Source organism: Pleurodeles waltl, chromosome 9 (genome assembly GCF_031143425.1).
Source record: "Pleurodeles waltl isolate 20211129_DDA chromosome 9, aPleWal1.hap1.20221129, whole genome shotgun sequence".
Lineage (NCBI taxonomy): Eukaryota > Metazoa > Chordata > Amphibia > Caudata > Salamandridae > Pleurodeles > Pleurodeles waltl.
Genome location: NC_090448.1, coordinates 628450738 through 628522826, shown reverse-complemented (window position 1 = coordinate 628522826; position 72089 = coordinate 628450738).

The window sequence follows — 72089 nt, the reverse complement described above, 5'->3', positions numbered from 1 at the left end:
CTGCTGTTATGCAAAGGTCCATTTTGCTCTATCCTGGGCTGGTATTACGATTGACTGATTATTATGGTTATTATGGTTGGGTGCGGAGATAAAGGCCCCAGCACTTTAAAAATGCTATCATGGAATGTTCGTGGATTCAGTAATCCAAGGGAAAGCAGACTGGTCTTTGCTTACCTCGTGAGGCTCGAAGTGGATATTGTCTTTTTGCAAGAGACGCACCTTCCTCCTCATCAGGGGATTCCCTTTCCCTCCACTTGGGACCCTCGTAGGTTCTTTTCCTCCTTTTCCACTTTTTCCTGAGGAGTGGTAACCTATAATCGTAAGAGAGTTCAATTTCAACATATACACAGTGTAATTGATCCAGAGAGTAGATTTGTGATTCTGCAGGACTTTGTTAATTATCCTCCTGTCACCCTCATCAATATGTATGGCAGAACACAGACACAGTTCTTTTCTACAATCATGAAACACTGTGTAGGACTGGACCCACAAATCATTATTTGGGGAGGGGATCACAAAATAGTTTTGAATACGGCATTAGAGTGTTCTGACTGGGGTGCTCAGCGAATCACTAAAGCTCTTCTCGAGATCATAAAACACTTTTAGCTGGTTGTTCTTTGAAGAACACAATGCCCGACCCATCGTGAGTACACGTTCCATTCATCAGTTCCCTCATAGACTTCTGGCTGAGTACGAAGGGATGTGGTGGGCTGGCTTGTGAAAATTAGACACCTCCCCCAGACCCTATCAGATCACTCCCCAGTGATGTTGGTTCTAGATTGGCCCAGTGGCTGGAAACGGTTTTGTGGCATCTATCTCCTAAGAATTTTCTAAACACAGTCTTTCGTGGGGTTATATGTCAAGCAATTGCAAACTTTCTAGAGTTGAATAGTGGGGTTGCTTGATAAGATGGCCACCTTGTGGAATGCTTTGAAAGCTGTTATTCAAGGAGAATGCTCAGCTAACGGTAACTGGATTTTAAAGTTCATTCAGGCTTGTCTCCCTAGATTAAAGTGTGCATTGGGCAGCCTAGAGCAGTGAATTGACACCATGCAAGATGGTTCCCTGATAGAGCCAACGCAAACTAAAGTGATGGAATTCAAGAAGGAGGCAGGCAGAGTTTATACTTTTGGGCAAGCATGCATTGACCTGCATTAAGGGGAGGGTGACAGGTCGGAACACACATTAGTTTCGTTACTCAGGCCTAATTGGTCTGCTGGCCATGTTACTCACATACAAACGCCGGATGGTGGGGCCATTCATTATTCCCTAGACCGGGCATCTTTATCCTGGTTGGAGCCGAAGAGCGTACTACACTGAATCTGCCTGTTGACAGCTCACAAATGATAGTGCCCTTGGCAGTGATGGCCTCTCTACTGAATTTTTATAGACATATGCTGAAGAACTTGTGCGGTTTATGAGGAGGCTTATGAGGCAGGTACACTTCCACACACAATGCGGGAAGCACTTCATATTGCACTCCTTAAACCTGATAAGCCCACGGAACGTTGTGATTCTTTTCACCTTCAAAATGCTTCTAAATGTGGATAGTAACATTTTAGCCAAAATACTCGCAACTAGATTATTACAATTTATGCTCCTCCTAGGACGACCAGATCAATCTGGTTTTGTTCCAGGGTGCTCAACTGCTGACAGTGCGCCAGTGTTTCTTGATGTTACTAAGATGTTTGACACTGTTGAATGGTCTTTTTATTGGGGGTGTTAACTATAATGGGCTTGGGTGGTGATGTGACCAGATGTATTTGGCTACTCTATACAGACCCTCTTGCTTGTGTTAGGAGCAATGGAGGGATGTTTGCTGCTTTTACAATTAGTATGGGCTCAAGGCAAGGCTGCCCTTTCTCACTTTTCATCCTCACTGTGGAGCCCCTTGCATGTATTCTTCAGGAGTTTCATTATCAGTGTGAGATTACTTTGGAGTATCATTACACCTTACTGTATGTATGCAGGCGATGCTCTTTTGTGGTGTGGGATGCAGAGGTTAACCGTTGTCCTATTATTGATGAGATTATCCAATTTGCTTGCTGTGAGGATTTCCAAATTAACTGGCCAAAGTCCATTCTAGTTCCACTTACGGATGCCACTACTCAGCCCTCCTTGTCGCTTCCACTATAGAGTCGTCCTGGTCCGGTACGATACTTAGGCATCTTGTGTCATGTTGATCTTCACCTGATCCTGTTCGAGAACTATGGGACAAATATTGAAGGACTCCGAACAAGAGTGGAATGCTGAATCACCCTGCCTTTGTCTTTGGCAGGCAGGGTGGCTCTGATGAAAATTATATTCCTGTCAAAGTTACTTTATATGTTTTAGAATATGCATATCCCCTTGAAAAAGTTCCTCTTTAAACAACTAAACTCACTTATGGTTCGTTTGGCCTGGGTAGGTAAGCAGCCTTGTTTGAGTTGGAGTAGGTTATGACTCCCTTATGACAGGGAGGTTTGCAGCTCCTCAGTTTGAGATATATTACCTGGTATTACCAGCTCAATGTATGAACCACTTGCTTCATAATAGCCTTCAGGCCCCCACACCACGTTTTAGAATATGTTCAAATACATCCACTTTCTATACATGAGGCACTGTAATATCGCTTTACCAGTCCGATGACACAGACCCGCAAGGTACGATGTAAGACACAGGCGTGTTCTAGACTGCCTACACTATATGGGATTGCAGTGTCTTACTCCCTTTTTATTCCTATTAAACACTACAACCCCCTTCGCAGAACTCACTCCTCCATCATAATGCCTAATCTCAGTACCAAACGTTTCATTACTTTAGGTGATCTGTTTCAAAATCACAAGTTTACACAATATGTGGAGTATCTAGGGTATACTGAGCCCGCGCTCCTGGACAAAATTACATATGGCACTCTTTACCATACTGTTTGGAGTCCATATCCTTCATTTCCTAAGGAGCCTCCAGAATGGTCACTATGCCTTTTATTATTTATCTGCACGCCTCATTAAGCCCGTCCCCACCTGTACTTGACTGGCATGTCCCAGCTGGATGTGGAAGCACCCCACGCTAAATTGCAATGGGGTAGAGGACAGGGACATCAATGTCATGGATCAGCCACTATTGCTGTCAGCAAACTGGGTGTAGGTGTCTGCTAATGGAAGATTATGCTTAACACGTTATAAGTTCCTATTGCGAGTGTATCTTACCCCGAAGACTCTAGCTAAGTATAATCAGTCTGATGACATTCATTGTAAAAGGTGTGGGGATTGTGATGCAGACTTTCTACATTTAGCTTGGAACTGCTCGACTGTTACTGAGTTCTGGAACCAACAACTACTGGCTGTAGAGTCTATGACACTGTGCTGCTGGGTAATGTTAAATCCCTTCCCAAGGTCTTTTGCAAGCTCCTTTCGACTGTGGTTCTTTTGGGTAAACATAGAGTTGCCATGGTGTAAGAGTTCGGCGCTCTCCTCAATCTAACTACTGGCTTAAGGACATGATCTTTTGAGAGGAATGGGTAGAAACGTACTCTAAATTCTTCCCAGCGCTTCAAGATCCAAAGGCTTCTGGGAGCCGTTTCGTACTTATCTGTGGTCTACCAGTGCTGTCGAATTAGGAATGATGGGATATCTCCAGTCTGATGTTGTAGCTGATTTTCATTATGAGCCCATTGCTAGGGGATGTAGTTATGAATGTTTGCTTTCCATTACTGTGTGTGGGTGTTCTTCTGTACATTTGGCTCCACTGTATTATTACATGTTTGAGTACAGGCATGTATGTTACATTGTCTATAATGCTACACTGGTAATGACTTATTTCCTCACTTGCCTTGATAATAAAAAAAACATTTAAAAAATCTCGTAAGGCAAAAACCGAAGTCAGGATTCTTTCGCTAGTGATACCACCCCAGCTCACCTGGAAGTGACCCATCAACACTGAGGCTAAAGCACTAATAACTCAACCGAAAAGATCAACATTTTGACACCCTCCCCACGACCAACAGGCACAAAAAGAACCTAAGTCGTCTCTGTCAATTATCGCAGAGCAACAGGAAAGGACTGAAAAATTTGGGCAGATGGTGCAATTTTTTTATAGAATGGGCAGCATGGTGCCCTCCATGATGCAAGCTGCCATGGTCCACGCTGAGAAATTAGAGATAGATTACGGTTTTGGAAGCAATAGTCTCTTTAATCATGGATGTTGATGGAAAATTGGGTCTGCTAAATCAGCTAATACTCAGAGCGCACGGGTCAGTGATAATGATGGAAGAGGGCTTTCCAGGCCCGTGCAGCCCCCTGACGGAGAAATTGCCACTCCTGCCTGAGATCATGACAACTCTGATTGATAACCTGAAATAAGAAGCAGCAAGAACAAGGGCTGTCCAGGGGCTTATTCGAGGCAACGTGATCCAAAAGGAACTACAGTCTGAAGTAGTTCCTTTTGCTGCCTAATGTAGCAAGTACTTCACCAGACACCCCACTAGATGTGCTGGAGTATGATGCCAATCCGTTGCTCCCCTCTGAACCTGCAACCAAGACCACAGTTCGCGTTGGATCCAGAATTTAATCCCTCAGTCCGGATTGGGAGCTACCAGCCAACCAACAACCTTTCCTGGCCAGGAAAAAACAAGAAAAAACTTAGGAAGCTGAAGAAAAATAGGGGAAAAAGTATCATTCTAAAGCATAATATGAAAGATGTGACAACAGCCATTTTCAGTGTCGAACCGCTGGCAAAGGCTGAAGAAACTCAATTCAACACAAAAGACTTTACCAAGAAATGTTAGTCTGGTGCAAATTAGTGCTCAGGGTGACACCCTCATAAGACCACCCAAGAGACTATGGATATAATGAAAAAAGATTGCCACTCCAGCCCAAAGGGGGGGTCCACTCTCTATCATTCAGCAGGCATTAGTGCCTTTTGTTAGCACATTTGTTAAACAACAAACATCAGGGTCTCTAACCGCTCTAAGTGACCAGTGGATCAACTTGTTTCTTGCATAGCAAAGGTCTCAAATAACATTGCAGCCCCTGACCAAGGCAATGGATATAGGGCAAACATAATGGGCCCAGAGTGGCCCAAACAGATCCAGTCACCGGGAGACCAGGGGAAAAACGCGATATTCACTGATGATGCTATAAGAAAAAGAAAGACCCTAGGAAAACTAGCCAGCCAGGATCAAGCCTGTAAAAATCATTATATGCCGAGACTCAGTAACAAGATTGTTCTCTGCTCCGAATGTATCTCTCTGGGTAAGGGGGATCTGCTAAAAAGGGGGAACATCAGAATACAGTGTTCAACTCTTTCTGGCCTAGAATTCCTCAACTCAAAGGACATTGAGACAGTGGCTTTTTATTTGTATACCACCAGCCTTGGATGAGGTTAATTAACTCTTAGAACTTATTTTTACCAGCCCATAAACAGTTAAGACCCTGGAGAAAAACCATGGAGAAAAACTCGAACAATGAAGAATAAAAAAAGAGTGAAGCCAATTGAGCCAAAATATCCAGCAATGTTTAGTCATGATGCTTTTGCAGCTGGTGGGACCCTAGAGAGCCAGGAAATAAAAATAGAAGTCCAATGATTTATGCCTCAGTCCTAGTCAGTGCTAAATGCGCCTCCAGGTCTTCCACTGTGACCACAGGAAAGCCTACAGGGCCTGCATATGTGGAAAAGATAGAATTTGTGCAGCCCATCAATCAAATATTAAAGACTGGGCGGCGGTCCTAGATGTAAACTTAGCAGTCTCCCTGATTCTGTAAATGAATGTTCATGGAACATACGATGGTTGTCTGAAAAGGAGGGGAAAAAGTAAATATGCCATTTAAAATCAATGGACATTATTTTCCTACAAGAGACCTGGATACTGGACTCATCCTGTTGGCCTTATTTTACAGCTTATGAATCCCCCACGATTAGATCAAAAGCGGGTGTCCACGTTTTTTTGGGGGGGCGGGGGGTGGGGGTGGTATTTGTAGAAAATGATTTGCCTATTATGCCACCCTTAGGCTACAATGGGAAACAATTATGATATGGTCATTGCCTTAACCCAAGGCATTAGTTCCAGTCACAGTAGTCTTCTGGAGCTGGTAATAGGGAATATTTATTTAACCCAGCAAAAGATAAAAGAAAGGAGACTCAGCCCGCCTACTGTCCTCATTGAGAGATTTAAAAATGACCCACTCAAAGTTTATATGGCTAGTCATGGGTGATTTTCACTCTAATCTAATCAACTCTGGTGCAGGCAGCAGGTGGCAGTAGTATGATAATCAAAGTTGGAGTATACCCCGACTTCACATGCAATTACTAAGACGGGAGAAGCATGACTAAGAAGTCAGCTCTGCGATAAACGATATGGGGCTTCACCTCCTGAATGGCAGGTTCAAATCAGACTCCCCAGCAGCTTACACTCATTTCTTTCCCAACATGATGGCCAATTTTGACTCTATTTGGGAATCAATGGTACACTTTAACCAAATAAGTACATTTGAGGCCCATTTATCACTGGCCAGTAATCATGTCATGTTCAAATGTGAAGTACGGCACTGGGGCCCTGCCACCCGATGCTACATTGTGTGGGTGGCCAGGACGACCTTGAACCCATCAGGAGAGTTGAATGGCTTATGTAGGGCCAAGAAAGTCTCATGCCTCTATTGGAGTAGATTATAGAGGAGTTTCCGACTAGGGCATTAGGGCATCTATCAAGTCAGGACCCATAGGAAGCCCTGATATCCCACCTTCAGATGGCAGAGGAAGCATCAGAAAACCATTAAAGCCTTATAACAACATGTGGCACAGCTTGATGCAGTCTGGGCAACCCAAGGAGGAAATAAGCCAGCTACAATTAAAATGGTCTTCAAAGCTATTACTAAACAAGCAAAACTAATACCCCCCAGTCATGACAGGAATACCTTGAAGGAGAAGCTCCACAGCAGTTGGGCATCTAATCTTTCTGAGCCTAGGACTCTTCCAAATTATTTGTCCCAACCACTGGCCAATGGACTAAATGCTCAATTGATGAAACTTAAAGTATAGCTGATCCTCCTCAAAGACTACGTGTACTGCAGAAGGGAGGGTGATAAGGACAAGCAGTGCAAGCTATGTGTCATGGGAGCTGAGTCCCTGGTCGACAGAGCCTACATATGCAAACCAACTCTACCCTACCAAAAATATTGGCGACAACCCATCCCTAGGTGCCTAAATATTTGGCCCTTTATTGAAACCATGTAATATAGATTAAAATGAGAATTTCCCCAGTTCAGTATCAGCTTGTTTTGTGAAATTTCTTAAATGTCATTGAAGGCTGCTGTAGAGCACCTCAGCCTCTTAAGATCCGTGTGCTCATAATGCAACCCCCTCTCCCTCAGAAGACCTAGGAGATCCCCCCATTATTGGTGCCAATTAGGGTGCCAGTGAGAACATCAGTTGACTTATCCGGACAGCGGGACAGAATCTTTGTAAAATAAGTACCGGACTATTCGTGAACTTGGTTAGTGAGTGTTAGTCGGGCTTACATAGCACTTTATAATGTTGCACAAGGCACTTTAAGTCAAATATCGAGGAGCACTTTACATTTGCAAATTCTGCACTGGTTTGCTCATAGAATTTGGATAGAGGGCATCAGGCAGGCGTGCACAACACTTTACAACAATGCATGAGACACTTTTTGTTAAGTATTGAAGAGCACTTTAATTTGCAATAACCTAATTGAGTGCATCATGAAGGCTGTCTATCGGCGGGTCTATAAGCCACTAGCCTGTTAATCCTCGATGATGCATCAATAACATTATTAGCATCTTAAGGAGGGCTACCTGATAACATATGCATGTACCCAGCCCTTGACATTGTTGACTTTTAAGGAATGGGTTGTTTTATTTGTATTTTAGTGCAATGCTATTATAATTATTTTTTTCCTGTTTGTTTTTTTAGTGCTGAATGCTGTGCAATTGTATTGATTTTAATTAATCAGACAATAAACTCTACGTTCACTCTGAATGCAAAAAATGGGTAAACGAGGATTCCACTTGATGTGATGCCTTAGATTAATAGCCCAAATTCTTGAATAAGCTCAGAAAACTACTATCACATTGGTACTCTTTCATCTGGGTTCCATCATTTGGGAATAACATGCTACTTCCTACCTCATTCATATGAACTATAGAGCATTCATACAGCTTTACAACCTAGCAATGTGGACCTATATCATGTTTATAGTTTCATTTTCTTTCTATTGCTCCTAATAGCTAGAGAGATCACCATAAAGCTATATGTATATGTTACTGAGCTATCCATGGTAATGAATCACTCTTCCTTCAGCAATAACGTCAAGTGAGAACTCTTGTCTCAAGGGTGGCTTCACTGTTGACTGTGCCTCTCTTAATAAAGATATGAACTGGCAAAGCCGCCTTCTCTGTTCACTGTGCCACACTTTGCAACTCAACTCCTGCTTGAATAATTAGCAACACTCTTGAACATGGAAACCATTAAAACATGATGTTACTTTCCATGTGCAAATATTAAGTCAGAAAGACTGCTCAGTGTTTCAGTATCCCAAAGAAAATAATTCCACGGCTCCTATGTTCAGCTGTGATATGTTGTGTAGCACGGAGTCAATCACATGAAATCCTGTAGTCTCCAGAATGCCGAATGTCTTGTGAATGTGACTCCTTCATACTTAATTGGTTCCAACATAAAAAACTTTTATTGTGAAATTTGTTAAAATATTTTCGTCTTTCCCAATTAATGCGAATATGTTATATTTCAAAGTAGAAAAGTAACTTTATAACCATGCCCTTTGCATTTAATGTATAACTCCTCTTAAAGGGTCAAGTAAAAACAACATTAAGCATTTAATTAGCTACCAGTTTAGAAGATTCTTTAGTTCCAACACATAGTATAAACAAAAGGATATCCGCTCTTACAATACAGTTCATGCTGTCACTTGGGATGCCAAGAATGGCCAAAGATGCCATTGTGTCTCCTCCTATGCAGATACATATATATGACCACTTGCATCCATTTTCTTGGGATAAACGCTTAACGCCACAGTCTCATCTGTATTCTTTGTAGTTAATAAGCTATTATTGAAACAGTCAATAAACCTTATAGCAGTTTCACACATTTCATAACAAAAGGCATTTAATTCCATCTATTTCTTTAAACTCGTTGGACTCGTGAATAAATGATCAATATAAATGATAATAAATGTATCCAACATATGATATTATTTTCATTATCCGCTCCACTTTTTGCTGGTACCACCTCCAACAATTGAGAACATGCTTGGTTCAAACTACTATGATGTTCCTTAAAATGCCTAGCAACTGATAATCCATTATGTATGTGCTGCCTTAATTTCCTCTGCTGTGGCTGCAGAGCACCACTTGTGCAGATTTCCTGCTCCATGATTACTCCTCTACCCACCCACCACATTAACTGCCTTAGGGGTTCCACATTCAGCCGCGTTGAAGGCCTAAGTGAGTGGGTCCTGACATTTTGGAGACTCTTAAATCTGAACACTCATTTTCCTAGCGGCATTCTGCATTCCTAGCAACATTCAGATTAAGGATTCTGGTTCCCCTTTCTGTCATGTGACTAATCTATTTCACTGACACATATATAGGGACGATTCATGCTCTTTATTGCCTCTCCGCTCTTGTCTCCCTTATTGGAGTAACACTGTATTCTATCCTCCTAGTTGCTAGTTATTTTTTTAATGCTGCCCTGCTTGGTATTTCTAGCGCCTATGCTGCCATCCACTAACTCCTTCCTGTTGTCTCCAACAGATTTTGCATTTTTCGCACTGTTGTACCCTGCTTACTTCCTTTTGGTTTACTCTTTGGATAGTGGCTTAGCTAATATATGGTTTCTTGTTTGGCTTTTTAATTGGTGGGGTGTATCTTGAATGATACTGTGTCTATGGTTTTGGCCTCTTGAGTTACATAGGTTAAGGTTTTCATTGGGACTGAAAGGGTATTACCTTGCTCTGCTTTGGAGGTTTTTTCATTTTTTCCTCTGAAATTCTATATAAGGAATCAAGTAATTTTGATAGGCACGGATTTAGTATACATTACTCCTTCCCTTTTTAATATTTTGCCACTGACGTTTCAGCCTTTTGTGTGCTAGAGTGTAGGAATCTCTCAAAGTCAGCACAGGCATTGATATCTTTGTTATGGCATTCTCTTTTTCCATTCATTGGTTAACGTGGATCTAAGGGCCTTCTTCAGGGTGGAGAAGAGGGGTGTTTTATTTCACCTGAGTTGTATTCCTGAATATGCAAGGCTTATCATCAATGTACTCTTTTTTTTATTCTTTATAACTGCCAGTAATGTAAATGTACTTTTAAAACAGTCAGATGAAAGCTTCTATCCCTTTTATTCTTTTATAGTTTAGAATTAACTATCCGATCTGTTCTCAGTTTGAGCCTTTAAGAAATTAATTTATTTTGGAACTAAATTAGCACAAAATGTTATGTTCATTGCCTCTTTTTCAATCATTCTGTATTCCTAACTGAGAAAGAGAACTGATGTACCATCCCTTCATCAATAAATGTCCACTCCTTTCAGTTGTTGACCAGGTATGTTCATATCAAAGCAAAACTTGAAAATTATTGCACATATTGGCACTGCATTGAAGCCCATTAATATTCCAGATAATTGGAGAAACATGGACTTTCCATTGAAAATCTTCAGACACTGAATCTGAAGTTAAATAAGTTGAATCACGAAAGTTGGTCTCGGGTTAATTGCATTCTCTTTCACTAAGAAGCATTCTAGGCTTCTCAACCTTCCTCATGCGGAACTGTAATGTACAATGACAGTAAATTTACTTAATTCTGAATTATATACATGTCTGGCAATGTATTCAAGAAGTCAGTGGTATCGATTATGAATGTTGATATTTTTTGTACGAGTATTTGAAGAACTTTATTCGCACATTTGCTAATCTGGTGCCAAATTGAATTTATTACAGAGACTAAAGGTCTACATGGTTGACATAATGGACACTTATGAATTTTCAGTACTGTTAGACCTGGCATCCTTGGCATGGTCTCCCCTGTCTTTTTTGCCTCGGCTTCCAATGTTTTACCTTTGTGCTGGACTCTGTTTTTGCTGCTTTTGGTACTCTGGGCACTTTAGCACTACTGACCATTGCTAAAGTACAAGTGCTCCCTGTGTAAAATGTATGTGTAATTGGCTTTTCCGTGATTGGCACATTTGATTTATTACTAAGTCCCTAGTAAAGTGCACTAGAGGTGCCCAGGGCCTGTACATCAAATGTTGCTAGTGGGCCTGCAGCACTGGTTGTGCCACCCACATGAGTAGCCCTGTAAATATGGCTCAAACCTGCCACTGCAGTGTCTGTGTGTGCAGTTTGAAACTGCCAGTTCAAGCCAGCAATTATACCCACTTTCCAGGCCCAAACCTTTATTTTTTATATACATGGAAGCCACCCCTAAGGTAGGCCCTATGTAGCCCCATGGGCAGGGTGCAGTGTATGTTAAAGGGGGGACATGTACTGATGTGTTTTTTCTATATCCTAACAGTGAAATACTGCCAAATCTGGTTTTCACTGTTGCAAGGCTTGTATCTCTCATAGGTTAACATGGGGGCTGCCTTTAAATATCATTTAAGTGCAGCTTACCTTTGGGAGCAGTTCGAAATGTGGAGTTTGGTGTTTCTGAACTCACAATTTAAAAATACATCTTTTGGTAAAGTTGTTTTTTAAATTGTCAGTTTGAAAATGCCACTTTCAGAAAGTGGCCATTTTCTTGCTGTGAATCCCCTCTAAACAGTGACACAAAGGGAGCTGGGGTTTAGCCTGCATATCCTGATAAGATATCTGGGATAGAGTGGAAGGAGGACTGGTCACTTACACCTGAAAGGGCTGTGCCTGTCCTCACACCAGGCAGTCTCTAACCCCCTGGTGTGTGTCTGAGGCCAGGCCTGGGCAAAGAAGGATATTGTGCCCACTAGAGACTTTACTTTGAAGTTTGTCTACTTCAAAGGCAGAAAGGGGTATAAGAGGTGGACCCAAAACCCCAGATTTTTAGATTACTTCTGGAACCAAGAGGAACATCAGCTAAGGAGAAGGGCTGGAGGAGGAGTACTGCCCCCTTGCCTGTGTCTGTGCTTCGCTGGGTTGGCCTGCAGTTGCTGCTTCTGCCTGAGAAAGGACAAAGACTGGATTTTGTGGTATATTCCTGCTTGTGAAGCCTCTCCAAGGCTCAGGGCCATCAAAGACATCCTCTGCCAGCATCTGGACTCTCTGTTGAGAATCCTGCCCTGCCAACTGGTGCTGTATCCAGTTCCTGGGCCTTTGAAACGTGAAGCTGGTAGAACAAGGACATGAATCCACGCACAGGAAGCTGTGCGGGGAAAATTGTGATGCACCACTGCAGGGGTGTGGAATTTATTAAAATATCTACTTGTCCAGGGGACAAGTTGCTTCTCAAATCTACTTGTCCTGTAAAAAGATCTACTTGTCCCTTTGGTGCCATGTAGTGTGGCGACAAATTATGGCAGCAATCTCATTATGGAAGAGCTCTGATAATAGCCTCTCTGATTATGCCAGAGCTACTACCATAGTAGGACTTGAATACTTGCAGTTTCAATCCCTACTGTAGCAATTTCCTTATTTTGCCACCTTTCTGCAGATCTGCATACTGGGGCTGGAGGACGCAGTAAGCAATAGTTCCAGGGCTGGAATGCCTTTGAGTCTGCAAACCTACTAACCTGCATGTTTTAAAGATTTTCACCAGCTTCTCTCTAATATTTTCCCATGATAAGAAAGGTTGGACATTTACTCCTGACAATGGCAGAATTAGAACTTCTTCCAGGGTTGGGAAGAAAGTGGCTGGAGGGAAAATGAACTTGCAAATGCTCAATAGATTTTCACATGAGCAAATCTACACATCGTATTTACCCATGCTAAAATACAGTTCACAAATATTTTATAGGGGTACGACATATACCATGGGTGCACTTTTGTGACTTTAAGAATTTGGGGCCACATGTAGGTAGGTTCAGATTTGCGACCCGCAAATTGCGAGTCAGAGCGACTTGCAATTTCGCAAATCCGAATGTAGTATGGTGTCCCTGACACCATCTGTGATTCGCAAGGGCTTCGCAAATGCCCACCTCATGAATAATCATGAGGTGGGTCGCAATTTGCGACCCCCCCCCCCCTTGCGAATGGCGGCCCTCACAGGGATGGTGGCCTGCTGGAGACAGCAGACCACCATGTCTGTGACTGCTTTTCAATAAAGCAGTTTTTTTTTTTTTTTGTAATGCAGCCCGTTTTCCTTAAAGGAAAACAAGATGCATTACAAAAACGAAAAATTAAACGTTTTAGTTTCATTTTTTCAGAGCAGGCAGTGGTCCACAGGACCACTGCCTGCTCTGAAAAAATGTTTACAGTGACATTCACAATGGGGAAGGGGTCCCATGGGGACCCCTTCCCTTTTGCGAAAGTGTTAGCACCCATTTGAAATGGGTGCAAACTGCGATTGGTTTGCGCCCTCGTTCGCGGTCACAAAACAATCCTACATTGCACTGCGAGTCGCAATTAGGAAGGGAACACCCGATTGCGAGTCGCAAACCAGTTTTGCGATTCGGTAACCAGGTTACCGAATCGCAAAACTGGGTTTGTGCATCTCAATGTGCTTTTTGCACATCGCAAACAGCGAAAGTCGCTGTTTGCGACATGCAAAAAGCTACCTACATGTGGGTCTTGGTCCCTAATTAGGTCTGGTGTTAACAAAGACATTTTGTTTTTATTAAACTTCTATTTCTCTCTCTTTCGGCTGGCTTTACTGTGAGTGATCGCATTCTGCTCTTCCACAAGGAACATACTGGCACACAAAGTAGTTTTGTTCAGTGTCAGGAACTACAGTGGCAATCAGTGACGTAACGAAACTGGAGTGTGCCCCTTTGCAAAGAACATGGAGGAGACCCCTCTCCAGACTCACTCAGGGCAGGTGCTGTGCTGAAGGGGCCCCCTGGAGGGCGGCTGCGGGGCCTTTGTTATGCCACTGGTGGCAACGTGTGCCCTTAGAGTTCAAAAACTTTTTGGGTGGTTTTTGCCAGTGTTTGTTACAATGTTGAGGGCCTGGTAGCTCCCACAACAATAAAGTGTTACAAAAGCCATGTCAAAACAAGACACGCATTGATGAAACTAAAAGACTTATAAAAATAAGTTGGATCAGTTGGCTTTGTCAGTGTTTGTTTATTTTTATGCTTCCCATAATCGTGTTGAAAATGGTTACACTGATTTTCCATTAGAAATATTTTTGGGAAATACTAGCATGCATCAACACATTTTACTAAATGACACTTCATTTGCATCTAATCAGAGAGCATTCTGGGAGCATTATATTTAGCCTCATAGCCTAAACTTTTCAAATATGTGTATACACTTTTTTTTTTTTTTTTACTGGAACCAACGTCAGTAGTGAAGTGTGACCTTAAAACATTTATTTACAGCACTCACCCTAATAATGAAGACTTTCAAATAATGAACCATAAATACAAGTTCGAACAGCATTATCTTTTGGAAACACATTACCTCAACTGCAGAGAGTTCCACTCTTTGTAAACAGGCAGCCAAAGGGTTTGTGCTGCAGAGGGTTGGGCCTACTTGTCCCAAGGACAAAGTAAACATAAAAACTTGTTGCCCTTGACCCCAAACAAGATGTCCCGGGCGTCGGGCGATAGGAATTCCACATCCCTGCCACTGGCAAGGGGGCTGTAAAAACATTGCGCGGCCCACCTCGTGGCTAAAATCGACGCAACATCTGCATCGCGGCTGGGAAATTGACACATCATCTGCATTGCAGCTGGAGAAATGACATGACACCCATTTGCGGCTGCTAAAAACGAAGCAGCGCAGATTTCCCTCACCGTGTAGCCGGATTTCACATGCACCATGGCTGGGCGTCAAAATGATCGTGAACCTGCGCGGATCCGAGGTGTCCCGTCTTGAAATTGATGCATCGATGTCTTGCGGGAGAGAAAAAAATGACGCATCGCCTACCCGACCAAAGAAGAAATGACACACGGCCTCACTTGCGGATAAGGAATCGATTAATCCCTGACTTTTCCGACGCATGCTCGCCTGTGCGGCTTTATTTTTGATGCAAACCAGGTACTCTATGCAAAAACAATGTTTCCATTGTTTTTATGGAGTAATACTGTTTATACTTTATAATTCATATCTTGACTTGTGTATGTTGGATTTTTGTCGTTTTGGCCTTGTTTGATTTAGATTAATATTGGCTATTTTTCTAAACTGGTGTGGTGTCCATTTTGTAGTGTTTTTACTGGATTACTGTATGTGTTGGTACAAATACTTTACACATTGCTTTTGAGATAAGCCTGACTGCTTGTGCCAAACTACCATGGGGGTGATCAGGGGTTATCTGAGTGTGTCTCTCCATTGCCCTGACTAGAGTGAGGGTCCCTGCTTAGACAGAGTGCAAATTGACTGGCAACTAGAGACCCAATTTCTAGCAAGTACCATGTAGGTGGTTGAATCATTTGGATTAGAATGTATCAAATCTTCGGCATCCTGTAAACTCTTTGAAAGCATAGTTTGTTATTACTGTGTTTGACCTTCCTCTGATTGCATGCATTTATCACTCACTTGTAGATATTGTTTGACTGTTGTTTGGTACATTTCTGATTTCATCACTTCTATATTTCCTCTTTTACCTGCACTGTTAATACAATGTTTCTTCAAATTTCGTAAAATTGGTATTCCTCTCAAGGAGCTTTTAGAGAATAACCTTTCTTGTAAAATGTAGGCTCAAAATATCCTTTAAAACCGATTTCTAAGAAAGTTCATTCACCAGATGGATTATTTCTGGAGTCAAGTAAGGTAATTCAAACGCCTTTTAATAATTTAGCTGATACAGTTGCATTTGTTGTGTTCTTTCTGTATTAAAAAAATTACACATAGTTTAATTATTGTCATGAATTTGAAAAATGTGCACTGCCCTTGTCATTTGTGACTATAACGTGCCAGGTGAATGTTAGAACCTTCTCAGATGCAGAATGATCAGGAATATTAACAACCATTGTTTCCTTGAGTGGATGTGCTGTTTTTCTTCCTTTCTCCCCCTGGTCTTAATTTTATTTTTTCTTATCCTAAAAAAGACTTCAGTTGTGTTCTGTGCCCTCATGGGCTCATGACCTGAAATATATTTTACCACACAGTTGGAGAATAATTACTATTGTCTGTACTACTGGGCCTTGTTGTTGGATTCCTTTTAAAGACTGGTTTTAGTTTCTTGGGGACCAAGGCTCTCCTAATATTATGCCTCCAGGATATGGAGTATGAACTGCAAACATTCAGAAGTAAATATGCATGGCTGCATTTATTCTGCATTTATTCTTGCACTCTCAACAACTCACATGTATTTGCGCCACAGCCCACACAATACCATGTTTACAGCAGGTATACGGACGTCATGGTCCTAAACCAGTAGCTCCAACTTATGACTTATTTATTAACACCCTTCCATCCACAAACTCCCAATGGGCTCCCAGGTAAATGGTCTTGTGATTGTAGGAAGGATTACATAAATGCTGCAGTACAATATAGTAGTATGGACTACTAAGTTTTGCAGCATGAACTTCAGATGTTGTGCTTAGAGTGGTTGAGATTTAAAGACATTTTCTTTACTTGAATAAAGTTTTTCGGATGTGGTCCATAGGCAAGGTCAGGATCCATAAAACACAATGACTTTCTCTGTAGATACCCTTTTCAGATAGTTTTCTCTGCCACTAGGTTTGGAAGCTTGCACTCCATCGGAAACCTATAGAACTCATTGGTCAATGTAGTTGTATCATTGTTTGGTTATTGTAAATCGTACAAACATACATACTTATATGACATACAAAAATGTATTCAGTTTATGTCTACAAGCAACCCATCATATTTTGTGTTAGGTATAAGTAGGTTTACCCATGGTGCTCATGTTGTGCTGACCGCAGGTGTCTGATTGGAGATGTGCCAGATTTATTTCAAAGACTTTGAAAACAAACTGAAAAATGCTGGAAAGTTTTTATGCATGAGCTGGGTTTCATTTCAGTTTATTAATGCCACACTAAAGTGTTGAACCATCAGCTCTAAAACTTCGGACCTTGAAGAACCAGAGCATTTTCAGACCCACAGTATTCTTGTTTGAATGATCATCAGAACCAAGATCAGACTCTTAACTCCATAGACTTGCACAAAACTGTTCCACAGGTTTTTCTGACTTCAACAAAAGTTTTAAATTCCTCAACTATCTACATGGAAAGGCCAGTGTGACACAAATAAATCAATGAAGAACCTTTAAAATGCACTTTTGCATTATCTACCCCATCCACCTTGAATCTTAATTCTGTAGACATGACAGAATACACTCATTTTGAAATTGAAGCTCCTCTGGGCATCATTTCAAAAACTGCTTCTGGATTTTAATAATATTTCCAGCAGGCCCTAAACAACGTACAATTCCTATTGACAACCACTTTTGACTTTAAAAAAATCTTTTAGCGTTTTTGAAAGATCTGTAGGTTCCTACACTGTTGCTGTACCATAACCAAATGAAAGCAAAATGACTCTGTGTCTATTGCATAACACCCCTACTTGCTAAAGTTCCTAAAGGGAGAAGACTGATACAAAATTGAAACAACTGTAGTCGCCCATCACACATTAGTTCAAGAGCACCAAGATTTCTCCCAGGATCGCATTCAATATCCAGTGGAGCACAGGGCAAATCTGAGTAGAGGAATATGAAGATTCTCTTTCAGAACATTATGAATCCTTTTGAGTGAGTTCACCTCCTTTCAACGTGACCTTGAATGATGCTATCATGTAGTTTGCAGCTTATTTATATGGTGGCTGAATTATATGAGCCGTATTTGGAGGAAGTACATTTCTGCTTTTTAGTGAAGTTGTTCCCCTAGAGAGAAAAAATCTCTTTCAACCGTTTCTTTGACGAGTGCTGGTATGGGTAAGATGTCATCAGCGCAACACCTGCTACTCTGTCAGTCATGCTTTACAGTTAGAGAAAGTCTCAACAGTGCAACTCAGATGTAGCAGTATCAAAATATAACATTGTGACTCCTTCCCACAAGCAATCAGTAAACCCCAATGTGGCCGCTGGTATCTCTCCAGACAAGGAGAAAAAGGGACTGGTGCTGTTAGAAAGGTTGACCAGCTACTAGCGTAAAAGGCTCTGTGAAACCAGTAGATTCTACAGGACCATGAGGACTTTGGACAGCTTTTACAGCATCCTTTAGAGGTACATAAAAAGAAGGCGGGGCAATTATGGAAGAAGGAAAACTAATTTAAAGTACTTATATCAATGTATTCCTTGATGCTTCCAGTTGGCACATGAAGGCTGGCACAGTCTAATGATACTGCTGCTTGTTACATAGCTTGCATTTTATGCCAGAGGTATAGTGTCACATAAACATGCCCTTTCGTAGGTAACACAGAATTGTTGGAACTCTGCAGTAAAGGTCCTTTCTCTAGGGGAGTATTATGCCACCATCATGCAGACTCCAGCATTAATAAGAGTATTATGTCAAGCAGCAACAGTCCCCATAATCCTATTCTCAACCACAATCAACATCATATGCCAGAAATAACACACCACCCTAGCGATCTTCATTTGCAGGCGATGGGACATGGAAGAGGACAAAAGCCAAGGGGTTCATTTTGCTGACCAGGTGTTTACCACTTCCTCAACACACCCAATTAGTTTATGATTTTTCTTATAATACACAATGGATACAACACCTCACACCACCAGGCACACATTATGGCTCCACACTTTTCATCATTCAGTATGTAAACCTTTCATAGGAGTTGAATTGTTATGGGTACACCCAAGAATGACAATAAAACCACTTTTAAGAGACAAAACCTTTTCAAAATAGAGCATCCACCTGGGGCAGAGTGGTGAACAACCATGCACCCCACAAAACGAGACATGAAGATACCTCTTGGTGTAAGAATCCACAGAATCCTACAGTATTCTACATATCCATACCAGGAACTGCTATATAAGTGAAGTAAATGTGAAGGAACATTAAACTATAAATTAGTCCGATCTGACTTTACCCTTCGATACCATTTGTCGTTGGACTCCCGTTGTTAAAATGAGACTGCTGGATTTGGGGCAGCAGCACCACCATTTGTTGGTGACTGAATCAATCCCACACCATCTTGGCAGCTGTCGGCCCAACCCTTTCGGCTAGCTATCAGCACCTCATCCAAACCTGAAAGAAAATGTGAATTGTGGCAGCCTGAAACATGATTCTCGGTGGCTTCTCTGTGAAAGTCATGGTCAACAAGCCTCACCCCTTTCTCTTGTTAGCAAAAGGTCTCATACACATACACAGGCCAAGGAAAGAGATGCAGGATGGTTTTCAATACATTTAGTGAAAATACTGCAATCTACAATAAAACACTTGAGCTGCAATTATTAGAGTAATGAGACATAAGAGAATTAGAATGGTGGTGACCAGCGAGAAGAAGATAAACAGTCCCAAAATATTGTAATAACATACATAGATGAATTCTATCTAACTCCTAACTCCTTAGTGAGAGCCTAGTGGTGCTAGCCCAATCTTTTCGTACTTATCCATGAGAGGAGCATCCACCCCATTACCTAAAAGCTAGGGCTCTGCCCGCCATCTCCTGAGTCAGTTGTAGAGACAGGGCTAAGGCCAGCAATTAAATGGCATGGAGCGTGGACAGAATTCTGGCAGGAATGACCTCCCTGTTGTCCCTTGGCCTATACATTGTTTTTTATAAGAAACATATTTTGATTCTGTTAAAAAAGGTCTGACGTGGGCATGTGCCGAAGTGTCTGACTGTTTACATACTCTTGTGGTGACATTTGCTAGCTGGATTAACATGCACTGTTCTTTCAGCCTTGGACAGGGGTACATGGTGAAAGGTCCTGCACAGAATAATAATAACAATGCTTTAGCATAAATCACAATTACAGCTGATTAAAAAATTAAAACATCCCTGCAGTAAGCAGGCTAACTAAAATGAATAAAACTGAATAAATTAAGTCAGAGCACATATGTAGGTAAAAGGGCACAGGCCTACGCAAGGCTAAAATATGTGTGCCAAGTAGAGAGTAAAATGAACCCACCACACATTACTAATTACTAAATAACAGAACTGCAATGTCAGCAGAACCACTTTCTCTCAAAGGATGAGCACGCCTGAGCTGTGTGCAGTGCCCACATTTGAGGACCACACTTATGGGACAACACAGATTGTGCTGAGTGTTTACAAAATACTCTAACATAACATTAATGTGCAGATACGAGTCAAATGGTCGTACTAGAAGCTCTATAACTGGACTCATGAATAAAATAGTTTTACTTTGACCATAGATGATTGTGAAGCCATACAACATGATTGCAACAGTTTTTTGTTGAACACATTTTGCCGTTCTCATTTGTTTACTGAAAAAAACTAGGTCATGTTTTCTGCGATATTTGTAATATCAACTAATATGAAGAGTATGTATACCCAGCGGCTCTGTTTTTTTCATATCAGAGATTATATGCTGTTCAATAACTAATATAAATTGTGCACTCACTGCTGGCCCACGAAGCCACTTCATTTTGCTAAAAGCGTCCTGCCGTGGGAGGAAGAATGATAGTTGTTCATGTTAAAAGTCGCCCAAGGAACACTGATGAGTGGAGGAATATAAATCTATTCAAGTTTAACCCTGGACTGAGTCTAACACCACCATTATAAAGGAGTACGTAGGTTACTGAATGAATAAATTACGATATATATTACACTTCCAAACAACAGATTACTCTTCATTCTCTGCTAAAGTGGAGATCCTTTGCTCTGGCTTTACCTTTGTTGGCTGATAACTGCTTGTTGTTTGAGATGCCCTCAATCCAGTGTCCTAATCAAGTTAAACTCACAATTTGCCCTCTAACAGTTCACATTACCCACAACAATATCATACCCACGATATGCCTGCTGGTAACCCTGAGGTGTTTGTTGTCATACTCGCAGATATCTCTAGTAACCGCATACAAGAACTGAATAGAAGCATAGATTTATTAGGGTAAATAATGCAGCATCTCAAGTAGCACTGAGGCCCCACTACATGTCAATAACTGAACCATGGAATGTTCAGCACACACAGTTCTAAAGTAGCATAAGAAGAAGAAGCGTACAAGGGAGAAGGTTTAGGATAAAATTTGCACAATACGCTTTATACAATGAATATCCTTCCAATTAAGCGTGCAATAAAAGTAAAACACTGCATGTAAAGGAATGAGGATCAATTGTGCATTAGTCTCCACGATGGGTTACTACTTTTGGTATTGTCTTTTACTCTAAATGTAGCAGAGGCTCTGCTTTCAGCTTCCGTAATGGGATTGCTTACTCGGGTAGTTGTCAGTGCACTTGAATGACCCACACTGGTAAATTATAAACCTTATTCCTGGAAAGGATTTGCCTCAGTCTCCTTGACGTTGAATCACAGGTATGTACCACAAAAGGAAGATGGTGTCAGGAGGAGTCTTAACAAAAACTAATTCCTTTTCCACTTTGACACACCTCTAGCATTTGAGCATTTACCATCGTTAGTCACATCACCTTTATTGACTTTTGGAGGGAGTGAGAATTTGGGCTTAGTCTTATTTGTGAGGCCAAGCGATCAGACATTCACCCAGTGTAGGAAAGTCCTCCTTTTTGCCCTGGTCACCTCCACACTTTTTGGACAGTTACTGGTGGTTACTGACTCTTGGCTGTGCCCTGGGTACTGCTTACCAGTCCCAGGGCCAGTGCTCTGTGTAAAGTGATGACGCAAATTAGGCTAATTAAAATTGGCTAAGTCAACCTATCTATAAGTCCCTAGTATATGGTAGGGCATGCAGGTTTAGGGACCCCAGCATAGTGCACTGCTGCGGTGCCCAGTGTCATTTTAAAGGCATGCCTGCCTTGCTGGCTACTTTTAAATTAAAGTTATATGCAAATTCGACTTTGGAATTAAAAGTAGTTCCAAAGTCTTAAACTACCTTATTTTTACAATTGTCACCCCCAAGGTGTGCCCTATGTGCCCCTAGGGCTGGGTGCCATGTAACTATAAGCAGGGCCTTTATAAAAATAGTTTTATAAGCCCTGGTGAGGTAAAAACAGCCACATTCGTTTTCCCTCATTGTAGTGAATGGCCTTCATAGGCTAGAATGTGGGGACTTTATTTTCATTTTAAAAGTCCCCTTAAGTGACAGATACAAAGAGTTTGGTATCAAATTAATTGTTATCATAAATCCCACAACTTCCAGTTGTGGGATTTAATATAACTTGTTCCGGTAAAGAGTTTTAAACTTTACCTGGAAATTTGCCAACTTCAGCCCTGCAGTGTTTTTGCTGCTGTGCTCTGATTGGCCAGCCTCTGGCAGCCTGGCCAGGCTGCCTTGATGAGGTGTGAAGTGGCCTGGCTTCACACAAAGAGATGTGCCTGTGGGAGGGGATCTACCCTCAGCAGATGGTGAGGCAGGAAATGGGAGGGCTACCAAACTGGTCTTCAAAGGCAGAGAAGGACATTTGGAGCAACCCAGCAACACACCCACATCCTGCAACCCCCGACAACTAGGTGCCCCCTTAATTAGATTAGGAGAGGGCAGGGGAGGGGTGTGTTTAGGATTTGTAACCACACCAGTGGGTGGGCTCAGCCAGATGTAACCTCCAAAAATAATTTTCATCCATGATGGATTTTTGAGGAACGTTGCCTCCTGTGATTGATTTTTGCCACACTTCCCAGGAAGTGGTTATCACAGGGGGAAGGACCCTGCACCTGATTGGAGAACCAGGACCCCCCTGTTTTTTACCCAGGAGCAAGGATAAAACTGGCAGACCTGCACCCACACCTCAGATCCCCATCAGATTCCAACAAGGAGGAACCAAAGGAGAAGAAGGACTGCCCTGCTGGACACCTGGCCTGCGCCTGGACCCTGCACTAAGAAGGGCTGCACACTTGGGCTTCATCACAAGAAGGACTTTGCCTGGCTTCAACTGGTTCAAGGAGGGACTCCCTGTTTGCTACAGGTGAAAATTGCTAACCAGAGTCCCCTGCACCAACTCCTGAAGAAATCAACAAGCTGACCACTGCCCAGTGGCCAAAAAGGAGTTTGCGCAAGGTGCATTCTGGGAGTTGTAGTCTACACCCCCCAAGGAGCATCTCAGAGCTTCTAGAACCTTGGGGTGAGCTGTGGGCCCAAAAAGAACCTTAAAGGAACATCTGCGAGAAGATCCAGAAGTTTGGAGAACTTTTGAAAAAAAAGCTCCATAGAAGGACCGACCCGCCGCGGCAACTCTAGCCGGCTTACCTCAACCGTGACCCGGCCTGACTAGCAGGTTCATCCCGGTGAAGAAAATCTCCAAAAAAGAGACTAGACCGAACGTAGAAAGTTGACCGGGACCTCCCAGCCAGCGTATCCGAGGAGGGCTCCAAGGACGTCAGATCAAGATCCAGGTTTGCCCCGGTCGAAGGATTTTCACCTCGAAAAAATGACTACGTCCGAAGGTAAAAATCTCCACCAAGGGCTCCCGCGACGTGTATCCGGAGAAGAGTTCCAGGAGGTCGGATTGGACTGGCAGGTTCGTCCCGCTGAAGAAAATCTTCAGAAAAACAACTAAGTGTGAAGGTAAACTTTTGACCGAGGCCTCCCGCTGGCTGTAGCTGAGCCGGGCTCCATCGCGGTTGGCCTTAAACTTTGACTTTGCCCCAGTCGAGGTGCGACCAGATTGGCGCTTTTTTGTTTCTAGGCACTAGAAAACAATAATTCTTTAAAAATTCATATCTCCGGTTCCCCTTATCCGATTTTATTCATTTTCGTGTCATTTTAAAGATAAAAATATGATCTATATTTATAAATTGGTTTTGGATTTTTAATCTGTTTCCTGTGTTTTATGTAAACTGTTTACTGTTTTGTGATATTTGAATGCTTTACACTGTCTCCTAAGTTAAGCCTTGTCGCTCGTTGCCAAGCTACCAAGGGTTGAGCTGGGTTTAATTTACCGAGACCTAACTGGACCTAAGTGGAGGTTAGTGGCCTATTGCTAAGTGTAGGTACTTACCTGCCCTTACCAATAACCCATTTTCCAACACCCTGTTACCAACGTTTACATCTAGGATTCCGTCTTTTGTGAATCGTCTTGTTGGTGGCATTGGATAGAGGTTGTTGAGAATCTTTTGGATGTCCGAACTGGTGCACCTTTTATTGTTACTGCAATGCCCTCCTTGGGCACTGTTGTCTTATTATAGATTATTTCAAGATGATCTTCTTTGTTTTTGTAAAAGATCAACATATTATCTTGAAAGGTCTTCACTGATCCAAATGCTATAATCTGAAAACCGCCAGTCTATCCAACCCAGAACACATATCCCTTTGATGAATATATATTCTGTCCTTGAAGCTCACCTTTCCAGCTAAGAATCTCATGAAATGCATCTTACTCCCATCAAATGGTACAGTTTTTATGACTGGAACTTGGAGTTCCTCAATCACATTCCTAAGGTTGCAACCAAAATATTCTTTAGTGGTGGTTGTAAAAGAGGACCCTGATACAACTATGACTTCTAAGTCCCTGCCTATAGTACTAATGACACACATATGTAATTCAAGATCATCATTACTTATGGGGCTGTAACATTCTTCACTAGAAGTATTATCCCTTTAAATGTGTGACGATTCTCGTTATATTCTTCACCTTGTTTAATATGAGCTATATCCCCCTGTTTTTTCTCTTCTCTGCAACCTTTTAGAAACACGTTCTCTTCTTCCACATCTGTTACATGTTTTGTTGGGTGCATGTCAACTGATAACTAAGCTATACGAAACACACATCCACACTAAAAGCAAATAACTTAACCCTCACTTTCCCTTTCTTCTTCTTTGTAGTTTGTAATGGCTACTATCTGCCACACACCCTTCAGTTTCTTTTCATGTCTGTCTTCATTGACATTATTAACTCATCAGACAGATTGTTCAATAGTATTATAAATGGTAATTGCTTCTTCTAACTTGGATCACCTAATATCCACAGTGTTTCCTTCATTTTTTAAATTAGTATTAACCATGAGTCCTCATGAATCCTTAGACACTCTAAAATAACTAGTGTCATCTAAGCCCCCAGTGCCATGTGGTAGTCATCAAATGTCTTTGTTGACTTTTGGGCACAATTGTGAAAGTGGTACATTGCAGCGATTACAGTTAGGAAAGGTTTCAACCTCTGCTCAGAGATCCTCATGACGTTATCAAAGTCATTAATATCTCCCTCTGCTTGTTCTTACAGTCATTTTGCCAGCGTCAATTATTTTCCACCAGTTCCAAACTATTCCTGCCATATTTTCCAAGGGGTTGGTGGATCCATTGTACATTGGCAAACTTTGTGTGGATGGTCAAACTGCATTTTAGAGACATATGAAGCAAAATAATGAAATGTATATAGTATTCTAAAACCACTTACCATCTGATAAAACCGCAATATGTTACACCCGTGAGCATAAGATAAAGTAGCAATCTGGTACTGCATACTAAATCCAACAGGGGGTAGAATAAGATGTGTATATAAAAAATCAATTACAGATAAGCAATTATGTGTAGTCCACACTCCAAAGTGATAGTAAAAGCGTATCATTTAAGTAGCAATTAAATCCTGTAGAAGTCATTAATGTTTTGCACACCTGAATTAATGGCAGGAAACTTCTGTTTAGGTCAGCTCTTCACCCCTTGGGATGTACCACCAACTGAGGGACACTCCTCCCCTGCGGTTCTGCAGGAAAAGCTGGAGAAGGAGGCTTGGCTCACGAAGGCTTTTTATTTCTGAAGCCATCACAATAGGAAGAGCAGGGTGCATGACTCCAGCTGTAAAATGACAAAGGTGCACTAAGCGCAAGATAGGAGAACTATATGCTTAGTTCATTCGGCGCTCCGGCCGGGATTATATGGGATCATGTAATGCGCTGCAGTATTCATAGCGTGGGTGGCCAACAGGTCACTAGTGGTGTTGCCCCATAAAAGAGGATGAACGTGGGCTGAATGAGCACACACCATGGTCTGATACTGCACAATGGTGCTCTGATGCTCACTGATGGCAGTAATATGAGCTCGCCAGAACCAACTCAACGCCAAATGTAATAATGGAGTACAAGAAGGAAATTACTGCATATATTTTTTTTAGGTTCGGTAACGTAGCACCTCAAATACCACTAACATTGCAGCAGTTGCCACTAACTGATCAATAGAATGTCCAGCACAGAGTTCTTTGGAGACATAACAAGGATGCAGGAGAAAGAAAGGGAGAGTAGAATAAAAAACTACAAAATGCACCATATAGAATGAATATAATAACTCCCTAAGCTGGAAAAAGAAATCGGGGCCTTTTTGTAGCAAAAGGAAAAAATGACCGCTGTCCCAGACCTCCCAATGCAATATGCACATACCTGGTCTCTATGGGGCTTATTTATAAGCCCCTTGCATAATTTTCTTGTGACATGGCGGAAAGCAGTCCTCAATAATGCACCACGTTTACAAACTGGTGCAATGGCCTATTGTGCCAGTTTGTAAAGCCTTGTGCCACATTATACCTGCACCAGGTTTAATGTATGTAAGGTAGGCGTTCTCCCGTAAGAAGCCAAACAGAACTGGTGCAGTGAAATCTACAAGATTTCAATGCCTCGTTATGCGCCTTGCCAGAATCACTTCTTCAATGCCTGTTCAGAGCAGGCGTTATACTGAGGCAGGGATTTTTTGAATGAGGGCCTCCTGGCATTGCTGGAATAGCGTCAAGTTTTTACCCTACTCCAGCAATGTGCCATTTTAATGCTACAGATGCGTCAGATTTTCTAATGCATCTGTGAACACTGTGCGCCATGGAGCTCTGTATAGTAAATACAGCGCTACCATGGCGTTGTTAGGGTGATGCAGGGCAGCGCAAGAAATCTGACACATCGACAGTGGTACATCAGATTCTTGTAAATTAGCCCCTAAGGGCCGATGCATCTCTCTTTCCTATATAAAAAGTGACACACCAGCAGTGCAAGTTGTTTGTTAATAACCCCCTAAGTCTTTTACACTGCCATGTGGGGTTCCTCAAAGCTCATCTTTGAAACCTACACTGTTTAATATCTATGTGGCCCTTCCTTACAAGGCTAATTCAATCTTTCGATCCTGTAGCATATACAGATGACACACAGCTTATTGTGTCCATCTCGAGCAATGCCGAAGAGATGGCCCTCTGTTTTTACAGTTGTATGAGCCCCATAGTTCACTGGATGAATGACAACAGTCTTATGCTCAATGCCACAAACTCCGAGGTCCTTTTTTTGGGGGAAAAACTCACCATCCTGGGACGATCTTGGTGGCCACAAACATTAGGCCCTCTCCCTATACCAGTATTTTCGATTCCAGCCTGCACTTCAATGCTCAAATAAATAAACGTACCTCATCTTGTTTCTTTTGATTACACAAGATCAGAAAGATCTCTCGGTACATACCTTTTGAACTGCAAAAAGTTGTGGTAACAGCACTTGTGTTAACAAGGCTCGACTGCTCCAATGCCCTATACGTAGCTATTCACCAATGCTCCTTGCAAAAATGTTAATATCTCCAGAATGCAGCAGCGAGCCTTCCAAATGAAATTACCAAATTCCAGCCTATTTCTGGGACCCAACAAGAGCTTCACTGGCTGCTATTAAAGCAAAAAAAATCAGATTTAAGGCCCTTTGTCTCGCCCACAAAGCCTTATAAGGAGCTACTCCAGAATGTCTAATGAGCATTCTTACTTGGTAAAACCCCAGCAGGGCACTTCGATTTGTCACCTCTCTGTAGGACCTGGCCCTTTTTGCAGGGTCATACCCAAACGTTTTCCCTTTTTTCCTTCTATTTTTTTTCTGATCTGTTTTTGCTGGTTTTAGAACTATGGGCATTTTGCCACTGCTGACCAGTGCTAAAGTACAAATGTTCTCTGACTAAATTGGATTGGTGATTGGTTTATACAGGATTGGCATATTTGATTTACTGGTAAGTCCCCAGTAAAGTGCACTCTGTGTGCCCAGGGCCTGTAAATCAAATGCTAGTATTGGTCTGGCAGCACTTATTGTGCCACCCACATGTATACCCTATATACATGTCTCAGACCTGCTACTGCAGTGTCTGTGTGAGCAGTTTGGAACTGCCAGTTCGACCTGGCAAGTGTATCCACTTGCCAGGCTCAAGCCTTCCCTTTTACTACATGTAAATCACCCCTAAGGTAGGCCCAAGGCAGGCCCATGGGCAGGGTGCAGTGTCCTTAGAAGGTAGGACATCTACTGATGTGTTTTACATGTCCTGATAGTAAAAAACTGCCATATTCGTTTTTCACTATTGCAAGGCCTATATGTGTCATAGGTTAACATAGGGATTGCCTTGAAGTATCTTTTTAGTGCAGTTTTTCATTGAGAGTAGACTGAGATATGGAGTCTGGGGGTCTCTGAATTCACTATTTAAAAATACATCTTTGTGTAAAGTTGTTTTTTAGATCGTGAGTTTGAAAATGCCATGTTTAGAAAGTGGGCAGTGCTTCTGCTTGGCTGCTGAATCCACTTGTGGGTCAGACTGACAGTTGGGCTGTTTGTGAATTCACTGTAGACAGTGACACAAAGGGAGCTGCGGTGCGTCCTTCATATCCTGATGAGTCTTCCTGGGTTAGAGTGGGAGTGAGGAGCTGTCACCTGCACTTGAAAGAGCTGTGTTTGCCCCCTCAAAATACAGTCTTCAACCCCTTAGAGTGTAGCTGGTGCAGGATAAGAAAGAGGCAGATTCTTGTGCACTACAAATACTTTCCTTTGATGTTTTCCTACTTCAAAGGGAAAAATGGGTATAAGCAGTGGCCCCAAAACCCCAGACTTTTAGCGCACTTCTGGATCAAGAGGAACCTCTGCCAAGGAGAAGAGCTGCAGAGCTGTGAGGAGGAGTACTGCCCCTTTGCTGTGTGTGCTTTGCTGGGTTGGCCTGCAGTTGCTGCTTCTGCCTTAGATTGCCAAATACTGGATGTTGCTGTGTATCCTGCTTGTGAAGCTTTTCCAAGGGCTTGGACTGAACTTACCTCCTGTTATGAAGTCTCAGGGACATCAAAGACTTCATCTTTGAACACCTGAGCTCTCTTACTGAGACCCCTGACTTGCAAAGTGGTGCTACATCCAGTCCCTGGGCCCCTGGAAGGGGAAGCTGGCAGAACCTGAGGGAAGATCCATGCACCAGAGCCAAGCGGCACATAAATCGACACAGCACCTGCCTCGCACCTGTAAAATCAACGCAGCGCCTGCCTCGTGGCTGCAGAAATCAATGCGTCACCAGCTCAGTGAGGATTGATCTTTGCAGTGCATCCATATTTTTCACGCATCGTCCTTTGGTGTCAAAATCTTCAACATCACTGCACGGACCCAAGGCTGCTTGTCCGGAAATCAACGCATCCCTTCCCTGGGAGGAAAGAATTGATGCGTTGCTTGCTTTTCCGACACACGCTCACCCTTGTGGCTTTACCTTTGATGCATACGATGTACTCGGCGCTAAAACAGTGCATCCATTGATTCTTATAGATTAAGACTCATTTTTCTTTACATTTTGATATCTTTACTGGTATATGTTGGATTTTTGTTGTTTTGGTCTTGTTTGATTTAGATAAATATTGGCTATTTTTCTAAACTGGTGTGGACTCTTTTTGTGGTGTTTTCACTATGTTACTGTATGTGTTTGTGCAAATGCTTTACACACTGCCTCTGGGATAAGCCTGACTGCTTGTGCCAAGCTACCAAGGGGCTGAGCAGCAGTTATCTGAGCTGCGTATCTCCCTTTTCCTGACTATAGTAAGGGTCCTTACTTGGACATGGTATAAACTGACTGCCAACTAGAGACCTCATTTCTAACACTCGCAAACAATAAATGTCTGTAAAATTTAGAGATCCAATTGGGGGGAAACATTTATATCCACATTACATCCCATTCTCTGGAACAATCTACTGGAGCAGTTTAGAAGCCAATCCAACCACCTGATTTTCAGAAAACACCTTAAAACCTGGCTTCTCTCTGTTCCTGAATTTAAGAGGCCAAAAAATCAGCTTACTTTGGCAGGACTGTATTCAGTTAGTTTGGTAACACAGCGCAAGACACCATTGGCATTCACGCACACTAGAAAATATATCAATATTGCTGTCTCTGCACACCCATCCCGCAGGTCTGTATGTGAGACATGGTGTCTAGTTCAATTTTGCTCACTTCAAGAGGATGGTAAGGCAACCCAGTGGGGTGCACAAGGCTTCCAGGACATTGCTATGTGGTGCTAATGTGAAAGAGGGTAGTCCCATACCATGTGGAAAAATCCTGCATCAGACGCCCACACCTGGAGCACCCAGATGCCACCCCGGGGAACATTCGGTGTATACGCCTCAGTGAAAAGTGAACCTTACGCAAGTAACAGAATTTTATATAACAGAACTATGGATTACGCAATACCTCTTTCACATGTTGCACAATTCTAGATCATAGCCGTGAGCACCACCCGCGAGTCCGTGTGTCACCAGGCCCCAGGCTTCACATCTGGTGCGTAATAGTGTATCGCTAGTGCAGTATATAAGGCTGTTATCGATTTGTGCGATCCACCATGAGAGAGCATTATGTTCATTTGGGCGATGTAGTGAGTTTTGCATTGCCTTGCCCCCATCATGTAGTCAGGAAGTGCTGTAAACCATTATATGTGAGAACTGTTCCGTACGGTTCCCATAGGTATCTCTGATATCCTGGAAGGACTGCATCTGACCCTCCACATATAAGTCTGCTGTTTCTCTCCCAGCTTGCGCCCACTGAAGAACATTATGGCATTGAGCAACAGCTTCAAAAGATGGCAAGCACCTCAGTGGCATCAACGGTGAGTAAGGCACTGTTGACTTACCTCCCTGCACATACTTATGGAAGCATAGATGATCTATTTTCATCTGATTGGTTCCGAGTGACAGTGGCTCTTGAGCAGAAGTCAAACATGTGTATAAATGAACCCCATTTAGCGGATGATGATCCTCATCTCCCTCTGTATATGGGACAGCACCGAGCCATCGCTGCAGCCACTGCAGCTGCACCACCGCATAATACCACTCATAGTTAGGGGCACCCTAGCATCCCTCCAGTAGCAGTTTCTGTGTGGAACACAGTGGCACACGTTTTCTGCGCTTTTCCCCACAGGAGGTTGGACATGAGGCTGTGGAGCCCCTTAAGAACCTCCTAGGTAGCATGACCAGTAGGACTGCAAAGTAATACTGTATTGTGGGGAGAATACGCATCTTGGCAATCACCACACGTCCCAACGGGGACAGCGGAAGTGATGTCCAAAATGATGGTATCCACAGATAGAGTCAAGGGCTTTATTGAGATTGTCCCCCACCAGATCACCCTCCCTATAATAAATTTGGACAACCAGATATTTAAATGTGTTTAAGTGCCACTCAAGCGTAACGTGTGACTTTCTCTGTCTCCCGGCCAGCTAGCCATGATAGTGGAAAGAGAAAGGGTTTGGCCCAGTTCACCTTGAGGACTGACATGAATCCAAATTCTTCAAGTGTGGCAATGAGGGCTGGAAGCATGGAGGTCACATCCCACAAATAGACCTTGGCATTGTGGCCATAAAAAGACACTTTGTGCCAGCCACGGTGGGCAGATATGGCCCAATCCCAGGCCCAGAGGCACAATGTACTCGCCAGTTGTTCCACGGCCAGAGCAAAAAACGATGGGGAAATGGATTATCCCTGTCTGGTGCCCCTCTGTATTTTGAGACAGAGTGAGAAGTCATGTGCCCCGCTCGCACCCTGGCTGTCGGAAGATTGTACAATACCTATATCCAGTTGAGGTACTGTGGCCATAATCCCATGACTGACAATACCTCCAATAAGTAATCTCATCCCAAAGTTTCTTAGACCTTTTCTACTTTGAGCGAGATGCCTACAGGCTCTCCCTCACCTCCCTGTTTGGCATTAAGCAAACCCGGTAAATGGCGTACATTTAGGAACGTATATCACCTTGTATAATCCTGTTCTGATTGAGAGTGTACCAAAACGTTAATTATTGGATGCAGTCGGTTGGCCAGCACTTTTTCCAGTAATTTATAGTCCAGATTAGGGAGTGATAGTGGTCTTTAAGAGCGCACATCCAAAGGGTCGCAACTGGGCTTAGGGAGAAACTACTATGACTGCCCGAGCAGGGAGGCTGGGAGCTTATCCATGTTGTTTGCCTCATTGTATACTTCGAGCAGTTTTAGGGACAGTAGTGTATTGTAGGCTGCAAAGTATTCCACAGGAAGATCTTCTGTGTCTGATGTTATATTCTGGGCCATTTGTGTAAAGGATGTGCGGATTTCCTCTGCCTGGAATGGTTCATCTAGTTCAGCCCTCTGGAATGGGTTCAAGTGGGGAAGGGGAATGCCCTTAAAGTAGACTTGTAGTTGTGGTGCTGTATTGGTGTCCCACACTGCATATAGCCGGCAGTTATAAGTGACAAAAGCCTCATTAATGTCCTGCTTGGATGGTGTGTGTGACCGTCCTCTGTCTTGATGGCACCTGTGGGCTAATGGGTCTGGTCACTCCACAGTAGCCAGACCAATAGCTTCCCCAGCCTATCTCCCTTATTGTGAAGGTGGGTGAGATAATTTTTGTAGTCCAGTTTACCCAATTGTGCCTCTAGCACAGTGTGTTCCCTTCGTAAGTCTTGCAGCCGACCTACCCTGTCCGACCGCAATGGCATCTCAAGTTGCCGCAGGGAGCCTTCCAAAGCAAGCAGCTTTCTATGTAGTTTGCCTAAGCTCCCAGGTGGTGGCTATGCAGTGACCAAGTATCACTCCCTCTGAGGCCTCCCACTTGACAGCTCAGCTCAAAATACTGAGCAAGATGTGTCACTATGGCCTCCTGGAATGGTATGTCTTTAAAAGCCTTCATACTGAGGCACCAAGTCTGGATGAAAGGACAAGACTTCCCCCAACCCAATGTCACCTGCAGTGGGCAGCGGTCTGAGAGAGTGTGCCAAGTATTCCGAACCCACCACCCACTGAGTGCTTCTTTCATAGAAGTCTAACTTGGTGTGGATGTTGTGTACCAGCCCATGGATCTGTTTTTTCGATAATCATGTAAATGAAGAGACGTAATTGGTTAGGCATGTGGATCTTCTGCTGAAAAAAAAAGGGTGTTTCCCATATACTCAGTACTTAAACTAGTATATGATGCTTCTTTCTTAGCCATTATTTTTTTGGTTGAGGTGAGATTGTAGTGATCAAACACAGCACTCTCATTTATGATCTACCATGGAATTTTGGTAACTTTTAAGGTTTGTAATGCCCAGTTTAATTATGTTATGGTTAGCATCTGAGCTTGTCTGTGCTGTAAAAGATTGAAGTCATCTTCCTGAAGATGAATAGCAGATTGCATTTTAGTGCTAATTGTGTACACTCATTTTGAAAGTGTCTGGAAGCCACTGTCAATAACCATAAACGTAACTTGCATTATTTCACTATCAGTCTGATTCTTTCTGCAGTTTCCTTTCCTGAATATGCCTGTTCTTCTATAATAATGACATATATTACTGTGGATACAAATTTTCTTTTTTTTTCCACTAGATGTGGATCTAGTAGGAAATCATTAAGATCCATACCTTCATTAGTTTTAGACAGGTGCTCCTTCACAGATGTTTAGCTGGAATCTACTAGCTATCACTGGCATAGTAAATCCACACTATGGCCCTCATTATGACTATGGCAGTCTTTTTGCAAGACCGCCAAAGCCACGGGCGCCAGAAGACAGCCAGTGCTGGTGGTCTTCCGCCCACCATATTACGAGTACTGCTGGATTTCCGCCACATTTTGAGCAGAAATCCATCTGTAGTCGTGCTGGCAGGTGGAGGCGCAGGGGCAGTTCCACCACCGGCCCCGCCCCACCAAAATGACCCCACGAGCCGTATTACAACCTGTAATATGGCCTGGCGGTGTCCTGATGGCGGGGCACTGCTGGAGGTGGAAGCGGCCGTTCCCTGCCAGACGACCTCCTCCCTGGACAAGGTAAGTTGATCGTCCAACAGGAGAGGGGGTGGGAGGGTGGGGGGTGTTGTGTGTGTGTATGCGTGTATGAATGTAAGTGTGTATGCATGTTTGGGTGTATGAATGTAAGTGTGTATGCGTGTGTGTGTTAGAAATGGGGTCTTTGGTTGGCAGTCAGCTTATCCCCTGTCCAAACAAGGACCCTCACTCAGGGTAAAGGAGAATCACCCACAACTAACCCCCGCTCACCCCATTGGTAGTTTGGCACAAGCAGGCAGGCTTAACTTCAGCGCCTAGGTGTAAAGTATTTGTAGCAACACACACAGTAACTTAATGAAAACACTACAAAATGACACAACACAGGTTTAGAAAATTAGGAAATATTTATCAAACAAAACAAGAGCAAAACGCCAAAAAATCCAACATACACAAGTCAAGTTATTAATTTTAAAATCAAAAGAGACATAAATCTTTTAGTAAACAGTAAAAACACCGCTATCATTGAAAAGTACTTGGGTAGCATTGAAATAACACGCACGGGCGAGTGTGCGTCGAAAAAGGTTAGCGATGTGTCGATTTCTCACCCTCAAGCAAGACCGTGCATTGTTTCTCCTTCTCCGGTCGGGTCGGCGGGCGCTGTTTTTTCCTCTCTGCAGGAGAGTGATGCGTCGATGTGGGCAAGCACTCGGGTCCGGACAGTCATTGCGTTGTTTTTCCGCACCCAGCAAAGTTTGCGTAGAAAATTCTGCTGCATGGTGTCAGCAAAATCGCGCAGTATATGTTGCGACGTTATCGGCCTCTGTCAGCGGGTGTTGCACGTCATTTCTCCAGCTGCGTGGGTCAATCTTCCAGCCGCGATGCCGGTAGAGTGTCGATTTCTGCAGCAAAGCCGGCGGCGCATTGTTTTTCAGCCACATCTCAGAAGGTGCATCGATATTTTCCCCACACAGCGGTCTGTGTGCCTTTTCAGTCTTGGTCTGCCAGCTTCACCTTCCAAGGCCCCAGGAACTGGATAGGGCACCACTTGGCAGGGCAGGAGTCTCAGCAGAGAGTCCATGTGCTGGCAGGAGAAGTCTTTGATGGCCCTGAGACTTCAACAACAGGAGGCAAGCTCAGGACAAGCCCTTGGAGATTTCTTCACAAGAGGGATTGCACAACAAAGTCCATTCTTTGTCCCATTGCACAGGCAGAAGCAGCAACTGCAGGATAGCTCCACAAAACACAGTCACAGGCAGGACAGCTAAGCTCTTCAGCTCTTCTCCAGGCAGAGGTCCCTCTTGATGTCCAGAAGTGATCTAAAGTCTGTGGTTTTCGGTGCTGTTCTTTTACCTATTTTGGCCTTTGAAGTAGGCTTACTTCAATGGAACCGTCTCTCTTGTTTGTGAAATCCTGCCTTGCCCAGGCCAGGCCCCAACACACCACAGGGGGCTGGAGACTGCCTTATGTGAGGGCAGGCTCAGCCCTTTCAGGTGTAAGTGACCACTCCTCACCTCCCTCCTAGCACAGATAGCTCATCGGGATATGCAGTCTACACCCCAGCTTCCTTTGTGTCACTGTCTAGAGAGAAGAGCAACCAGTCCAACTGTCAAACTGACCCAGACAGGGAATCCACAAACGGGCAGAGTCACAGAATGGTTTAAGCAAGAAAATGCCCACTTTTTAAAAGTGGCATTTTCAAACACACAGGGCCTGATTCCGAGGCCGGCGGGCGGCGGTCGCCGCCCGCCTGGCGGGAACCGCCATATGGCCACTCCACGGTCGAAAGACCGCGGAGGCCATTCAGGCTTTCCCGCTGGGCTGGCGGGCGACCGCCAGGAGGCCGCCCGCCAGCCCAGCGGGAAACCCCTCCCCACGAGGAAGCCGGCTCCGAATGGAGCCGGCGGAGAGGGTATGTGCGACGGGTGCAGTTTGCACCCGTCGCGTATTTCAGTGTCTGCATTGCAGACACTGAAATACACAGTGGGGCCCTCTTACGGGGGCCCCGCGGCACCCCCTACCGCCATCCTGTTCCTGGCGGGAGACCCGCCAGGAACAGGATGGCGGTAGGGGGTGTCAGAATCCCCATGGCGGCGGAGCGCGCTCCGCCGCCATGAAGGATTCTCCCGAGCAGCGGAAAGTCGGCGGGAGACCGCCGACTTTCCGTTTCTGACCGCGGCTGAACCGCCGCGGTCAGAATGCTCGACGGAGCACCGCCAGCCTGTTGGCGGTGCTCCCGTGGTCGGTGACCCTGGCGGTCACCGACCGCCAGGGTCAGAATGACCCCCACAATGTCAAAACCAACTTTGCTAAAATATGTATTTTTAAATTGTGAGCTCAGAGACCCCAAACGCCACATGTCTATCTGCTCCCAAAGAGAATCTATGCTTTAATCATATTTAATGGTAGCCCCCATGTTAACCTATGAGAGAGATAGGCCTTGCAACATTGAAAAACGAATTTGGCAGTATATCACTGTCAGGACATATAAAACACATTAGTATATGTCCTACCTTAAACATACAGTGCACCCTGCCCATGGGGCTACTTAGGGCCTACCTTAGGGGTATCTTACATGTAAGAACATTTGTAAGAAAAGGGAAGGTTTAGGCCTGGCAAGTGGTTACACTTGCCAAGCCGAATTAGCAGTTTAAAACTGCAAACACAGACACTGCAGTAGCAGGTCTGAGCCATCTTTACAGGGCTACTAATGTGGGTGGCATAACCAGTGCTGCAGGTCCACTAGTAGCATTTGATTTACAGGCCCTGGGCACCTCTAGTGCACTGTACTAGAGACTTACCAGTAAATCAAATATGCCAATCTTGGATAAACCAATCAACCATACAATTTACACAGAGAGCATATGCACTTTAGCAGTGGTAAAGTGCTCAGAGTTCTAAAGCCAACAAAAACAGGTCAGAAAAAATAGGAGACAGGAGGCCAAAAGATTGGGGATGACCCTACATGAGGGAAAAAGTCCAACGGTGGACATGTGTGTATGAATGTTGGAATGAATATGTGTGTGTATGCGTGTGTGAGTGTTGTGGTGAATGCGTGTATGAGTGTTGTGGTGAATGCGAGTATGAGTGTCAAAGTGAATGCGGGTATGGATGCATGTGAGTTAATGCGTGTATGTCAGTGTTGGTGAATGAGTGCATGCTGGGTGCGTGTGGGTGTCTGTGTGCGTGTGCACATATGCGGTGTTGGGGATGGGGGGGTGATTGTACCTGCTGGAGACGGTGGGGGAGTCATCTGCTGGTGACAGGGATGAAATTCCCTATCACTGGTAGCCTTTCCACCAGGGTTTTCGTGGCGGTGATACCGCCACCAAAACCCTGGTGGAAAGGCAGCTCCTAATACCGCCGGCGGTCTTCTGTGGATCGCCGGATCAGAGATGCTCATCTCCGGCCCAGCGGGTCCGACTGCCCTGGTGGTCTGAGAGGAGATGTGGCTGGTTGGCAGAGGCCAGCCCGCCACACTCATAATGTGGCGGTCTTCACCGTCAGTTTGTTGGTGGTGAAACTGCCACGTGGCCCTGTCGTTCATAATCAGTGCCTATATGTGGTTACACCTTTTGGAGTGCAGATGCCTAACCTTGGGTCTGGTCTATTTGCTAAGGGACCGGGACCTTTGGAAAAAAAATCTGTTCATGCACACATTAGTATATATGGGCCATAGGGCCATTCCATCTGAATTAAATGCAATCAAATTAGTAATGTTTCCCTTCCACCACCAACATGAAAACCCTTTTGGACTGGATTCTGTCTTTAAATCTTTAGCTGAAGCATACCCCATGCAAGTTATTCACTGAATTGGTTTGTTTAATAACATAATTCCTGTTAGTATCATGCAAGCTCTGAATACAGCATCTGTACTTTTAATTTGCCAAACCTTGGTACCCCCAAAGCTTTTCTTATTAATGTTTTTTCTATACTCGTAACCTTGCACAGCAAGGGTTTTAGTGAACTCTGCAGAGTATATGAAATTGTGATTGGTAATGTGATTTTTCTGGAGTTTTTCTGGTTTCTGTGAATAATATAAAGCAACTGGTTCTGACATGTCATCACTAAAATGAGAGAAGATTATCTGAAAACCTTTGGGACTATTAATGGATGGGGGCCCACAAAGCTTTCACTGTGTGTAATTATTTATTTCTTGGGGACTACTATTGCTATGAATGCAGTAATGTGTATATTAATGGAAATAAAACAATTCTTGGTAATGTTCAGGATTCAAATAAGGATCTTCATTATCAAGCGTAGTGTAGGAAGATAGATTAAACATTAACAGTTTAACAGCATCTATGTCCCAAAAACATGAACAAGGTCCAGGAGTTATGACATAATCTAAAAATACTCTCAAAACATAAGGAATTTGTATAATTCATTTTGGAGCCAATATCGGATAGATTAAATTAGATTAGTGAGGTTTTAGAGCGCATGGCTACCCGGAGGCCTCCCAGCTCTAAACACGGATCCAGACCAACCAACGCAGAGGTTAGATTCTGAATAACCAAGTTTTTAAAGATCTGCGGAAGGGGAGTTCATGAATAGTCAGGTGGAGCTCAGGAGGGAGGGAGTTCCAAAGTTTATCCCCTAAATAGGCCATGGACCTACCACCCCACTGTGCCCTCTTAACCACATGAAGCCTGACAAGGGCGGCTGTTGAGGATCTGAGGGACCTGAGAGGCATATAAAATGAGGCAACTGATCTTAATGAAGGAGGTCCGTTACTATGTAATGCTCTATGACGAAGGCAAAGGATTTTGAACTGTATACGCTACTCCACGGGGAGAATATGGAAGATTTGCCGGATTGGTATCTGGGAATGTTCATAAGGAGCCAAGCGGCCACATTCTGAACCACCTGGAGTCTTTTAACCACATACCTAGGGGAGCTTAAATAAAGAGCATTACCATAGTCGAAGCACAAAATAAGGGCCTGGACTATGAGCTTGTTGGCTAAAAATGGAAGAACATTAAAGACTTTCCTTAGAAGTCTAAGAAGACCGAAACATGTAGCGGCCAACTGTTTCGTTTGATGGTTCATAGTGAGCCGTGAGTCAAGCCAGACTCCCAGGCTCTTTATGTTCTCTTTAGAATGAGGCAGGGCTTTCAAACATTCCGGGATAGTCCTGGAAAAAGTGATTCGCTAATAGCATCACCTCTGTTTTATCTTTGTTTAATCTGTTTGCAGTCAGCTATCCATCTGCTTACTGTGTAAAGACAGGGGGTCAGTGAAGAATGATCCATATTGGGTTTGGTAGAGAAAGAGAAGACCAGTTGTGTGTCATCAGCGTAAGTCACCAGGGATCTCTGCTAATGGATACATATAGAGATTAAACAGTGTGGGGCTCAGGAAGGAGCCCTGAGGTACCCCACAATTAAGTGAGAAAGTGTTAGAAAAATAGGATCGGTCAAGGACTTGAAAAGTCCGATCCTCCAAGAAGTAGGAGAGCCATTTTAATGCACTGCCTATAATACCAGCCTCAGAATAGGGAACCTTTTTTTTTTTAAACCATGTTCTCTAGTTGCAATCCCTGAACCACAGGAGAAGGCATAGTTTTATGGAGAATATGGTTTAAATTTTTCAAGAGCAAAATTGCTATCAGTATTGTAATTCACATTAGAAGGAAAAACATTACAGTATCAATCGAAATATAGGTCCAAGGCATAGAAAACTATCCATTATAAAACCCAGAGCAAACAATAAACCTTCTGTAAAGTTGATTGTTTGCATGGCAATTTGTTATATCTCATGTGAAAATCTGTATCAGAATCATTCTCACACAGCACAATTTCTTGTACAAGCACCATTTCAATTGATGTTAGTTCAGTTGGTGGCTCATAGTAAACCACAGCAGTAGTTTAAATCATGCGATTTGAAATCACTGCAATAGGTTCCTAAATGGAAGACCCAGCAGGCTTATGAGGTCCCCGTTGCAGAGCAGGGAGATGATATTCTCTTCTATTACAGATGCACCTTGGTGTCAGTTGGGTTCTCCATGACTGAATTTGCCCCTTAATGCTTTTTAATGTGATCGATGGACACATTCCTGTTTTCCTTTGAGCTAGGAAAGGGCAATACAACTACTATTTGAGTGCCTTTTACCCAAAGAACTGACACGTGGTCCATAGGATGGCTCAAAAATTTGCTTATTAGAGATCTTTTGCTAGACCAACTCTCCCACTTTGGGGAATCACCCATCAGTAGGTTTAGGAATCTTATTTTCAATGTGGCAGACTCATAGGTGGTAATTATGAACAAGGCGGGAATCACCGCACCGCCGGCGGTGGCGGTAACTACCGCCAACAGGCTGGCCGTCTGGACCACCAAATAATAAAGCACATGTGAAACAAGTAGCGGTCAAGCCACATACCGCCAGCAATGGAGTGGCGACAAGGACGGAGGAGGCAGCCCACACGCCGGCGGAAAGGTCCTACACGACCACCAAATAATGAAGCACAAGGCCGCCGCCAGTTCTGGGACGGGAACCACCGCCACGCAGAGCAGCTTACGTTTGGGAGGTGGAGGGGGTTTGGGCTTGCCCTTGGAAGGTGGGGGTGTGGGCTTGGACCGGGGGGTGGCAGAGGGACCTGGGTCAACACAGGGTTTCTTCCTCCCTGGGGAAGGGGCACGGGATGGGAAGGGCGGAATTGGGTGTGGAAGGAGTGAACTGGACAAGGAGATGGGCACGCTTAGGGATGAGATGGGGTGGGCCAGTGGGTTCAAACAGGTCAACACAGGAGAGGAAAAGTTTCTTAGGGGCAGTTGGGGTGGATTTGGAGGAAGTTGTGGAGGTGGAGGGAGTGCTTGTACCAGGTATAGGTGTCTGTATGGTATGCACGTGCGTGGTGGAAGCGTGTTGTGTGGGTGTCTGTGACCATTTGAGTGTTTTGGGAGGAGGGGGGTGGACACAGTGTGAAAAGACAGGCTTCCATTGTACATGCTTGTTGTCTGGGTGTCTGCAGGTCTGGTGAGTGTGCTGCATGTGTCAGTCAATGTAGTTGTGGTGAGTGCAGGTTTGGTGTCTGGGTGACTGGATGTCAGCTGTTGTGACTGCAAGAATGGGGGCAGCAGCAGTGACAGAGTGTGCAGTGCTTGTGAGTGTGCATGGTGAGGTGACAGGGAGGGGGGAGAGGTGGACACACTGGGGGAAGTGGATGTTGTGTGTGCCTTTGTATGTTGGGTATGTGTCTGCCTGTGGTGTGAAGTGTGGTGCTTGTGTTTATCTGTGTGCTTCCTGTGTGTTGATGTGTGTGCATGGCTGTCTGGACATGTGCTTGGGATGGGTGAAGGGAATGGGGTGCTGGAAGGGGTAGAGCTGGTTGGATGGGGGACGGAAAGGCCAGGGACACTGGCTTTCGTCAAAGAGGAGGCCAGAGCCTGAAAAGATCTCTGTAGGCCAGACATGGCACCGTGAATGCCTTCCAGGTATGCATTGCATTGCTGCATCTGGGATGCTAGCCCCTGGATGGCATTCACAATGGTTGTCTGCCCTACAGAGATGGTCCTCAGGAAGTCAATAGCTTCCTCTGTGAGGGAAGCACGTCTGACTGAGGCAGGGGATAAGGTGCCTGGGGCGAAGCAAACACCCACCCTTCTGGGTGAGCGGGCATGGGCAACTCAGTGGGGAGCAACTGACAGGGCGGAGATGGCATAGGGGATGGCGGAAGATGACAAAGAGTTGGGGGGCCCACTAGGGTCCGCCACCACCAGGGAGCTCCCACCGCCAGTGGTAGTTGCCTCCCCGTGGTACTTCCCTTGCCTTCCAACCCACTGGTCCCCTTGGCCTCTGCCAACTCTGCCTCCTTGGAACCGTGGGCCGCTGCATCCCCACTCACCGGTGCCACTGCTCCCTTGCCAGATGATGCTGATGTACACAAAGGACACAAGAGCACAGGGGTGGGTAGACAAAACATGGGAGAAATATGTAAATACCTAAATGAATGTACATTTCTGGTTCCTACACACTACCATCCAGCTCACACACCTACACGGAGCACCTACAACAATAGTAATGACTGTGCCCCTGACTAGTGGCCACTACCCCAGAATACACCCCATTACCCACATGAAACACGGGCCTGAGAAACTGTGTGGACTACACACAAGGGGGACCATGCCCAGACAATGCACACAATAGTCCATGGGCCCACAAAGCATACAAGAGTACAGGAAGGTGAACCCCCATGGCCCTACTTGGACTGTCCACACCTGTCCCACACCATTTCAGTGTCTATGGGGGGGCAGGACTGCAAAACACACCTGTCAGAGTGCCTGACAATAGACAGCATACATACCACAGCACCCAAACACATCCATCAAAGTAGTATTAAACAGTGTTGGTACTCACCCCCTTGTGGCTGCTGTGCTCCCGTCAACCTCCCATACAAATCTGGATAGGCCACCGCCAGAATGCAGGCCATTAGGGGGGGCAAACGGGCAGCCCTTCCTCGTGGAGGCCTTCCCCAGCTGGACCTCGCAGGTCTTCCTGGCCCAGCGCCGCAGGTCCTCCCACCGGTTACTGCAGTGGGTGCTCCAGTGGTTGTAGACCCCCAGGGTCCGCACCTCCTTGGCGATGCCTTGCCACAGTCCTCTCTCCTGATGGGCGCTGACCTGTGTGGGACACACAGAGCAGAAAAACAGGCGTCAGGATGTGGGCATCTTATACAGATGACATGTCAGATGACATGTCATCCCCATGGAACGGACATTTCCAAAAGACTTGTAATCAATTCACAAACAGTACATGCCACACAATCTACAGCTGTGCAGTTACAAATCGAACACACATGCATACAGTCATCCGTCCCATCACACACATCCAAGCGAGACATTCGCCAACTCACCTGCTCCTCTGGTTGCCCATATAACTTGGCATACAGGGGTAGGACTCCATCCACCAGCTTCTCAAGCTCCTCCGTGGTGAAGGCCGGAACTCCCCTGTGACTTGCGCCATTTGAGTAACCAGAGTCAGGACACAGTAGCACATGCAGTGGAGTACTTGTTTGCACGGGAATCAGGAGTCCAGTGTCATGGGTGTGACGACATGGCGTACGTTCTGCGGCGGTGTGCACCGTCACTGCCGGCGGCGATCATGATAGGCCCAGGTTCCCCATTGACAACCATGTAATCCAATGAGTGGTTGCACGGCAGTGAACACTATTGGGGTCATTACGACCTCGGCGGTCTTTTTGCAAGACCGCTGAGGGACTGCCGTGCGGAAGACCGCCTGTGCTGGCGGTTTGCCGCTCGGCATATTATGACTGTTGGCTGCTCTCCGTCGGTATTCCGACAGAGAGCCGCCAACAGCCATACTTGCGGGCGGCAGGGAAGTGGAGGTTGCTCCACCTCCACTGCCACGCCAACAGAACACCGCCCAGCGAATCACATCCTGTGATTCGCCATGGCGGTGTTCTGTCGGCGGAGCTGCCCCCATGGCTCCCGTCCCCTCCCAGAGGATCGACGGACCAGGTAAGTCAATTGTCCGTTAGGGGAAGGGGTGGGGGGGTGTTGTGTGTTGTATGCGTGCATAGGGGTGTGCGTGTGTGTATGTAGAGGGGGTGTGTGGGTGCGTGTATGCTTGCGGGGGTGTTGTGTGTAGGGGAATGAGTGCGTGTATGGCTGTGGGTATGTCTGTATGGATGTGTGCGTGTATGTTTGAATGTGGGTGTGTGTGTCTGACTGTGTGTGTGGATGTAGGCATGTATGTCGGGGTGTGTGCGTGTGTGTGTTGGTGGTGCCTGCATGCGTGTCAGGTGTGTGTGAGTAATATTATGTTGGGGGTCGGGGTGGGGAGGGGGGCCCTGCCACCTTTCGGGGGTGGCAGGGGTGGTGGGGGGTGTAGGGGAGGGGGTGGCGGGTGGATGAGACCCCTATCAGTGCCAGGGAAGGAGTTCCCTGGCACTGATAGTGCTTACCGCCATGGATTTCATGGCGGTTGAAACCGCTGGAAATCCACGGCGGTAAGCCGGGTCCAAATACCGCCGGCGGTATACTGACGCCCGCCGGGCTGGAGACCCTAGTTTCCAGCCTGGCGGTCATCTCCGCCCTGGCGGGCGGTACGGAGAACCAGCGGATGACCAAGGCGGAAACCGCCATGGTCATAATTCACCAAGGTAAGACCGCCAGCCTGTTGGCGGTCTTACCGCCGGTTTTCCGCCATCTGCCAGGGTTGTAATGACCCCCTATATCTGCAATGACGACTACCGCCAGCAGAAATATGTCACTTCCACTTCCTCAGACCTGGTTGACAGGAGGTTGCCATCTTGCTAGCACCACGTACATATATCCTGACCAGGGGCCCCATTCAGGGAATCAAAATCTCAGCCCTAGTCGCTTGCTCACATGAGTGACCAATCCTCACATGCACCCATCTTATGAAATTTGTCCACACTGGAATGCCATTACAACAGATTTGACCCTGCACACATGTGCCGAACGTCGTACATTATCCATAGCGTCTGTCTGTGTAACCTACATATTGCACATCCATCAATACATTTACAACCTGTTCGGGACGTGTATGTGTGACCATCATGTGTTCTTTCCTCCTCCATGGGTACAGACACATGTGGCGAGGGAGGGGCCCCATCTGTGTACAGACCTCTTGTTGATTTGGAAACCTTGGATGAACATCACATCATTGTCACCTACAGACTGAATCGTGCTACAATCCATGACCTATGTTCCTTACTGGATCCTGTACTTATCGGAATCAGCATGCCATCCCTACTGCAGTGTAAGTGCTCTCTGTACTATATTTTTGGCTACAGGCTCATTTCAGGTGACAGTGGGCATGGGTGCAGTGTTCTCACAACCAATGTTCAGCCTCATCTTGTCGAGATTCCTGGATGCATTCGTCCAACACCTGCAGACATATGTCCAGTTTCCCCAAAGGGCTGAACTACCTGATATCAAGTCTGGATTTTATGCCTTTGCTAACATCCCCCGTGTGATAGGTACCATTGATGGAACCCACATTGCTCTCATCCCCCTGAGAGAGAATGAACAGGTGTACAGGAATCAAAAGAACTTCCACTTCATAAACATACAATTGGTGTGTACTGCTGACCAGTACATATCACATGCCAGGTTTCCAGGATCAGTCCATGATTCCTTTGTCCTGAGGAACAGCAGTGTGCCACACATGACTGAACAACTACAAGGGGTCTTAGGTGAGTGTGTATGACACTGGATCAGTACATAGCTGACAGCCAGGCTGTATGCAAGTAATGGCAGTTTGTTAAAGTCCTCTTTTGCACACTTTTGCAGGTGATTCTGGATACCCCAATATGCAATGACTCCTGACACCAGTGAGGAATCCCAGGACAGATGCAGAGAGGAATTATAATGAGGCCCATGGACGTATTAGGAGGGTGACTGAGCGCACTATAGGTCTCTTGAAGGCTGGATTTCGTTGCCTCCATCTCTCTGGGGGATCCCTGTGCTATGGCCCTGAGAAGGTGTGTAGAATAGTGATGGACTGCATCATGCTGCACACCTTGGCTGTGAGGAAGGCTATCCCCCTTCTAGAGGAGGAGGGTGCTGTTCAACCAGACCTGAAACCTCTGACAGGGGAAGAGAGTAATGGTGAGGATGAAGAGGGGGAAGATGTAAACCCCAGGACCCAGCTGATCCGCCTATACTTCCAGTGACTAGGAGGTACTGTTCAAAGATGCTGTTGTCTTCACTGCATAGTGTAGGTCTGACTCATGTGATTGGTGATGTGGTGTCTGCAGTCATTGGCAATATTAACTCAAGTATGAAGTGGCATGTGCCAGGGAAATCCACATGGTGTACATACTAACTTACTTGAGACACTACAGTGTGTGGGATTTCATTCCTGCAATAAACGTATGATTATTAAATTGACTGGCTAATGCATAACACTCACAATTGTATACTCATAATGACAGAGGACATACGATTTGGTGTAGATGTGTTTTATTAAGTGTCACAAATTTGTAATTTTGCTGTACAGTGAAATGGAGTGGGCTCATGGTGCATATCTGTACTCTGGTGCATGGGCTCAGCTGTTGGTGCCAGTGGGTATTGATCCATTGGTCCCTTGGTAGATGGTGTATTGGTATTGGCGAGTCAACATGGTGGCACAGTGGTACACTTGGGAGACAGTTCAGGGCAGAGTCACTTCTTAGTGGGGGCCATGATCTTGGCAGGTGTTCCAGTGCCATATCTGGGTCTGAGGGCACGTTTGAGTGACTGGTGCTGGGATGCAGGGCTAGGGGTGCTGGTCTCCTGTGTGTCCTCTGGCAGTGCCACCAGTCCAGTAGCTGCTGCAGATGTAGATGGCAGGGCAGTGTCCTGGCTAGTAGTAGGGACTTGCAGGTGGGGGGAGGTCTCAGGCTGGCTAGGGTAGTGGTGCTGCAGCACCCCTGCAATGGTGGCCATGGGGGCATTGAGTTGTTTCCATTGATCCATGGCCTCTTGGTGTTTTACTATCTGCAGCCTTTGATTATGCACCAGGGTGGCCAGGATATGGCCCATCCTGTCCTGGTTATAGTGGTATGGTCCCAAGACCTCAGAGATCACCTCCTGGGCTGCAGCATCCATCCTTTGGCCTCCCCCTTGGCCACTGATGCCCTCCCACCGCCCCTTGCCACCTGTGTCTGTGTCCCCTGCACAGGTCTGGCAGTCCCACTTGCACTGGGGCCATCATTGTCCTGCCTGTTGGTGGGTGGAGACTCTGGCCCCTGTACATGTGGTTCACCAGTCTGTGGCCTGGAGACACTGGTGTTGGGTCGTTTGGCCTGAGCTGATGGTGTCGGCTGGCTGGTAGGGCTGTCAGTGGTATCCTGGGTGGGGCTGCTGGAGGGAGACAGTCCAGGACTGTGTGACAGGCCAGGGTATTCCTCACTGTCCATACACTCCTTGGCCTTTCCGTCCGGGTGGCATGGGTGGTGGTGCCTGGGTGTGGATGGAAATGTATGTTACATGTACTAATTCTGAAATGGATGCACAGCTCTGCCCTATTCTGTGCTTTTTTTTCCCCTGTCGGGCCATGCAGTGTCCTTTTGTGGAATTATCCTTTCATTTTGCGTGGTGGGTGGAGGTGCATTGTGGGTGCAGTAGTGCCATTGTGAATCATTGCAAGGGTAGGTGACTGTGCACAGGGGGAGGGATGTGGGCCTGTTAGTGGGTTTGTGGGCATGCAGGGTGACTGGATGTGAATGTTGTGGCCAGGGTTGGGATGTGGTCCTGGCAGTGTTGGGAGGGTTGGGGTGGTACATGCATTACAGGTGTAGTGGGTATGTAGTAATTGTAGTTGACGTACCCGAGTCCAGTCCTCCAGTGATACCCTCCGGGTGCAGGATAGCCAGTACCTTCTCCTCCCAGTCGGTATAGTCGGGGGGTGTAGGTGGGGTCCTCCTCCAGTCTTCTGTACAGCAATGTTGTGCCTGGATGCCATTGACCTCACCTTCCCGCGCAGGTCGTTCCATCTCTTGCGGATGTCGTCCCTTGTGCGTGGATAGTTTCCCACTGCTTTGACTTTGTTGACATTCGTCTGCCATAACTCGATCTTCCTGATGATGGGTGTCTGCTGCACCTGTGCCGGAAAAGTTGTGACAAGACCTTCAGTTTTTCGTCCACCATGGTCCTTAGCTCCCTATCTGTGAAGCGTGAGTGCTTAGGGGGTGCCATAGTGTGTGTTATGGGTGTGGTGTTACGGGTGTATTGGTGAGGCTGTTGTTGTGTATTTGTACGTGTGAATTTTGTTGTGTTGTGTTCAGTGAATGCGTGTTATGTTGTCAGTCTCATTCGTGCAATTGGCGTTGCAAAGGATTGTTGGGGTGTGTAGGTGTATGTTTTATAGTGTTGTGGATCTGTGTCAGGTATGTGGTTTCAAACTTGCCAATGTGTGCATTTCTTGTTGTTGGGTCCTATTGCTGGCCGTGGCAGTCTGTGCCACCCATGGTTGTTTGACATCCACTATCTGACGCAGTGATTTGTGCATCATTAATTGGTGGGCAGAGGATTTGTCTGCATGGCGGTGGCGGGTGGAGTGTTTAGCGTTTCCGCCATGATGGGCCCTGGCGGTGGCTGGAGGTTGTGTCAGAGTCACCAGATCCTCGGTGTCTGTGCACGTTCCCAACACGTTCACCACTGAACAGCTCCAAGACTCTGATAGATAAATCACAGAGACTGAGAGAGTTCAAGAGGGGAAGAGGGGATTAGGAAGGGAACAGCTGGGAAGGAGACCTGTAGTAAGAAAAAGGTTAGAAAACACGATATGAAAATTAAATCTCCTGAATTCAATACTAGACTATGATTCTAAGCGTAGTCACTCTGAAAACATGAACAATCTAAGAGTTAAGTTTAAAATGACTAAGTTTCAAGATGGCCGGATACCTGTAAGGGAATCAAGATTAATTAAATGAAAACTTTCTTATTCAAGTACTTTCCTTTACATGAGAATCAGAAAAAACATTCTGACTAAATTTTAAACCAGTCATATAAATCCTGTTTTGAGAATGTATACTAGGACCATACAATATTGCATCTAGAAACTCCGGCCTTCTGTGTACTCTTAAAATGTTTCAACACAAATTGCGCATATTGCAGATAAATATATATATATATATATATATATATATATATAATAATAAACACCATAAAAGGATTGCGCATTATGAATAACACAATATGGATTCAGGAAACAAATCACATAACTTGTCAACTCGAATATTACATAATAAATATCTTAGAATAGTGGCATACAATAAACAACATGAAATAAACTCGAGGAGAGAATCGTGCGTCTTGCCGATTCGAGTGTCACCATGTAAAATACCAAGAAATGCTAGCACGCAATGAATATCAAAGTCAAATCATCATTAATCGAATTGCGAGTCTTGCCGATTCGTAAAACACGATTTAAATGTCAAGAAATAACAGCTCACAATAAATAACAAAATCAAAGTACAATGAACCGAATCGCGCTTCTTTTGCCGATTCTTAAGCCACCATGTAAATGTCAAGAAATGGTAGCGCGCAATGAACAACAAAGTTAAATCCTCATGAAACGAGTTGCGTGTCTTGCCAATTCGTAAAACATCATGTAAATGTCAAGAAATAGTAGCGCGCAATGGACAACAATGTTTAAACACCATAAAACGAATCACGCATCTTGCCTATTCTTAAGCCACCATGCCAATGTCAAGAAATGGTAGCACACAATGAATAACAAAGTCAAACCTTTCTGAAACAAATCGCGCGCCTTGCCTATTTGTAAACTACCATATAAATGTCAAGAAATGGTAGCGCGCAAGCAATCTGTTACTCATTTAAGAATTAAACCAAGAATATGAAAATTCTCAATAACGGTGTCTGAACAGTCCAACCACCGTCTTACCACCTGGAACAATGATCACCAATGAAGGATGAAGGGCAGAAGACTGGAAGATCCAAATAGGCCGCTGGGACAGGAGCTCAGGAAGAAGCTGCTGCTCTGCACCGGGACCTCTGAATAGTGAGCACTGTGAATTGGGCTGGCTCTCTTTTATAGAGTCTTGGCCCAACCCAGAACCACGCCCAGGCATGTTGCAGGGAAAGTCTCTGGAAGGCCCTGGAAAGGGGCCACACCCTAACACACTCTGAAAACATGCAGCAATACATTGCAAAGGAACAGTATTTGTAAGCATATTAAAAAATACGTTTTCAGGATTGAACTCTGCAATGCAAAAGGTTAAACCACAACATATCAGCACAATGCATAAATTACGTTGTTTTGAGAGTGCTGGGTTTTTGCATTTTTGTCGCCAATAGAGCACGTACTGCTCTGGTGTTGACAGGTTGCAGGATATTTTGAGGTATTAGTTTTTTGGCATCATTATACGGCGGTGTGCTGTTCACCGTCGCCACGGCGGTGGTGCTGTTTACCACCATGTTCATAATGAGGGCCATAGTGATTCACATTAAAAAGTTTAGTTTCGATTTATTGGATGTTTTGCAAAATATTTAAATGCACTGATGGGCCAAGAGATTTTAAATCAAGATCAGGCACATACCGGTCTTGGACGGGCCGGCCAGGATGGCGGTCAATCTTATGTAAGCTCCCTGCTTCACCCATAGAAGACTGGATCCATCCTGGTTGCTGACTATGATTTAGGGACACCCCAGAAACAAAAGACTAGTCTGGAACCACATGAACAAATATTGACTTTGTGGCCTGTGGGCTGCCATCTTGTGTTGGCACAAAAGGACAGCCTCTGGAACCCGACCTGGGTGTGTCCTTAGTGGCTGATTGGCAGTTGACTGGAGGCCCTGCATGTTTCCTGGTCCAGCATGGAAGCTGACATTTGCATGTGATGACTTCCCGCACCGACTGCACATACTGAAGAGGTGAGCCATGCCGATCCCAGATGGTGCTGACCTACTAAATCGTAGGTAAGATGGCAGCATACGGGACTGTGGGTAAGAGGGGATAAGCCTCAGTCCTCTCTCTCCTTTAATCAGAGGTTCAATTCTTAGATAGGGTGACTGGAGCTTGCCTTTGATGCGGACACCCACAGCCTGATGCAGCTGCATGGATCAAGAGAAGTGGCCCTGGGGCCCTGAAGTGCTGCTTTGGCAGAGCTCCTTGGTCGTGGACCGAGCCCAGGGCGTGCAGAGGTGCTGATATGAGGACCTGCTCTGTGGATAATCCACTAGGAGGCCCCGGGCTGGTGAGACATCCTAGACCTAAATGCACATGCAATCAGCACTAGGGGGCTCAGCAGGTGTGTGTGTGAGTAGATACTGGCCTGGAGTTTTTGTTAGAGACTAGACAGCTTTTTATCTGGAGTTTGACCCTTGGAGAAGGTAACGGAGAGGACTAATGGGAGTTGTCCTACCAAGAGGTCCTTAAACTAAATACTGCAAACCAACGGTGGGTGACCAGACCCCAGACTCCTCCTTCTATCCTTCTGCTGGGCTACCAACCAAAAGTGGATGTTGCATTCCTCTGAGGCCTACAGCGTGCACTCAAGCTGAATGTGCAGGCCGTTCCCGACCAAGAGGCCTAACATGCAAGTGGGCTGTGACCCAAGCATGGTGGGGAAACCAATTACTACCTTTACCCGACCCTGAATATGGAAAGTATTCCCTATGCATAGGAGGGTGACTCAGCACTATGGATGACCCCGCACCCTGGTGTCACAGTGCCCTTTCCTCTGGATCTGCACGCTGCTGAACAAAAGGCCCACCTCCTGGCATCACCAACACAGAAAGCTATCAGAGCACAGAGTTATGATGAAGCCGGGGGGGGAAGGGAATTAGGGTAGGGAACTGCAGGGAGAGAGATCTGAAAAGAAACGGTTAGAACAAATATGCATATACTCATTCATAACAGTATAAACTCACCAATAAACTTGAATAAAGGCGTCTCCGTGGTATCAGATTGAGACCCTTTGTGAATTGGGCGTAGCCCCTTTGAATCATGGAACAAGAACAAACTGCAACCTCTGAACCTAGAGATGGCAAGAGCTTTGGACTATGGTCGTACTCTGAATATCAATCATGTAACAATTATGCAATCATAACATAAACTTTTGATCTCAGCCTTGAAATTCTTGAAGACTTACACCTGTATCTCACATACTATGCTTCCCAAAAAACAATGAAACTCTAATTTGCTTATCTCCAAAATGTTTTCACATTTACTACTAAGGCCTGAACTCATTGAACTTGAAGCGCTTTGTTCGTTGGGCAGAAGCGCCTTGTTTGTTATTCATGAAGCGCTTTGATCATCATACATGAAGCGCTTTGTTCATTATGCCAGAGAGCGCTTTTACTCGCTTTGTCTGAAGCGCTACGCTCGTTGTGCTAAGGGGCGCTTTACTCATGTGGCCTGAAGCGTTTTGATCCTCGTGCCAAAACCGCTTTACTCATGTGGCCTGAAACGCTTTGATTGTCGTGCCAAGGGTGCTTTACTCTTGTGACCTGAAGTGCTTTGCTCGTTGTGCTAAGGGGGAGCTTTACTCATGTGGTATGATGCGCTTTGACCGTCTTGCCAAGGTCGCTTTACTCGTGTGGCCTGAAACGCTTTTGATTGTCGTGCCAATGGCTCTTTACTCGTGTGGACTGAAGCGCTTTGATTATCATGCCAAGGGCGCTTTACACGTGTGGCCTGAAGCGCTTTGCTCATTCTGCTAACGGGCGCTTTACTCATGTAGTCCGAAGCGCTTTGATCGTCGCGCCATGGCCACTTTACTCGTTTGGCCTGAAAGCGCTTTGCTCGTTGTGCTAAGGGGTGCTTTACTTTTGGAAGTAACAACTCCCTTCAAGATTGGGCTCATCAAGATCTTACCGCTACCAGTATGACCTACTCGTATCTGAATTCACCATGGAAACAAGGATACTCCGATTTGCTGTCAATCTGCCATGCAGGAAATCTGCTCTTCTTTAGAGGAACCCCCACGAGGTCTGACTGCATCGAAGTCTTCAAAATAGTGAACAATGTGCTTGGGTGTGGCTGGCCTTTATAGGCCTGCCACACCCCAAGATGGCCGCTGCCTCTAGAAACCTGGGAATTGTAGTCCATTCATAGAATAGCACTGATAAGTGCATCTTGTCCACCAATGTCCTGACCCTGCAGCTACATGAGGTTTACCACAGGGCAGGCGACGCTGATAACCACTTCCAGAACAAGAGGGGATGTCAAGAGGTGCGCATGATGCGCTGCAAATACGCGCAGCGGAGTTTCGGGTGGGACCCGGACCACGCACAGCCTTATTCCAGACACCTGGTTGACCAGCTTGCGCACGATTCAATTGATGGCTGTCAGGTGAAGGAAGGGGATGGTGGACAAAAATTGACCTCTACCCTTGAGACTTAGGTCCGCCTTCTGATCTGAGCCAGAACAAGGCATCATGAGATGGCCCCCTCAATAATGTGGTGATGTAGAATGCATCAACTTGAGAGGGACCCGTCTCACTAATATGTGAGTCTGGAACTCGCAGGTAATATGAGGCTCAAAAAGTTCTTTCTCTGGCTTATGAGAGAGTCTGTATAAATAAGTCTGTGAATGCTATGGAGTCCTACGGCTGTGATCTAGGGGCATTTTGGGATGGAAAAGTCCCCAGCATGGTAATGGAGGTGCTCCCCTGCCCCGAGTGCACCAACCTTTGATAGGCATATATCAGTCAGACTGACATCCAAGTATAACTCCGTAGTCACCCACATGGACTGTGTGTGCACTTTTCAAGTTTTGATTTGCTACTGCTGTGAATACTTTTTTTGTTGCTGCCTCTAGTACATTTATTAGAGAATCAGTAATAATTTGTTTCCTCTGTGCCAAAGGGCTCTTTTTAGGGTTGAGATTGCGTTGCATGCGCTTGCGCATGCGTATCGCTTGCCTGATGCTTTAGTAGTTAGAAAAGGGCTCGGAGCCCCGTCCATGTCATGTCAGTGTCTTTCATTGGTTCGTGGGCTTGCCTTTTAAAATCTGTTTGCTTTCATTAGTTGAAGGCATGCATAAGTCATGCCATTCCGGTGGTTAGCCCTCCTCGAGCGCAAAACATACAAGGCTCGCTGATTTCTGTCAGGTTTGTGGACTACTTTTTATCTTTTTTCGCAGTGCGATCTCGCTTGGCAGAAGACAAGCGCTTTGCATGACATTGACCCTGTTACATAGTTAATTGCACTTTTGCCGGTTACGTAGATAATTGCACTTTTGCCAATATACGAATGAACTGTAGCAGCGCAATCGCGCTTTTTTTCCATTTAATGTGGCAAGAAAAATCCGGTTGGGAGTTTACAACTGCTAATAGCTCTAACTCGGAGAAATGCGAGACCCGTTGCATTGCAAATGCTTGTTTAATATGGTCGACTGCACCACACTAAGATTTTTTTCTGTGGGTGTAAATCTTCCTTCAGCAAAGGAGTACAGATATGATCTGTAAACTATGGTGTTGTATAGCCATTTTTTGTCATGTTTTTTAGACACTTTTTTAGCAACTAGGCCTGCCGCTTGCGCACTTTAGCCCAGTTATATTTTATTCAGCTAACTTTTATCATTCTAGCATAGGCCACATTTGCAGTGCTGTTTATTTCCTTTATCTAGTTGTAATTTCACCTAGGAAAGCTTTGCATTTTCCCATAGACACAGAATGGGCAAAACTGCTTGCTACATCTGGCCCTTAGTGCTTTCCTCAAGGCTGCAAAGTGGCATGCTGTGTCTCCAATATTCACAGATATATACACTTCCTTACATGGGGAAATTTTCTCAGAACATCAGCTGTTTTATTATAAAAACACTTCTTTGTCCCATACACGTTAGAGGGAGAGTCCAGCCAGATGACCACAACCGCATGATGATTGCTGATTGCCTTTGCTACAGCTGCTCAGACTACCGGATCCCTGGCCGACATAGGATTGGTGTCTTTCTAGACAACAGGCTTTCTTGCTCAAGTAGGGGAAATTATGTCTTCCCAGGAGGGAAACCTGAAGGGCGGATTAGGGCTTATAACGCTATGCTCTAACACGCTTAGGTAGGAACCACATATATCACTCCTAGTGACAATATGGTGGGACTTTTCCTGTCTTTTACTCTTCTTGTCACCATTTTGCTTCTAGCGTGTTTTATCATCCTATTTATTGCAATTCATGCCATTTTATCTAAGATGTAGTTATTTCATAAAACCTCATTGAACCATTCTCTGCATCTGTTTGTCTTTGCATGTATGAGACTAATGTAACTAAGAAAAGGATGAGATCTGATTGACCATGATTTCCCTGAGGAGTCATTTCTGTCATGCGTACGGTTGCCACAGTCATCCCTGCCCTTGGACAGAGATGAGGCGCTGCTAGTTAGCCGGAAAAATGGATTAGGCCAACAATTGTCACATGGTGTGGGTTTGGGCTTGGTTCCCCACAATTCAGGTAATTCTGCCCCTTGAATCCAGCAGCCTCATTAGGATAATGAAAGTCTACGCAACAACGGGGCTTGTCTGACCTCCATTTTAATCTATGAAAATGTAACCTGAGATACTGGGAACAACTCTACTTACTAGGTTTGTTTTTAATATCTTTAATTTATAAATATTATTTGTTTTAACATGTCTGCTTGCAATTCATTTACGATAGCTTGTGCTCTTTCATTTCATGTTTGTCAGAAAATGTGGGTGTTAAATCATATAAGTGCTTTACTCGCTCAGCATAATATGGCAAGTAAGCTCTCCTGAAGTTAAGAAATCAAATTGGGCTGTAATTTTCTTAATACGGTTGGAGGTTGTAAAGAAACACACTTCTGCAGGAAGTCCGGTGCCAAGCCTATACCACCACTACATAGCTCACATCCAAGAAAAATGACATTGAAATATGCACTTTCAGATTTTTTTAATTAATTCTTTCCCTTTACTAGGCTAGCAATATGACTAACCTGTCCACCCTAGTCAGGTCAAAAGCCTGTGATGTACATTTAACCAATATTTGAGAGTGCCTCAAAATCTTCTTTTTGAAGCGCCCTAATTCTTGCTGCAAACAACAAGGACTGTTCTTATTGCCCATGGTAATCTTTTATAGCAATACTGAGATCCACTGAATGAGAAAGTGTTTAAATGCTGGCTTTTACGTTCTGTGTTTGGGCTAAAAAAAAAACTAAAAACTATTGGATATGTCCAGCGTAGGTTTATATTGATTTCTTACCAGGTTCATCATCAGTCCAGTACCTTGAGCCTTTTGAGTGGGCTGGGGGAGTGGAGGGCGGGGGGAGGGGAGTGAGAGAAAAAAAAGAAAGACACACACTTTGTTCCAGCCTTTAATCCATTTGCTGATGTCTTGGAGGGCATGTGGTGCACCCTTTATACCACAGGTTTGTGACTGAGGCTGGCACCCACACCTTTTCACACCACTACCAACACCATGGAGAAGCAAGGGAGTCTTAGGAAAAGGAAAATGCATTCTCCTCTGTTGTCAAACAAGACATCAGTTTTCACATCTGTGCTAACTTCCCCTAAGTCCTCTATTATTATATGTTTCACCTTTAGTTGCTTCCTACTACATTCCTGCATGGTGGAGCAACTACATTGACAAGTGGCTGATCGACAAGGCAGCCTTCTCCTCTCTTCTGACCTTCTTGTGACCAAGATATAATTCACATGCCTGATCATCTGTAAATCAGCTCCACCGCCTACTCAGTCATCTTCAGTTTTCATGTTCCATTTCTGTGAGCATCTCACCCTCACGTGAATTTTTGTTCTTTATGGTTTTGCATCACTATTTTCAGTATTCATATATGTAAAAATAACAGCTTAAAAATAAAATGTACACCCACTGTTTGTGCCTCTCAAATTTCTGAGCAATACTTGGCCTTTTAAAATGCTATTTAATATTGTTTCTTATGAATAGTATTACTCATTGAGCCTCAGAGACTTTGAATGTATACAAATCTGACTAACACAGAAGACGGATTGCATATTGCCAACCCTAAGACAAGTATCTCACAAAAACAGTCAGCTGCAAAGGAACTGTGGCTGAATGGCTATTCGCCTGTGTATGATGCTTGAAAGTGTGAATATGTGGACGTCATCATGTTCATGTATTTGCTGGTGCTACATTCTTTAGTGCCCTCTCAAGCAACACAATACTCCGCTTCAATCAATGTACCTACACCTCCATTTGCTTTCCGTGAGCCTGAGGCTGCATATGGTAAAATTTTAGTTGTGATTAGGTGTAACTATCCTCATTCATTGCGAACGAAGCAACACAATTATGGTTTCAACACATTTATTAAAGTAATCCATTGCAAGAAACACATTTTACTACATAATCTTTGTATCGAGGAAATGTCAATTAATCATATTTCTAAGCTAAGAAAATAATTTTCAATATGATATGTGTATAATTTGCCTTTACATGTAAATATTAGGTGAAATATTTTGCAACATTTGTATTTATTTATTATACACCAAAAGGTCTCGGTTCTAGGCACAGTAAAGTGCAGAGAGAGAGTGTGGCAATAGATTAAGAGGGTTCTATGAGAAGATAGAAAGGAAAGATAACAAAAATGACAAATGATAAAACTCAGGAACATTAATATATGTTCAATCTGTCTTGGACACATGGGACATTGATGTAGCAACTGTGTAGATGCAGAGTGAGCTGGAAACATCCACCAACAGATATTTACACTGTTGCCCAGTGTTAGACAATGACAGTTTCACACTGTTCATTATCAAGCATGAAAAGTGAGCCTACGCGTGCTGAATTATGTATAACACATGGTAAGTGATGACACATTAAAAGTTCTTATTAAACATGATATTTCTTATCAGATACTCACTCTGCACACATAATGAGATTTAAAATTCTATGCATGAGAAGTCCTCCTGCTCCATGTGTCGCTCACCCTACACATGTATCTTTCGCATTTAGAAACAGTTGTGATGTTGCTTATGTATCTGTGAGCATGATGGGTGTATTTATGAGGAGAGAGTAACAATCCAAGATTTTTGAGGAAAAACAACATTTTGCGGCAGGTTTCACATTCAGCAATGTAAGTACTTTAGAATATTTTTTCATCACACATTACACATTGATATGGGTTAGTAAATGAACTTTGTAATGATTTTTTCTTATGCACCTTATAATCTGCAAATGGTTATGTCTACTTGTGTAAGCAAGGTGGAGGGCTGCAAGGAACAGCTGTACTGATATTTCAGTCGACATAAACAGTATTGAGTTATGTTTTAGTAGATGTCCAGGAAAGGGCCAGGGAAGTTATAAATTAAATATTTTTCTCACAGATTTTGGCCCTCATTTTGTACTTACGGGGGATAGCCTGCCACCAACCATGCTGACGGGCAACAGAAGACCGCCAGTGGTGGAGGTAGGCATCCCGCCAGATAATGACGCCTGGAGCCTCAACGCCATTGATGGCGGTGAGGGCCGACAGGCACCATGTGGGCGGTTGGAGGCGGGGGGTGGATGCTGCTCCACCCTCACTGCCACGCCTATAATGATGTAGTCATAGGCGTGACGGTGTATGGAGACGCAGAGATGCTGGCAGAGCAGCATCCTAGGAGCCCGTTCCCTCCCGGAGCAGTGCCACGGAACAGGTAGGTGCTGCAAGAGAGAGAAGATGGGAAGGAGGGTGTAGGGATGTGTGTTGAGTGAGTGAGGGTCTGCATGGGGGGGTGTGTTTGTGAAGGGGGAGATGTGTGTCTGAGGGTATGAATGTGTGTGTGTATGTTGGTATATGGGTACATGTGCATGTGGGGGTTGGGGGGGACCTGAACAGATGTGGGGTGGGTGGGGGATGGTGAGAGGGGGTTGTGAAGGGCCAACAGAGAGATTAGAGGGAGGAGGGTTGGTGGGTCGATTTTCAAGGTTCAGGGGGTGGAGGGGTGGGTCTAGGTGCTGTTGGGGCGGGTGGGGGTTGTGGCAAGGGGGGGCCTGGTATGTCACATACAGTTGACAGGAATGAGAATTCTTGTCACTCGTATGCTTACCGCCAGGGAAATCCCTGGTGGAAATGGGAACATTATCCCACTGCCGTTCTGGCCTCCACGCCGGGTCGAAAGTGGCTACCGGCAGCCGAATCTGGCCTGGCGGTGTGGGTAGTACTGTTTTTATTATATGGCGGTCTGAACCACCATGCCATCAGTAGTAATTACAACCACAGTCTGCACCGTCAAGTACAAAACGAGGGCCTTTTTGACCACTTTTTAAAATGGATTCCTGCAGGTTCGTCAACCCATGCATCTGTATGTATCTGTAATACACAAAATATGTGGGCCCGCATGGTTGTATCTAGCTCTTGAGGACGCAGGGGGAAGTTCCTCTCGGCTAATGGAAAGAGCTCTTGCATGAGAAATGAGGCTAAAGATACGAATCGCACATAGAATGCTAACATTCCACCAATTTTGTGAGTAAGCTTTTAAACCTGACAAGGACTGAATTACCAGAATTGTTCAATCCGATTTTTAAGTCCTCATTGCTACACATGGCAAAATAAATCCCTGTTTCATTTTCCCCCTGTACCTATGAGGGTGACTTGGAGACCTATATCCGGCCACATGGTCTGACTGATTCTCTTATCTTCTTTTCGCTCCATAATGCTGGATACTTTTTTCACCCTCTAGTGCGTGAGGGCTTCCCATGCCAGTTCCTACCTGCGCTGTGAAGTCCTGCTCTCATACAGCAGTCTTCTCCCAAAGAGGGCTATCTTGGCACAGGCATCTTGAATCTGAATGATTGCCTGACTAGATTTATAGCGGAGACTCCCAGCATACAAACTTGACAGGTAATTATCAAATGCTGTGCATAACAAGGGGAATTAAAAAGCTTTCATTGCTTACTTATTTAGGAAATAATTAATGCATGGTTTTATGTGTGGTGGTTCCAAATGATAGTGTGGTAGAATAAGATAAAACCGTAATTGCCACTAAATCATATTTTAAAGGCACACAATTAAAGACACATACATTGAGAAATATATAAAATACATTCCTAAAATCTTTGGGCGATCAACATTTCATGTTACTGACTCAAGCAGAGCTTGTAACGTCGATACTTTGCTGCTATTTAATTCTCAAATAAATGTACACACTGCCTACACTCACACTTCCAATATATATGACACAACAAAAAACATTCCTTTCTGGTGATAAAATCCACGTTTTAGTGTGTGAACTCCGAGGAGTGGAGATGAGTCTCGCGCATTTTTAATTGGACCTAGAGGCCACAGAAGTTGATGACTGTTGGAATTGTGTTATATATAGAACACTTGTGACCCTTATGAGTAATATGTAGAAGCACCCTCTCGTGTGCAGACGTTGGCCCTCCATGCTCTGTGAGCTTTGTGATTATTTGAATTTGTAAAGGTCCCACTGTTGACATTATAAGATACACAAAATCCACATTAGGGTAATAATTAGGATACTGTTGTAACCGTGAAAAACACCTTGCAATATGGCAATGATCATGTTCACAACCATGTCCACATCCACATCCACATTATCAAGCAGAAAGGTTGACTGGCAAATGCACTATCCTGTTAGCTAAATGCAGCACAGTCTAGTTTGAATGTAGGAGCCGAGTTGTCAACAATACATGATACACATGGCATAACATTCTTCAAGTAAAGATTGGCCGCACAAAGCCGTGTTTAATCACTACTTTCTTTGTGTAATCCAAAAAGTTGACATCGACCATATATTAACTTCCACGGGATATTTCATAGATATATCTTTTTCTTCGCTGTCTTGCTTCCCCTGGCTCTCCTGGCCCTTCATCAAAGAGCCCCATGTAACCTGTTGGGAAAGGTTTTAAAACTTGGACTTGTTTAACTCCGTATTCCCTGTACAGTTGTGTTCCACTGGGCATTATTAAACACGTACTACTAAGTGCCAAAATGGATTGTGTGATATTTAAATGATTAATATGAGTGTGCTTTTTTACACACACACACACACACACACACACACACACCACACCCACCACACACACACACACCACACACACACACACACACACACACACCACACCCACCACACACACACACCACACCCACCACACACACACACACACACACACCACACCCACCACACCCCTCTGATATTTTCACAGGGCATGCATAAAGCTACATACATGTTGAAATTGAGCTTGAACGTCTGAAAAAACCTTTTGTCCAGTTTTTCTGCTGCACACTTTTGTTGTGACATGTAGAGTGTTAGAGGTAGATGAGCCCATCAAAGCTCAGGTCTGGCTCGAACCCGATGCCTGGCTCACCTCAGGGTATTCATTGAACATCAAGGCCAACACGATCCGAGCCCGTCCCTTCTCTCTTAATAATGAACTGTGGATCACGAAACACAAACATGGACTGTCAGAGATTGGATTTTTGATTGACTGGGATGGGACCCTTAGTCAAACAGCAACCACAATCCTAGTCAGGGTAAGTGTTAGGCAAATCCTAACTAAAGCTTTGCTCACCCTCTGGTAGCTTGGTGCAAAACAGCCAGGCTTAACTTAAATGCAGTGTGTAAAGTATTCCAATCCAATAAGTAGAACTTGAGATATTGATTTTTGTAGGTTTTGGGTAATAATAGTGCTAAGAAATGTAAAGAGCTAAAAGTGGTTATCTGGTCACCTTAAAAGTGATTATTTGGTTGTGCTGCACTAGAACAAAGTCAAAAGTTCAGGCTGAATGCGATGGAACGTGGACCGGCTCCAGGGGCCCAGTTAGGCCAGCTGAACAAAAGTACGTTAATGAGAGGTTTCAGAGCATTGCATGGATTTGAGGTGAAAATGTGTTGCCGGTTCTGAGATGTGGCAAGGCTGTGGTGCGAGATCCTGATGGGTTGAAGTCAAGGGTCCTGTCGACAGGACCTGCGTACAAAGACCGGTGTGGAGGATGCGTTGGGCAGTCAAGGTGATGCGTTGGTTCTGATGAGTGGGGAAGCTGCAATGTCAAGTTCTGGTATCAATTGAGGCTGCCATCAACATGATGTGAGAACATTGCACTGGAGAAAAGAGCAGCAGTGACGATGCATCAGTTCTGCTTGAAGACACGCCGTTTAGCCAAGGTGATGCGTCGGTTCAGCAGAGGATGCATCCTCTCCGCTGGAGCAAATACCTTAGGCCCACTTCCAATGGTGGCGCCACTTGGCAGGGCAGACTTACAGACAGTAGAGTCCAGGTGCAGAAGCAGGGTGGTTGCAAGTCTTTCATGTCCGTGAGACTTCATATCAGGAGGTTAGCCAGCTAGCCCTAGGAGTCACTCTGGGTTCATGTGATGCAGATCCAGTCCTCAAGGCAGGAGTCCAGTAAAGCAGCAGTCCAGCATAGTGGCAGTCCTTCAGCAGCACTGCAGTCCTACTTCCTGGTACTATATTCACAGGTCAAGAAGTGTAATGAAGTGGTGGTGTCAGATGTCCAGTACTTGTACACAGTTGGGTCTTTGAAGTGGGGAAGACTTCAAAGACAGATCTTTGAAGTGCACAGAGGTCCTCCCCTTGTTCCAGACTCAATACAGAGGGTTACACAGCTCCTTGTGTGGGAACAGGGCAGAGCATATTCAGGTCTAAATGAGTCTGTGCCCAGATCTTCCCTTCCATCCTCCCAGGATGGCCCATCATGTCATACCTAAGCTCTTATTGTGTGTTGGTGTCCAGTGGGAATACACAAAGCCCAGCTGTCACCCACACCAGACAAGTGATCTGAGACAGGCAGCAGGAACCAAATGGCTAAAGTAAGAAAATGCCAACTTTCTCTAAGTGACATTTTCAGAATTACAATTTAATGTCTGACTTCGGCATAAGCTGTGATTTTAAAATGTGATTACAGAGACACCAAACTTGAAAGGCTTATCCCTTCCAGATTGTGAATGACACTTATAAAATGTGATAAAGTAATCTCCATGTTATGGGACAGTCCTTGCTGTAGTGAAAAACGGCTTGGGAGGTTTTCACTACCAAGACATGTAAAACCTAAAACTACAAATCCTGCCTTTTGAATACACTGCAACCTGTCCTGTTGGTTGCCCAAGACTTACCTTAGGGGTGGCTTACATATGTAGGATGGGAAGGATTATGCCTAGCAAAAGGGTTATTTTGCCAGGTCAACATCGGCAGTGTAAAACTTCACATACAGGCTCTGCAATGACAGGCCTGAGACATGGTTAAAAGGCTTCTTAGGTAGGTGGCACAATCAGTGCTCCATGCCCATAAGTAGCATTTAATTTATAGGTCATGGACACTTGTACTGCCTTTTACTAGGGACTTATAAATAAACTTGATTTGGCAATTGTGGATAAGCCAATATTATCATGTTTAGGGGAGAGAGCGCAAACACAGAGCCCTAATACGAGCAAAAACAAGGTCAGAAAACTGGAGGATGCAGGCAAAACATTGGGGGGGAAGATCACCCTAAGGTCCTCAGGTCTAATACAGATGATTGTCCATTGGCATATTTGATCAATTGACAACACACTCATGTTGTTCTTAGATTTTAACACAAAGGTGTTTTTTTTTTTAATAATCTGTGAAACCCAGAATTGTGTTAAAACTCTAAAACACCAACATGGAGGGGGACTGAAACAGAGGGAAAATATGGGAAGGGAGGGAAATGCAAAGAGTGCTTAGCTTGCTAAGTGATCTTGCTGGTTGAAAGTAGGGCTGCTGAAAGGACAGAGTTATAATAGGGGCTTACTGCAGCAGGTACTCATTCTAGTTATGCACCACCGCCTGTAATGAGTCAGCTGCAGAATTAAGTCAGCAAATTAGCATCAGCGCCAACGATACGCTCTGTAACTTTACTGGTTTCAAGTTTTCATTAATAGAATTGAACTCCTGTCAAAGTTTACTGAAACACATTGAATCAAAAACATACCTTTGGGCTGAGATCACTCGCGACTTTTATCTGCATTCTTGGCTGCTGCACGTCCTCGAAACGGAATCCGCTGTTTGCCCATGATCTGCTTCAAGGTGGTGAACCGCTTGGGCCTCAGCTGAATCTCAGAATCCTGAAAGCATTTCTCTGACATAGTGAAAAGCCTCGGCTTCCAGACCCCAAACACAATAGGTGCAGTTACTAAGCAGCTGGTCAGATAGGATCCATGCCATATGCCCCTTGCACCACAAGTACAAGTGTAATTTTTAAAGTTTCAAAGAGTAACAATCTAGATAGCATACTTGGGTTTAAATAACAGTGTCGCATCTCGTCCAACACTGAACTGTGTCACCTTATTTGAGAAACCTCAGCCATAAAAGATGGCTTGGTGAATGGCTGAGTGTGTTAATGGCTTCTCTGGCACAGCTCATGAATTCTATCTTTTGTGAGATAAGGAAGGTAGAAAGAAAATTGCCCGGGTACTCATAATTAGATCAGGAGGTGACACTGGGAATTTGAACACAAGTACCCTGTACCATTTGAAAATGGATGGAAATGATAATTTTCGTTTGGAAAGGTGGCAACCCTTGGAAGCCAGTGTTAATGAATGGGGCCCTTTGAATTTTCAATTACAACCCCCGCCCGAAACACCACCCACTCATATGTAGACAGTGCTTATGATTGTTTGTGATGGGCCTCACCTGGGCAATTCGATTTTCCCTAAAAGGACTTGCTGGCAAAAAAAATGCTGGCTTTTACAGGACAGTTGGCTCAGCAGGAAACTTAAAGAGGATCTAACATCCCATTTGATTTCTGCAAAGATAGATCCTGTACAAACCAGATTGCAACACTGCACATCATCATTTAGCAGTCAATGGAAAGCAACTTCCCACTCTATATCAATTTCTTTGCCTAGGAGAAGACATTTGACAGCATGGACAGACTCACCCCTTGGAAACGCCTCTGCGGTGTGCCAAATAAACTCACAGGAATCATGAGGAACTCTTGCGAGGCAATGACCCGCAAGATAGGCCATGGAGAACAACTCACAGAAGCCTTTCAGGTGAGGGCCAGTCTCCACCTGGGTTGTTTGCACTTGCTATCTCTCTTCCTGCTGGCCATAGACTTGATCATTAAGACATTTAAAATAAGGAGAAGAAATGGGATACAGTGGATACATTGGATGCAGTTGAACGAACTGGACTTTGCAGAAGACCTGGCCCTACTCTCCCATACCCATCTGCAGATGCAAGAGAAGACTGTCAAGGTGGCAGCCACATCAACAAAACTTGGCCTCAATATTTACGGGAAAAACCAAGATCCTGAAGGCTAACACTGACTGCACAACTGCAATCACTCTTGCAGGCCCTACACTGGAAGAGGTTAAGGCCTTCACCTACATGGGCAGTGCCATAGACAAGCAGGGCAGCACAGACGTCGATGTCAAGGCAAAAATTAGCAAAGAAAAGGCTGTCTTCATTCAGCTAAAGAAGATCTGGAGCTCCAAGGAACTAATGCTGCAAACCACGAACAGGCTTTTTAACACCAATGAAAAATGAGTCTTTCTGTATGGAGCAGAAATTTGGAGAACAACAGTAACCACCAGCAACATTGTCCAGACTTTCAACAACACCTGTCTGAAGAAAATCATCCAAATTCGCTGGCCAAACACAATCAGCAACAATGACTTATGACAGTAGACTTTCCAAATCCCTGCTCATGAAGAAATCATGAAAAGACATTTAGGCTGGATAGGTCACACCTTCCACAAGCCTGCATCAAACACCACCAGGCAAGCCCTGACCTGGAACCCTCATAGAATTAGGAAAAGGAAGGCCAAGAAACACCTGCCACTGAGACCTTGGGGCTGACTGCAAGAAGATGGGCTACACCTGCAGTCAGATTGAAAGAAAAGTTCCGGACAGAGGTGGCTGGCGAGTCCTAGTTGATGGCCTATACCCCAGAAGGAGTAGTAGTGGGCATAAGTATTAAGTAAGTTAGTAATGTGGCAGTCTCTCTCTTTGTTCCCTTGCCATCTCCAGCACATTTACAGCCACTGAAATTATGCATGTGTTAATCCTTCCAATAGTGCACCTCAAATGGGAGGGATGAGATGGAGGCATGGGACAATGACTGGGATAAACGTTTGCTGAAATCTGCAGCACTGTCCATGCTGATTTCCTTTTTGCGAGCTCGGCTCGTACTTGGGCTCTTTGAACCAAGCCAGACCCCTGACTTGCTTTTTCCCATGAATTCTCAGGCTTGCCCAACTGTATACCGCGTCTCATAGGTTTGTCCCCTTGCTGATCCGGAATGAACCCCAGCTACTCATAGCCCAGGGACAATGTAGATAAAAGGATTTGACTGCCAATTAAAGCATTCCTCCTGCTGGTTCCAGATATTTCCAGGGAAGCCCTCAATGAATCAGCACTAGTGCTGCTGCTCTGCCGCTGTATCTACATACATTGCTTCATTTAACTTTCTTTCGGTAAGTAAAAAACAAACCATTAAAGTACAATACACGACAAAGAGAAAGAGGGCTTCTTAAAAACAGGGGGGTACTAAAAAAGTAAAATAGAACACAGTTAAAAAGGACAAGACAAGTTTAAAAAACAAACAAGAAATAAGCAGCCAAATAAACATCACTTAATATAATAAAAGGCTGTACTCAATAAGGTAACTAGTTCCATGAATCAGCGCTGGTAAGAAATATAATACACCAATGTCTACATACTGAGGAGCAATCACACATCTAATTTGATAAATATACATAAATAAGTCTAAAAATTAATTCCCCAATCTTGCTCCTTAAAATTGCTAATCTCAGATGTCAGAATAATACAAAAGAATTTTTCACCATTAATAAAACTTTCTTGGTGGATGAATTCCATTTTAAGATTCTCACAACATAAAATAAGGGATCGATTCCATAGGTATATAAATAGTCCATAATAAAGTGAACCAAGGTCTATATCCTGTACAAAAAAAAAAAAAACTACAATCATACATCCAAGTTGAGTAAATATGCATAAGTAAAACTAAGCAATAACTACACAGTTTTGTCCCTTAAACTTGCTAGTCTCAACCGCCAGATTGACTCAAGAAATCTTGCCACTTGTAGAGCTATCTGGACGGACGGGTCGCATTTTAAAATTCTCTCAGCGTGGGGACAGGATCTAACCCCTAATTGTTTGCAAAGAGGGATGAGCCAAAGTGCTCTTTGTTTGTGATACGCTTGACAGTGGAAGAAAACGTGTGAAACAGTTTCTTCACTTTTACAGCCCATCGGGCAATATTTAGATCTATTAGTTGAACTGGACCATTTGTACGTAAATCAGCGCAGGGGGAGAGACCCGATCCTAAACCTAATAAAAAGGGCATGAGCAAATGGAGATGACTTTGCGTCCAAAAAGGGCTCAAATTCGTAGTGACATTTATCAAGTAAAAAATTGTCGAACATAGACAATGGAATAGAACTAGCAAATTGTCCAACCTGAACATTATGCCAATGAGCATCCTTTAACAGCTGTGCAGCATTTTTAGGAATAGAAATAGGATCATGCCAGTAGGACCCTAAGCCAAGCCGGGAAAAGGATTGTTCAACAAAAACACACCATTTAGATTTAATACTAGAATCGCGGCCCACCACGTTGAGAAGGCCACACCGAAAAGGGGTTAGTGCATCTGTTGTCCACAACCGAATCCAAAACAGCAGGGGCCTTAGTGCAGCAATCTGCGAGATTGAAAAAAGATTTAGGTCCAGGTGAATGGGCAAGGATGGGGTACTCGATGGAACCTTTAGCATCATTTTTAGAAACTGATTTTCCGCCCTAGCCAGATTCGCCAAATTACAATGGCTCCAAAGTTCAGCTCCATATAAGGCGGCCCCCTGGCTTGAGCTTTGTATATTTCCAGTCCAGGGGATATTGCAAATTTCGGAGAACCAGAGGCAAATCTGACAATTCCACCCACCCTCTGCTTCAGGCATAATAAGGATTTTTGGCGCTGGGCATGCCAAAGATGTGAATCTTCCACTTTAATACCTAAGTAGTCAAAGGTACCCACCCTTTCCAAGGGGACACCATCTAAATATTCAGGCCTCTTCATTTTTTGCCTAATATCTCCAAAAACCATGTATTTTGTTTTTGCTGAATTAATTGATAACCCATGGTCAGTGCAAAACTCCAGAAATCTGGAGAGCAGCCTAGAAAGGCCCATGGCAGTACGTGATAACAATAGGGTATCATCTGCAAACAGAAGACATGGAATCTTCTGCCCGCCCAGACTAGGGGCATCACTTTGACAGTCTAAGAGGTATGGCAAACAGGCATTAATGAACAAGAGAAATAAGTTGGGCGCCAAGACACAGCCTTGCCTCACACCCCGTGCAGTTGGAAAAGCAGGAGTCAGATCGCCAATAGCACCCCAGCGGACTTTAGCACAATTATCAGAATAAAGATCCTTGATGATATTAATCATAGAACCCGGAACACCGGTGGTACTAAGGACCTCCCAAAGCTTGGCACGTGGGACAAGGTCAAACACAGATTTCAAATCAACAAAGGCCACAAATAAGAGGCCTTTGTCTGCATCTACGGTCTTCCACTTAATGGTGGTAAATCGGAAGATCTGATCGATAGTGCTGATCTTGTCCCCAAATCCTGCCTGAAGATGGCTTAAGACCTGATTTTTCGTTATCCATTGTTTTAATCTAGTTAGCAACTGGTACGAAAAAAAATTCTGCAAGTTGTCTAATAGACTAATAGGCCTATCTGTCTCCTTTTTTATGAACGGGAACAATAATCGCATACATACATACATTGCATCCTGACAGAGACTGGACAATTAATTGGGAAATGCCTGGATTCTGGGTCCAGCTCAAGGACAGCTGTTGGATCCAGACTCTGGTTGCATTCCACTCTATTCCAGCACTGAAATAGATGTGTGTGTGTGTGTCTCTCTCTCTCTCTCTCTCTCTCTCTCTCTCTCTCTCTCTCTCTCTCTCTCTCTTCCCCCCCCCCCCCCCCACTTGGTGTTCTGCCTCACTTGCCACTCTCTTGGGAAAGCCCTTATTTCCTTGCCTGAGATGGAGAGCATGGGTAGTCCTGGTGACATGGGTGTGGGTGAATAGGGTGAGGTTGTGAAGCATGAGGTGCCATCAGTGCTTTATTTGTCCTAGTGGTTGCAGGTTGTGGGCACTGTAATGTTGTGGGATGTGGGCCCACATACTATATAAATAAGCGACACAGACACATAGTTGGGGTACTGGCCTCAGGGCACGTGCGTCCAGCCCCTTTTATTGGCAGGGTGACCTGACTGGTGATGCCTGTGATGGATGAATGTGAGGTGAATGTGGAAGCCAGCCCTCAGAGATTGGCTCGTAGAAACACTAGAACTACAGACACCAGCACTCCTTTTTTGTGATCAGGCTTAATTTTAATCATCAGACTTTAACTCAAAGCAAGAGAGACAGAGATAGTAAAATACTTATAGAAGGAAAAAAGCAGATGTGGAATAGAGACTACAAGAGTCAAAGTCATGACATCTCATGACATAGACTCGTGAGAAGAAGCTATTGATTAGATCTTGTCGCAAATCAGGTCCTTCCTCTTTACCACTATCATCATCATTTGGCATTTCAGAATTCTCATCCTATGGCACCTCAGTCTTTCCATCCTCTGGAATGTAAGGGATGTTCCTGTGCAGGGTGCTGTTATGGAGCATGCAGCAGGGCACGGTGATTTCACACACCTCCTCGGGTGAGGAAAGGAGGGTTTCCCCAGGCATGTCCAGGCAGCAAAATCTGGCCTTCAGGAGTCCAGAAGCCCGCTCCTGGGTCTCATTGAAGCGGACTTCCCCTGTTGTATTTGGATTCCTCAGTGGTAGTAACAACCAAGGATGGTTGGGATGTGCTTAGTCTTCTGTTTTGTAAAGAGACATATGGATTACAATGCATCACACACTTCTTGATTACGGCACCTGACATTGTACACGCAAAGTTAGGGCAGATGTTACTTACCAACAAGCCAGGCTTTATACAGTTGCAGTTGTGATATCAGCTGGGGTATAGTGCTATTCTAGTACACAAAGGGAGAGTATAAGGGAGCGGGAAAAGACACCCATCGTACTCGACTCCCCAAACACAATACTAAGTCACAAAAGAGAGTACGGGGTTTTTTGGAATTACAAATGGGTTGAAAGTGTGCTAATTGCGTCACTATACCAATCCTAAATCTCAACTAGAGATAAAACGAGGGGTGGTTTAAGGTCTGTGGAGGGGGATTTCCTTTACGGACTAGGTGGTCTCACACACTATATAGTGTCATGCTTCATCATATGACCACCTAGCCCCACCCAGGTAGGACAGTACCACCTGGGCGGACTCAACCTCGCTGTTAAAGGAACAGGAGGGAGTGCGTAAATTAGTTTGATTTCTGGAAAGTAGGGATCCAGCTAAGCTATGGAAATAAAAACACCTACTCAGATACCAGGGTGAATTTAATAGAAGGTTCTGTGTGGTGTGATTAAAAGAAGTGGGAGACCAGTGTGAGAACGATGACTCACAAGGTCACCAATCTAGCCGACATGTTTCTGCCCTTGTGATTGAGCTATGGAGGGTCTCTGGGCATTCATCAGGGCGTTGGATCCCTGTTGCAGATGCTTGTAGCGCGCTGCAGTTTAAATCGCAGTAGGAGAAAAACGTGGGAAGGGAAGGAAGGGCCTACCTTAGCCAAGGGAATACCTGGGGAGGACCTATGGTAAATACAATAACACAAACAGACCAAAATTGGCGGTGAGAAGGTAATTCACAGCAAACCACAGCACACGTGACAAAATTTCATGCATAACACAATAGTACTGATTGCAGATAAAATGGTCGCAGCAATGCAGGTTATGCGCCGCGGGTGGTAGGTCAGGGAAGACAATTCCTTACCCTAACAATAAAGGCTACTAGCCTCTGGTATCCTGGAGAGGGAGCGTCCCCTTATAGTCAGACTCTAGGGTTAGAAAGGAGAGACCAGAGGGGGAGTGAAGATAAAGAAATATATATGAAAGAATAGGAATAGGGAAAAAGAAAAAGAAAAAGAAAGGGAAAGGAGAAAAAAAGGGGAGGGGGAAAAAAGGAAGAAAAAAGGAAGAAAAAAGGGAAAGGGAAGAGAGAGGGCGCAAAAAAGGGGGGGGGAGAAGGGGGCAAAGGAATAAGGAAGGAATAAGACAGACAAAGAAGAAAAAAGTAAAAGAAAAAGAAAATGGGGGAGGCAGCTGGGAAAAAAAGGAAGGTGGGCAAAGTTAAAAGAAGAAAGGAAGAGAAGAGAAGAGAAAGGCTTCTTATCTGTGTATCCATCGATGGTAGACTCACTGCATCAAAGGTGGGCGCTCTCTGTGCGCCTATACCGACCTCTCTGTCAGGACCGCTTGGGTAAAGTGACCTGAAAGTCATAAGTTTATATAGTAGTCTAAGTGGGTAGAATTGCCTGCAGCTGTAGGTAATCATCGCCGCGGCTCGGGGGCCGGAAGTAGTCTACGGGGGTAGAATTGCCTGCAGCTCTAGGTAATCATCGCCCCTCCTCCCCCTTCCCCCTTCCCCCCCGTCTTTCCTCCCCTTTAACTTCTTCCCCCTTCCCCCCTTCCCCTTCCCTTCTTTCCCTTCCCCCCTTTTTTCCCACCTTCCCCCCCCGCCCCCCCAGACGACGCCACTCGCCCATCCCTACCCCCTAACCCTTGTCCCGGCTTCTCCTCAGCCTCACTTGCAGCCGGGATACCACATTTCCCAGCTCGCGAGTGTAGGCCACCCGCATGGCTGCTCGGGAACTACATTTCCCGGCAGCACTCGCGGGCTCGCGCCTCCCGCCCTCACAGGGCGTTCTCAAAGCCGCGGTCACTGACCGCGGCCTGCATCGGCCCTCGCGGAGGGGGCTGATGATGTTGGGATCACACCCACTTTGGGCCATTTTCGGCCATTTCCGGACCGCAATTGAGTCCGGGACAACAAAACGTTTACAGCTCGTATTACTTCCGGCCCCCGGGCCGCGGCGATGATTACCTAGAGCTGCAGGCAATTCTACCCACGTAGACTACTTCCGGCCCCCGGGCCGCGGCGATGATTACCTACAGCTGCAGGCAATTCTACCCACTTAGACTACTATATAAACTAACGACTTTCAGGTCACTTTACCCAAGCGGTCCTGACAGAGAGGTCGGTATAGGCGCACAGAGAGCGCCCACCTTTGATGCAGTGAGTCTACCATCGATGGATACACAGATAAGAAGCCTTTCTCTTCTCTTCTCTTCCTTTCTTCTTTTTACTTTACCCACCTTCCTTTTTTTCCCAGCTGCCTCCCCCATTTTCTTTTTCTTTTACTTTTTTCTTCTTTGTCTGTCTTATTCCTTCCTTATTCCTTTGCCCCCTTCTCCCCCCCCCCCTTTTTTGCCCCCTCTCTCTTCTCTTTCCCTTTTTTCTTCCTTTTTTCTTCCTTTTTTCCCCCTCCCCTTTTTTTCTCCTTTCCCTTTCTTTTTCTTTTTCCCTATTCCTATTCTTTCATATATATTTCTTTATCTTCACTCCCCCTCTGGTCTCTCCTTTCTAACCCTAGAGTCTGACTATAAGGGGACGCTCCCTCTCCAGGATACCAGAGGCTAGTAGCCTTTATTGTTAGGGTAAGGAATTGTCTTCCCTGACCTACCACCCGCGGCGCATAACCTGC